The following is a 71,639-nucleotide window of genomic DNA, read 5'->3' as shown; positions in this document are numbered from 1 at the left end:
AGGAGGAGGGGGTGTTGTCCACTATGTCAGTGACCAGCTGGGGTGCACGGAGCTCTGCCTGGGGATGGATGAGGAGCTGACCAAGAGCTTATGGGCCAGGAGCAAAGGGAGGGCAGGGACAGGAGACATTATAGTGGGTGTCTGCGACAGGCCACCCAACCAGGAAGACTGAGCAGATGAGGCCCTCTTTAGACAGAGAGGAGCAGCCTCATGTTCACAGCCCTGGTCCTCTTGGGGGACTTCAACCACTCAGATATAGAATCATAGAATCATAGAACAGTTAGGGTTGGAAAGGACCTTAAGATCATCTAGTTCCAACCCCCCTGCCATGGGCAGGACACCTCACACTAAACCATCTCACCCAAGGCTCTGTCCAACCCGGCCTTGAACACTGCCAGGGATGGAGCATTCACAGCTTCCCTGGGCAACCCATTCCAGTGCCTCACCACACTTACAGTAAAGAACTTCTTCCTTATATCCAATCTAAACTTCCCCTCTTTAAGTTTTAACCCATTACCCCTTGTCCTATCACTACAGTCCCTAATGAAGAGTCCCTCCCCAGCACCCTTATAGGCCCCTTTCAGATACTGGAAGGCTGCTATGAGGTCTCCACGCAGCCTTCTCTTCTCCAGGCTGAACAGCCCCAACTTCCTCAGCCTGTCTTCATACAGGAGGTGCTCCAGTCCCCTGATCATCCTTGTGGTCCTCCTCTGGACTTGTTCCAACAGTTCCATGTCATTTTTATGTTGAGGACACCAGAACTGCACACAATACTCCAGGTGAGGTCTCACAAGAGCAGAGTAGAGGGGCAGGATCACCTCCTTCCACCTGCTGGTCACGCTCTTTTTGATCCAGCCCAGGATACAGTTGGCTTGCTGGGCTATGAGCACACACTGAAGCCGGCTCATGTTCATTTTCTCATCAACCAACACCCCCAAGTCCTTCTCTGCAGGGCTGCTCTGAATCTCTTCTCTGCCCAACCTGTAGCTGTGCCTGGGATTGCTCTGACCCAGGTGTAGGACCTTGCACTGGGCATGGTTAACCTTCATGAGGTTGGCATCAGCCCACCACACAAGCATGTCAAGGTCCCTCTGGATGGCATTTCTTCCCTCCAGCGTATCAACCGAACCACACAGCTTGGTGTCATCGGCAAACTTGCTGAGGGCGCACTCAATCCCACTGTCCATGTCACTGACAAAGATGTTGAACAAGACCGGTCCCAACACCGATCCCTGAGGGACACCACTCATTACTGGTCTCCAGCCGGGCATTGAGCCATTGACCACAACTCTTTGCATGCGGCCATCCAGCCAGTTCTTTATCCACCGAGTGGTCCATCCATCAAATTGATGTCTCTCCAATTTAGAGACAAGGATGTCGTATGGGACAGTGTCGAACTCTTTACACAAGTCCAGGTAGATGACATCAACAGCTCTACCCCTGTCCATCAGTTCTGTAGCCCCATCATAGAAGGCCACCAAATTGGTCAGGCAGGATTTGCCCTTAGTGAAGCCATGCTGGCTGTCACCAAGCACCTTGTTGTTTTTCATGTGCCTTAGCATGCCTTCCAGGAGAATGTGCTCCAAGATTTTGCCAGGCACAGAGGTGAGACTGACTGCTCTGTAATTCCCCGGGTCATCCATTTTCCCCTTCTTGAAAATGGGGGTTATATTTCCCTTTTTCCAGTCATCGGGAACTTCACCTGACTGCCATGGTTTTTCAAATATGATGGACAGTGGCTTAGCAACTTCATTCACCAGCTCCTTCAGGACCCGCAGATGGATCTCATCAGGTCCCATGGACTTGTGCACGTTCAGATTTTTAAGATGGTCTCAGACCAGATCCACTCCTACAGTGGGCGCAAGGTCTTCATTCTCACAGTCCCTGCATCTGCCTTCTAAGACTTGGGTGGTGTGGTCAGAGCCTTTGCCAGTGAAGACCGAGACAAAGAAGTCATTCAGAACCTCAGCCTTCTCCAAATCCAGGGTAGCCAGTTCTCCTGAGAGCTTCCGGAGCAGGCCTATGTTGTCCCTAGTCTGTCTTTTATTCACTATGTACCTATAGAATCCCTTCCTGTTATCCTTAACATCCCTAGCCAAGTTTAATTCTAACTGGGCCTTAGCTTTCCTAACCTGGTCCTTAGCTTTCCCGGACAACATCCCTGTATTCTTCCCAGGCTGCCTGTCCTTGCTTCCACTTTTTATAAGCCTCTTTTTCCCTTTGAATTCTCCTCAGCAGCTCCATGTCCATCCAAGGAGGTCTCCTGGCCCTCCTGCTGCACTTCCTTCTAGCTGGGATGCAACACTCTGAGCTTGTAGCAGGTGATCCTTGAATATCAACCAAGAGTCTTGTGCACCCCTGCCCTCTAGGGCTGTATCCCATGGAACCTTACTAGGCAGGTTCCTAAAGAGGCCAAAGTCTGCTTGCTTGAAGTCCAGGGCAGTGAGCTTGCTGCACGCTCTTCTCACTGTCCTGAGGATCTCGAATTCGATCATCTCATGATCGCTGCATCCAAGGCTGCCCTGGAGCATCACATTTCCAACGAGCCCTTCCCTGTTGGTGAGCACGAGGTCAAGCATGGCACCTCTCCTTGTCGGCTCCTCTATTACTTGCAGAAGGAAGTTGTCTTCCACACAATCGAGGAACCTCCTGGATTGCTTGTGCCGGGCCGTCCCATCCCTCCAACAGATGTCAGAGTGATTGAAGTCCCCCATGAGAACAAGGGCCTGTGAGTGTGAGGCTTTTCCTATCTGTCTATGGAGTGCTTCATCCGCAGGTTCTTCTTGACCAGTCGGTCTGTAACAGATCGCCACAGTAATGTCTCCCATAGCTGTATTCCCTTTAACCCTGACCCACAAACTATCTGTTAACTGCTCACCTGTCCCCAGACAGAGCTCCATACTCTCCAGCCTATCCCTAACATAAACAGCAACTCCCCATCCCTGTCTGCCAGGCCTGTCTTTTCTAAAGAGCCTGTAACCTTCCATTCCAACACTCCACCCCACTATGGGATGAGCCATCCCACTATGTTTCTGTGATGCCTATTATACCATACCCCTGCAGATGTGCGCACATCTCTTGGAGGGATTACACAGCAGGGCATAAGCCATCCAGGAGGTTCCTGGAATGCACTGATGATAATTTCCTCTTCCAAGCAGTAGAGGAGCCAACAAAGAGAGGTGCTATGCTGGACCTTGTTCAACAGAAAAGGAGGGGCTGATGGGGAGTGTGAAGCTCAAGGGGAGCCTTGCCTACAGTGATCACAAAATGGTGGAGTTAGAGATCCTTAGGATGGTGAAGATTGTGCACAACAAGCTTGCTACCCTGGACTTCAGAGAGCAGACTTTGGCATCTTTGGGGATCTGCTCCCTAGAGTTAAAGCCCTGGAGGGAAGAGGGGCCCAAGAAAGCTGGATTATATTCAAGAATCACCTCCTCCAAGTTCAGGAGCGATGCATCCTGACAAAGAGGAAGTCAGAAAAAAACACCAGGAGGCCTGCATGGATGAACAAGGAGCTCCTGGACAAACTCCAACACAAAAAGGAAGCTTACAGAGGGTGGAAGGAAGGACAGGTAGCCTGGCAGGGATACAGAGAAACTGTCCGAGCAGCCAGGGGTCACTTTAGGAAAGCTAAAGCCCCAGTAGAGTTAAATATGTCCAGGGACATCAAGGGCAACAAAAAAAACCTTCTATAGCAAAACATGAGCCGGCTTCAGTGTGCGCTTGCAGCCCAGAAAGCCAACTGTGTCCTGGGCTGCATCAAAAGGAGTGTGACGAGCAGGTCGAAGGAGGTGATCCTCCCCTTCTACTCTGCTTTCATGAGAGCCCCCCTGCAGTCGTGCGTTCAACTCTGGGGCCCTCAACACAAGAAGGATATGGACCTGTTCGAGTGAGTCCAGAAGAGGGCTACCAAGATGCTCAGAGGCCTGGAGCACCTCTCCTATGAAGACAGGCTGAGAGCTGGGCTTGTTTAGCCTGGGAAAGAGAAGGCTTTTATCCTTGGGCTCTTCAGAGACTGCCCTGCTGCACTAGGGAAAGCTGCAGTGGGTAACGCTGCTGCCCCTCTGGCAGGGTGACAACAGATCAAAGGGTAGGAGCTGTTAACTCAGGCTCATGGCAAGGTTTGGAAATCCCCTTTGGACACAAAGTCCAACTAAACCTCTTTCCATCCTGGTTGGTAATTACATCCTCCACTGGGTATTCATGGGGTGCTGATTTGGACAGGCTTGCTACAGCTGGAGTGCAGCCAGAACAGGCAGCAGGTCTGACCTCGATGGGGTCTGATCTGGACCTCCCTCAGATTTGTCAACTACCCCAACACCCTAGCCTGCTGGGGTGCTAATAAACACTACTCTGGGGGATCTCTGCACCCCACAGGTTAGGTCAACTCTCTGTCCACAGCTCTTTCCAGTGCTCTCTTGCAACACCAGCTCTCAAGGAGCACACCTGCTCCTGGGGATGCTATTAGGGCAATGCTGATTCCAAGGGTCTGGCCCCAGAAGGTCATGAGAATTTAAAATTGTGCAGTTTTTACCATTTTTCTTCAACTTTGCTAAAAGGTCAAAACCCTCAAGCTAGCAGTGAGGGTTAATTGTGTTTAAAAAGGAAACATAAGTGTCTCCTTACTCCAGGAGTCAGTTTCAACTAAAAAACCCCACTGATTGTGGTGAAGTTCAATAAAATGGTGAAGCTGGGTGATGCTATAGTACATTTATCCACTTCTACTCTCTGTAGCCTCTGGAGGCAAAAGTCTTGAAGAAGTCCTGGTTCCTCACACGCCACTATTAACAGCCCTGCAGTATCAAGTGTGTGTGTTCTCAGCAGTACCATAGTGGAGATGGTAAGCATCCAGAGAACTGGATGACTGTGGACACCATCCTGTTCCCAGCGAGCCATGAGGCACCCAAGCCAGCCCTGCTAGGTGTTGCAGGCTCACAGAGCTCATCCATCCTTCTCAGCCATCAGGAAGGCACAGCCCTCTGATGCTAAACTCACAACCATGTTCTCAATTTGAAGCAGATGAGTGAGCTGGAGAGAAAAGCCAATCCTTGCAGTGGGTGGCCTCCAACTGTTTTTCCCCAGCAATGCTTCAGATTGTCTCCCGCTCAGCCTTTGCTAATCCACCCACTGACGTGGCAACAGCCACACAGCATCCTGGCTGCACTGTATGGTTGGTTGTTCGTGCGGTGCTCCATACGGTTGTTCAGCCTTGCCATCAATGGGAACACGTGTTCCTGAAAAGATCTGGCCATCTGGAGGAAGCACCATGAAATTACCTTCCACCCATCAGCACCGGTTTTAATTGCCTGTTAGGTCTCTGGGCGCAGTCATGAGAACAGATTAATCACTGTCTGAGTGTTTGAATATTGATGGTCTCAAGCTGGAGCAAGCAGCAGGTTGGTGGACAAAGCTAAGCTTGGATTTTCCCATGAGGATAACTCAACCAGGCAGAAGACAAGTTACATTCAATGAGAAATTTGCAGCTTAACTTTAATGGAGAACAAGGCTTGTTCTCAGCTACTTGTCTGTGACCTTAGCTCCTTTCTCTAGACATCCTTCATGATCCAGCAGTGTCAAAACATTTTCACTCTATGTTTTCTATGTTAGCCCAGTTATTGATAGATGCTAATGGCAAGGATTTGTTGATGTCCAAATGCCAGGCTAATGGGAATGCAGAGGTGCTGGGAGAGATCCAGGCATGAGGTAAGGATTATGAGAGAGAACAATGTACAGGCTCCATGTCCCTAAATATTTCTGGTTATTTCTGGAAATACTGGCAGAATGTGAAAGCCAGGCCAGACTGGGGCAGAACAGAGGCTTCCACCTCACAGGCTTTCAAACACATATGGCTTTCCCAGCACTATGGCAAAAAGTGACAGCCTTGGGGGTTTCCATGGCGACTAGAGCACCATTCCCCGTCCATTATGCTCAGTTTGCAAGGAAAGGGATTCTTCTTTTTTCCTTTAGCAGCAAGTCTATCCTCAAGTCCAGCACGTTTCTTCCTGGTTCCGATTGCTCTGGCACATGGTTTCACACCATTGCCATCCCAACCCCCAGGATGGGATGCTCCTAGCCTGCTTGCACTCAGGGCCCAGTCCAAGGCAGAGGAGATATACCTGGAGATGTCCCCACTGGATTCTACTGCAGAACCACTCACCATGTCTTGCATGGAACATGTTGCTATGCCCTCTGCCTCAGTTTCCCCATCTGTGAAATGCAGGTATTTGGTTTACCCTTCTTGGGAAGGTCATAGAGATGAGATGTGTTTGTCGATCTCTTGTTATGAGAATATTTCAAGGGGTTTCTGATTTCCACGGCCACTGTGTGAAGGACATGGCACAGCCCAAATCCGCACGGATGTTCCTGGCCAACAGTTTCCTAATACCCTGCACTCAGTAACCTCTGTGAGTCTTTCACTTTGCTATTTTGCCTCCTGACCCTTCTGAATACTTGGTGTGGGGTTTATTTGCTCCCTCTCCCCTTCTCTGTGTTTATTACTCATATTTATTATTTTCCAGTTTATTCATTTTTTGTATTGACATCCATGGAGCATGGTGAAACTCTCCAGAGGTGCAGTGCTCCTTGGTGGGGGTGAGGTGCAGGGAGAGTGGCATGGGGGGATCCTGCAATCCGCTCCACAGCCCTGGGGTTTTCATCGCCAGAAGAAAAACACACTGCTGTGTGAGGCTGCAGGCAAATACTGCTCCAATGCCCTGGCTGAAAGCCCTGCTGGATCCCCTCTTCCAGCCAACCAGCACAGCCTCGGCAGGGTGTGCTGTGACCTGCTCCCTTTCTGCAAGTTTCATTCACCCCGTGGAGGGATTTTTGGGGCCAAAATCTCAGCCCTTGTGGGTGGAGGAGACCCAGGTGCTGCAGTGATTTCTTGCAGCAGAGAAGTTGGCCTGATATTTTTAACAGCATTATCAGTGATGGATGAGGCAAAGGCACACTCAGAGGCTGCATGTGCCTATGCAGTCAGTGCCTCCTGGGGGTGGTTTGCAGTCAAGTGAAATATATTGCTTCACCTGCAATGTCTGTCTTCCTCATTTTAGGGGATAAGGGGTAAGTGGGGAGGGTAGAACCTTAAGCTAAAATGCCCATTAACAGGGAAGACGCAGGTAGTGATTTGGAGATTGGCTTTTGCAAAGGGGATGCTACCCCCCGGGCTTCAGTAGCATTTGGAAGCATGCATTTCTGCAAAGCACAAGAGCATTTCCTGGGAGAGGAGGGTGTTCCAGACCCAGGGATTGGTGTGTGATGGCCTCCTACGTTGTTTCTGTGTAGCCATGTGTCCTGCTTTAAGATCAGATAGAGTTAATTTTCTTCTTAGTCGCTGGTACAGTGCTGTGTTTTGGATTTAGGATGAGATAACGTTGATAACACTGATGTTTTAGTTGTTGTGAAGAAGTAGTGCTTACTCCATGACAAGGGCTTTTCAGTCTCTCATGCTCTGCCAGTGAGGAGAGGCACAGGAAGCTAGGAGGTAGCACAGCCAGGGCAGCTGATCCAAACCATCCAAAGGTATATTCCATCATGGTCAGTATAGAAACTGGGCAGATGGCCAGGTGCTATCAAGTGCTATCAAAAGTCAGTGGGTGGTGAGCAGTTGTTTATCACTTGTGTTTATTGGGTTTTATTCCCCTCCCTTTCTTTTCATATCTCCCTTTTCTTTACAATAATCTCATTATGATTATGGTTATATTTTATTCCAATTATTAAACTGTACTTAGCCTATGTGCTTTACTTTTTTTCTGATTCTCCTCCCCATCCCACTAGGGGTGTGGGTGAGCAAGCAGCTGTGTGGTACTTACTTCCCAGATGGGGTCAAACCACAATACCATGGAAGGAAACCACTGGGATTATTAAAAATTACACTGTAGAACAAACCTGTAAGTGCTTATTTCATTGCAGAAAGTTGGGCTAGGAGGATTTTCCATAAGAACTGCTGCTGCTGCAGAAGCCCATCCTACGTTCCTTTGAAGGAATCATTGAAGTTTTCCTTCTCCTCCTCCCAGAAAAGTTCTGAAAAAGGCCTGTGTGAGCAGGATCTCTCACACTGATTTTCTTCTTTTTTTGGTATAATGAAAATATTCAACACTTTCAGCAAGCCACCAGCCCTGTGTGCTATGACAGGAGCTATGCCAGGAGCTACGCTGAAATGTGCTGGACCTGGTTCTGGCATTTGACCTACAAATCCTGGGCTCACCACCCACTCCCACAGCTCTGCAAGCACATTTTACCAGCACAGCACAGACGAGTCCCCACCCCCCCCAGTGCTGCATGGTGCAGCCTGGATGCAGTGTTCATGTGCTCCCCAACCCTAGCAGCAGCTCTTCTCCCAGGAGGGCTCAGCTGGTATATCAGGAACATGCTGTGGTGCTGTCTGCTGAGCATTTCCTTCTGCTTGGTTTTCATTAGTGGTGAACCGATGAGTAGATGGATGGTACTTGCTCTTCACACAAAAACTAGCTGTGCAGGTTGTGTGCTCAGTAGCCAATTAGTTTGCAGTGAATATCAGCAAGTCTGGGGTGGAGTCCATCATCCCAGCCCTCGGAGCAGCCTCAAGACAGAAATGTCACAGTTCATTGACTTAAGAAAGAAGCTGCTGTATACTAAGCAGAGTGCCGACATCCCATTCATCACAGGAGATGCCAAATCAGGCCTTGAAGAACAGAAGTGCTTTGTGCATGACAGTGACTGTGGGCTACCTATGTGATTGTGCTTCTGCTCTTAATTCACACAGTGTTTTGCCAACACACCATCCTGATACCACAGCTTTTCACCATGGTGCAGCTCCATGGACTTCAGCACTGAGATACGTCAGTGCTGGGGGGGATAGCCAGCCCCATTACCTGGAGATGGGGCATGGCATTGGCAGGGAGAGCTCCCCCTTGGAGGTGGCCCAGGGCTGATAGCTCCCCTAAGCACGGTTAAGCTCCACTGAGCAATTCACAAAATGTTGGATTACTCTGTCACTTAAATTAGCTAAAAGCAACCCACTTCTGGAGCAAAAGCACCTGCTGCTGTGCATGTCACTACAACTGATGTCTGCTGTTGAAAACGTGTCATCGAGGCCAAGGACTGAGCTGGGAGCTCAGCACCACCTCTCCTGCAGAGAATGTGGAGGTCATGGTTGACAGGAGTTTGTCATTCTCTATTGCAGCGGTTCGCTTTACTGCACTAAAATTTTCAGTCTATCAAAATCTTTACCAAAGCCAGACTAATATTTGCCACATTGCTGCAGGATAGTTTCAAGCACAAAAACCAGGAGAGCCTTGTAAGAAACCTCTTTGGCCTCTGCTTCCTGCCTAAACTTTCTCCAGCTTAATCCCAGATTTGGTTTGACATAGGGGGAAAGGTGCAGGCTTGTTCTTATGCATGTAACACTATGAGCCATGGCTTTCTTCCAACACCAGAGGATGCATGACCCACACCTTTGCATTGCCCACACCAGTGTGAGCTGTGATCCCCGCAGCAATGCCCCAGGGAAAGGGGAAGCAGCTTTTACTGAACATCTCCACAGAGGAAGTCTGAATGTCTGACCTCTGGAAAGCTGAATTTTCCTTACCTTTTGGTGGCTAGGAAAAATTGAGAACTAGAGCTTTATTTAAATATATATTTCTGTACCTTTTATTTTTGAGTGTTTTTGAAGTTTCATTGAAGATGTTGTCACTGGAATCATTACATTTCTATAGAGATTATAATGACTCCCTTTGAAGAGTTAGTCTCAATCAGTCAGTGCTTAATTCACATATCAATGACTCCATAAACCCTAAATCCATAAATCTGCTGAAACTGCTCTTACTTATCGTGCCAATGAATGCCTGCAGGGGTTCATTGGTGTAAAGATAATTCTCTTAATGAGACGCTGTCATGAGGGTGAGTGGTTGGCAATGGCATAGGGGCCTTGTCCATGCAAGGAAGCTGAAACTTTCATAACCAAGCCATGCCCAGGGTGAGCGTCGGAGCCGGGTCAAACTCTTCAGTTGATGTGGCCCAAATATTTCATGTGCAATGCATCAGGCTTATTCTCGTATTCTTTCCTGTCCTTTGCAGTGAGCTGTGCATCATTTCTGTGTGTCAATGGTGGTACGCCCATAGCCAGTTGTATGGAAACCGCGCTGCTGCTTTATTAAGAGTGAAATGGTTAAGCTGTAGCTGGCTATTAAGCTGCTGAAGGCAGTAGCTCCTAACCAGTTATTAGAGTGTTTGCAAACCATCACTGCTGCTGCAAAACACTGGGCACCTCTTCTTTCTGACTGGAGTCTGTTCAATGATGGTATTGTAAACTAGTCCTAGGAGTTTGCCCTTTATTTTATTGGAAGTGTTACCCCTTGGAAAACTGGAGTTCAGTAGAAAATGGTGCCAGAACACACACACACACCACCACCACCACCACCCCCCCCCAAGCAGAGAGAACATGGGCAGCTGCTGAGGGGGTTGGTGGGAATGGCTCTTACTCACACCCTGGCTGAACATCACTCATGCAGTCGAGTGGCTCTGGTGTACAGTTTGAATATTCCCAAAGCATTCAGCCCTGAGAGGTGTCTGTCAGTACAGTTTGTCCGCAGCCCTTTCCAAACAGACCTGTTCACTGGCCATTATTCTTGTTTTCAGTTCCGCTGGACTTACATAGCTGTGTTTTGAAACCTTTTGGTGCGGGGCGTGATAATGGAACCCTAGTTGCAGTAGCATAACAGGTGCTGCTGTAAAAACACCATTCTCTTTTTTTCTGGTGCTTCATTTGATTTATAGTGGTGACAGGAGCACAGTGAATTGCTCACATGTGCTGGCAGACTTTGCCCCTCCTCATCATGGCTCCTGCAGAAATGGGTGCAAAAGCAGTGTACAGCAGCACATGTGCCTGCCAGAGAGGCTGGCAGTGCCAGCCAGCCACCATGGCACCAGTCAGCCCCAATTGCAGGGGCACAGGTGAAGCCTACTCCTGTACAGGCCCCCCCATGGGGAATGACTTTTTGGAGCCATGGGCCACTCTGTTGCAAAAGAGAGCACGTGGGAGAGTGTGGCTGCTTTTATTGCCCTCTGTGGCCTTGCTCCATGGCCACCCTTCACACGTGGGCTCTCACACATCTCCTCCCACTGGGCGGCAGCAGCCCAGTTCCTTTGGCATCTCTATTGGCAAACAACGAAAACCAGTCAGCCATCACCTGCCTCTGCATCCCTGTCCCTGCCTTTCTCCGGCAGGTTAAGGGCTGCCACCGGCAAAAGTAGCTGTTGTGGTGCAGCAGCAGCGATTTCCCCTGTCCATACACACCACAGGTATTTTGGGGCTGTCACACAATATCAGGTTCCAGTGCACACCCTGATGGGTGGTATCTGCACGTGCTGTGTGCCCCTTTAAGAAAGCCTAGGGATAAAAACCCAGGGAGGCAAATGGAGCGGATGTAATTCTGCTGGGCTGGGCTGGCTGTGTGTGTGTGTCAGTGGGAAGCTGTGATTGATGCGAGTGAAACAAGGAGATGATGCCTGGCAGTGTGCTCCCCTCCACTGCGGAGTCTGAGCCGCTGTGGGGGCAGCGTTGCTGGTAGGTTCTGGGTGTCCCAGGCTCCCAAGGTGTCCTTGCAAAAGCCTCACTATACCAGAGCCAAAACCAGAAATTAAGCAATCTGCTTAATGGTCTCTATCTGCCCCATCATCAAACATCAGTAAGGCATCGCTGGACCTGGGGACACAAACTGACTTTCTTCCAACTTGGGAAAAAAAGGCTTCAGATTTACTGAGTTATTTACTTACCTTCACATGCCACTATGTCATTCCAGTGCATGCTGCAATTACAACCTGTCTACATGTGTTTATGTAGAGAGATGGTTGTATTCACTCACGTGCATGAGTGTAGGGGACAGCAAATAGTCACAGGCTATCACATCTCCCTTCATACAAACTCTTGCAGTGAACATTTCACCCTTCTGTAGTGTTTCTGCTTCTTTCCTTCTGTTATAAGGCAGTGTGGGCAGGTTGAGGATTAAAACACAAAATAATTTTACTCTCTGAACCATGTTGGTGAGAAATCTATTCTAGGGACTGTCTCTGACCATCAAATCTTGAAGGAATGGAAGTAAATCACGATAACAGGATGCAACATTTCTCTTTGCCCCTCTGGAAGGGGATGGAATCCAGCACTTGCAGGATGATCTCAGAGGGCCATGTTCATCAGAGTCACTGTGTCCTGCCATCCCAAACCTTGCTGCTGTTCTGGTCCTCGCATGGCTGCCAAGAGCAAAGCCCAGCAGCCTGCCTTGGACCCCTTTGTCCCCCTCTCTGCCAAGACAAGGCCAGGTATCATGGCAGCACAGCCATGACTCCATCCCTGAGTTCACAGAAAACTCCTCTGAGTGACGTCTGTGTGGTTTGCACAGCACCAAACACGCCGCGGCACAACTGAGGTTGAGCAACCTGCATCTGCCTGCATTACCTCCTAGCTGCCAACCTTGTCAACCTTTCTCCTTTTTCACCAACAAATACAGTTTAATTTAACCTAATGCTAGTGCCACAGTTTTGAGGACACAACATGCCCTACAAGCCACAGCAGTGCATAGGTATGTAGTAAACTGCGGTTCACATCCTTCCTAGGACTGAGCCACACTCGGCTCTGCAGACCTGAGGATGTGCTGGGATGCATTGGAAACACATCCAACTAATGCCAGAATGCACTGGCATTAGTTGGAAAGCTGGAAGATGGATGAAACTCTCAGTGCTGTGAATATGCAGCCCTCTCCAGCTGTGTCACCGCAGAGCTGGGCTCTCCAGGGAGTATTGCTCCCTCTGCCTGGGAGCTGTGTGCTGCAGTGGTGCCCATGCCCCTGCTGAGCACATTGCTGTGGGCACAGCACCCATATCAGTCCCAGGGACAGGGTCCTGCCTGGGATCCCTGGGCCCTTGCTGCTTCTCAGTGCTGCCTGTGCTGGATGGGCTTCCCACTGCCACTGACGGGAATAAAGACAGGAAGAAAACCAAACAATTCTGAAATCAGCAGGTGGAAGCAAGCTGAGCTTTCTGCCTGTTTCTGTGGAGTCCCATGTGAGGCCCTGGCTACCAGGGGCCGTCAGCACCGTCCCTTCACAGGGGGAGACTATTTCCCTTCTCCCTGCAGGGAAGCAGCAGTTCCCTCAGCTCCAGGCGTTGAGCTGTAGAGCTCTGACACGGCCGCACGGGCAGGCACTGCGCAATCCCAGAGGGAGCGGCAGCACCATGCCAGGCTGGCACCCTCTGGCCTGGCTTCCCAGTCAGGGAGGTGGAGGGTGAGAAATCAATTTGTAACTCAACTGAATGTTAAAATTTTCGTTTGTTTGGTTTGGTTTTCAAGTGTTTTACATGAAACTTCGCCTGATCTTTCTTGCTGCTCTCCCCATTTCGCTTTCAGCTGTCTTGAGGTAGAACTGAATGGTAGGAGGTGGCAGGTGATGCTTGGTGACCTCTTTGGCCTCCCCTATCATGTAAGCACACCTTGTCCAGCCAGACCCTCATCTAGATACATACAAGATCTCCCAGTCTGAGGCAGCTGCTCAGCCTTGCTCCTGGGACTGCTTTATTGCAGTGCAGGCTCTGAAAGGGAGGCATGAACCTTTCTCCAGGGGCAGTGTCTGGCAGGCATGTTGGAACCATGCAGCGCTGGCCTGAGTCAGGCTCCAGCCCTCTCTTATACAGGAATTTGGATTTTAAGCCGTTTCTATCAAGTACTGGAAGGCCAAACACAGATATGTTTGAATTACCAAAACTCTAAGGACAGTCGTCCAGTTTTCCACACTCTTTGTTTTTTAATCAGCCATTTGATGCACCTTTTCTTGGAAGGGGAGAACAAAGATGAGAGAATATGACATTAAGGTGTATAAATCTTCCCTCTCTATGATTTCAGAATAGCAATGGGATTGATAAATCACATTTTAAATCCAAGCATAAATGTCTTCCCCAGCCTACTAAAAAAACAAGGGATAAACAATGAAGCCAAATTTATATTGCTTCTATGGCCATCACACATTTTGTCTCCTGCATTTTAATTTTCTTTCTGACTTCATCTGCTAAACTGATGTTGAAAAATATTTGGCCTCATGATGATTATCTTAGTACCACATAGCAGAGGAATGTAAGTCATCTCCTCTGAACTATTAAACACTACTTTCTAATATATTACTGCCTTTTATCAGATTGAGGAACTATAACCAACAAGAGCTTTCAATTTTTCCTATTAAAGTTCTCTGGGCTTTTGTTGTTTTTGTTGTTTTTTTTTTAGCATCATATTCTGAAATGCATTTCACCCTCTGTTCAAGCTGTGACTGTGGGCTCTGAGTTATTCAGTGCAAGCGCAGTTTGGTTTCAGATTTACTACACACTGCATCACACTGTACAAACCATCATGCTACGGCACTGTGTCTAAGTGAAAGTAACCCCCCCACAAGCCATGATTCAAGTCATTATGTACAAACCAGTAATTGCACTGGTGTAATTTCTCTAATCACAGCCTCCAGTCTTGCCATCCCTTCAGCAGCACTGGTATGTGGGGATAGTCCTCATTCCTGTGAACAGCCACTCCAAGGTTTAAGGGTTGTTTCTGCTTAAGCTTGGTACTTCTAAAATATTTTTTTACATCTGGGGTAGCAGGTGGTGTGAAGTTGGTGTGGATTTATCTTATGCCCACCAGCCTTAGTGGGAGCAGAGCTGGCAGCCACTGGACACTTTTGGGGAGTCCCATTGTGCATCACTAGGTCAGGCTTTCACGTGTTGTGGAGTCCAGTGGTAACAGGAAAAGTCAAACAGACATGTAAAATCTGAGCACAAAAAGCCAAGCATCAGCATACATTGCATAGTATTAAAACTGCAGTGGTTATTCATGTTTACCTGCTGTATTGTCTATGAAAAAACAAGAAGCACCTCTGGATGGCCTGTCTTCACTGTGCTTGACAGTATTTGAATACAATGGTCAATGACCAAGTTTGTTAAATAATATAAAAAGCAGGACTTGGCCTTGGATGTTGACCAGGATAAATTAATGTATCCTGTTTGGTGCTGGCTGCAGCCAGCTGCTGAGTCACAACCCATATCACATCCTTGAACTTAACTGACCAGGGCTGTGAACAGATAAGCAGGGTAAAGTGATGTAAGGTAAGGTGTGAAAGAGCATTTACTTGGTACAAAGGTTTGTGCCCTCCAGCGGTGCACATGGAGATCTTAAAGAAAATGGTGTGTGCAAGTGGTGTAAGCATTTGTGCTTTTCCTTACTCTGGATTCAAGCGCCTTCATACAAGGGATGTAAGATCTGGACCAAGGTCTGAAAGTGGTGGCTGGCATCCCCCTGCCCATGTCTGCTGCAGGAACAGCAAGGACTCAGACCCCTATCTCCACCATGGCGAGCAGCTCAGGGACCCTCACTCACCCTCCCCATATCCACCCTGCAGCCGCACAGCCTCTGCCAGGCAATCTCTCTCCAGTTCCACTGTGTGTCTTCCAAACAAATGGCAATGTTGACACAACCAACCGTCGGTGTATGGGCACAAGTGGCTTGCGCACTGATCCAGCTGAGTGCTGTGCCAAGGACTGCTGGCTGTGCCAGGAGGCAGTGCCAGGAGCGTCTGCCTTTAACTGAATGCACCTCTCTTTCTGGAGGCTCCCATGAGTCCTGTTGTTCCTCAACAAGCCAACCCTATGTAGGTTCCCAAAGAGGGATAGGAAGCTGGCAGTTGCATCCTGCCCCAAATCTCTTCCTCATGGCCCCTCTCTTTTCATACATCCAGGGTCACTGGATTTCTCCCTGGAGAGGTTACAGCAGCCATGCTTCTTGGAGCCAGGTGGCTTTAGACCCAAGGCAGAAAGCAAAGTGCGCTAAATTGAGGCAGATTTCATTTCTGCCTCCAGCAAGGCTGGGCACAGCAGCTCTGGCAGGCAAAGGTTTCTTGTGTTCATACTGAACTGGTGCCCGTCTGGCACTGTTACAGGTACGGACAGCTAATTCCCTGCTGCCAGCATCATGCTGGTGGAACCAACACCTGCTCCCCTGGGCGACCATGCTCTGCAAGGGAGCCTTAGAGGTGGTGGAAAACAGAAAGTGCAGCACTAACTGGGGGGAGAGACAGGCATATAATACATTTTGTGAAGGAAAACAAGTAAAGACAACAGGGAAAAAAATGGAAGTAGCTGTCAGAAATAGAAATCTTTCCGGCAGAGGAAAAGGAGACAGATGGGAAGACAGGAGAGAAACAGCGAACAAAGAAAGAAGTGCAGAGAAGTCAAGGAGAGGTTGGGGGAAGGCTGTGCAATCATTTGGCAGCAGCTCCTTGCATTAGTTCCCTGAAAATTGTGCAAAGCGGGGGAGGAGAGCTGCAGATTGCTGAAGTGTAGCACCACAATATCGTGGGCTGGCCACTAAATTACCATTCAGAGAGTCTCTTGGCTTAGCCTCGCTGCTGCCGTGAGGGGGAGAGGGATGTATGCTGAAAAACAGATCTATGGGGAAGAGGGCTGGGACTACAAATTCCATTATATTCTTGGCACTTTGACATTTTTCCTCCCCTTTTGTGAAATCTCAAGGGAGCGCTGCCTACTCTTGCAATAATAATAATAAAAAAAGGTAGCATACAAGTTGGCATGGTAACTTCATCTACTAAGTAACTAACACGTAGGATTTGCTTCTTCATCTAGAATAATAATGTCAACAGCCATAGGAAGATGCTTTCTTGTGACTGACTGCTTATTGTTGACTGAATTTCACACTTCACTCATGCTTGGTGGCCTTGGTGAGACTCACTGAAGCGCGGGAACAGACCTGCGCCACTCTGACACTAGGGTACACATTTGCTGGCTTCCTCTGCTACACTCTTGAAGCCAGTGTTACCTGATAATGTCCAGGCACTGGTCTGCATTTAATTACTGTTATCTTCTGGGATTTCTGAAAGGTCTTTAGAACTGAGAAGTTCTGAGAATTGATCAAACTGGTTCCAATGTTGGGAGCACTGTGCTGCTGCCCCACATGGCCCCAGTTGACTCCTGCTCCTGAGCCTTTTCCTCCCCACAGGAACTGGCCAGGAAGCTCCACTGCTCCTGCTGAGCCTCCCTGGGCAGGACAGGCCACCTCAGAGCAATGCTGGACAAGCAATTCTCCTTTTCAGACCCCCAAATGGGGTACAGGCATTGCTACCTGGGAGTGCTCAGGTTGGGAGAGCTCAGTGTTTAGGAAGCAGGATCAACACAAGGGACAGAAGTGGAAAATACATCTTGTTACCATCTTCAAAATAGGGAGAAAAGAAAAAAAAATCAGCAAAGCAGCCTGAACTTTATTTTGCCCATGTTTGTCTGAGGATTAGCTCTACAGCTGGACTCTATGCATCTGTATTCCCTCTGCTCATCCACCTGCGGCTGGTAGTCAAGAAAAACAGGAACAAAATGCTCTGTGTAAACAAGCAAGGCTGTCTGTAAGGACTGGGAATGGCAGGCCCCCAGCCCAAAAAGGAATTGCACCTTTCCTATCTGTATTTTTGTGTCCCTGCAGATAGGACTCCTTCTAGGGCTGGTGAAGGGACTGTGACCATCCTGGTCCAGGAGCTGGCAAATTGCAGCAGTCCTCATCGGGGCCCAGGGAGGAAAAGGAAGAGCCAAGATATTATCCAGAGAAAACTCTGCTTTCTGTGGCACGGCCTCTGCTAGGAGCTGGCTTCTCTTCTCACTTCTTGTTTTAGATTCCTGCATCCCTCAGCCCTTCCTTTACACTGGTCCCACGTAGTTTATTTTGGTCCCAATGAACAGACACTCTCATACTGGTGTAAAGAGGATTTGGATCAGAATGGCTTGTTTTAAAATAGCACCAATCTGGCAATGCCAGTTCTGCCCGTAGGTCCATCTAGCTCAGCACCCAATCTCTGAAAGCATCATAAACAGGTACACAAAGAAAAGTAAGAATAAAACAGATCTACCAGGTACTCCTCCAGCCTCCAACCGTTTTTGGCTCAGGGGCTTCCTGGGCTAACCATGGTCTGTAGCATGTATGTAGCAGCACTCAGCAGGTTTATATTCCAGGAATGTCTTCAGCTTCCTCTTGAGTGCATGCAAATTTCTACCATCCAAAACATCATGAAGTAAGGAGGCCCACATGACCACCTGCTCACTGAAGAACCTTTTCCTTCTGCTTGTGTTGAAGCTGGGCTTCACTTTGAAGCAGGCTTCACTTTCTGCCCCTAATTCCTGTACTGGAAGAGACAGAGAATGTTTCCATTGGTGTGCAGGAGGAAATTGTTTCAAAAGACACTTTTTAATTACCATGGGGCCTGAAAAGCGAGGTATACTGCTTTAGTGACACTGATTTTAATTCAGTGCAGTTCAACAGTACTGAACAGATTGCGTACTTTGTGTTCTCCACAGCCTCTGCAGGCTCCAGCCTTGTTTGATAAATTAACACAACTGCAAAAAAGACTAGTTGTAGGGCACCCAAACCCTTTCTGGGGCAGAGTTTGTCCAGTTCTTCCGACACACCAGCTGCTACAATAAAAAATATATCTTCCTGCACTCCTTACCTTTCTTGCATCCTTAGACTGCTGTTGCCTTAGCAGCAGCATCTTGCTAATGAAAGCTGCAACTTGCTCATGGTATGCTAGCTTTGCAATCCTGAAGAGAACACAGTGGATGCAGAGATGCCCGAGTGATTTTTAAATGAGTAGGCTCTGTTCCTGTTAGGAGTGGCCAGCAGCTCATCTCACAGGGCTCCAGGAGCTTTGAGCCTCTGCATTTCTGCCTGTCCCGAGCATTCAGTGGAAACAAGGTGGGGAGCTGTTTCCTACACTCTGCCCTTGGGGAATCACACAGATGCCTGGGTTCTGCTCTGCTCTTTTGCTGCAGCAGGACTGGTCCACATGATACCACTGAGAGTCTAGTGGGGCACAATTTAGCCTCAGCCTCCTTTTGGGGAGGAAAGCATCATCCATGAGGGAGAGCATGGGGTCCATTTCCAAACGTGGGCTCTTTTGAATATGAGTCTTGTCTGGTTTTAAGAATTTTCGTATCTCACAAAGCTATTTATAATGGCTGAGTGATAACCTCCTCAAAGGAAGATTTATAAATGTTTGCATCCAGTTCCCCGTGGCACAATAAAAGTATATTGTACTTTAGGTAACTGCTTTGCCTAGGGGGAGGCCTGGTAAAATCAATGATCCTTTTTTTTTTTTTTTTCTTTAAGTGAGCAAGAAGCTCTAAGGCATTTTATTTCCTTCACGGATCAGTGACTCAGAAATACTCTCCAGAGCAAAAGTCTTCCCCACATGGCTCCCTTTATCTTTACTGTCTGTGCTGGAGTAACAGGTTATCAAAAGGCAAAGCAGCTACTGCACAAAGTTTTTTTTTTGCTTTATCTTGTCTCTGAAAGAAAGCAGGGTCTTCTGAGAGTTGCTTCAGGGTTTCCAGATGACCTTTGTAAATGCAGGGTGATCAGGCTTCATGTGCAGCCTTGCATGGGTTTCAAACCCTCCAGCACTTGACTCCTCACCAGAGGTGTCTGTGAGGGGCTCCTGTCTTGTGGTCCTGGACATAGCCCCGTGGGGAGTGATCACACACACAGAGTGGGAGCAAGGGTCGGCAGCATGTGTGTGGGAAGCATCAAGCAGAAGTGGGAAACAGCCTTGGGGCACCACTTGTATACTGGCGATGGTGTGGGTTTGGTTACCTTGAGACAAGTGTGGGCTTAAAAAGGAGACAATGGAGAGTGTGTTTTACTTTTCTTTTGTGAGGAGCACGTAGTAATGCAAGTCAAAAAATCGTGACTTGTGTGTGTCATGGTGCCTCTTCTTCACTGTTCATGAGCAATCCTCGGTGCTCCTGGCGGTGCTGGGGCTCGGTGTGTCACTGCAGCGCTCAGAGGCACCACGCACCCTCCATGAGGTGACTCAAAGTGATGACGGGGGAGGCAAACACGAGGAAACTTGACTCGCTGTTCTGTGAGTTGTCTTGCACAGGACAGGGAAAAGGCCATGGGCAACCGCTGTTGCAGAAGGAGGTGGTGAGGGAGGTATCACACCCTGGGGATGGAGACAATCTGCTGATGTGATGGTGATGTGCTGGCAGGGACTTCTGCTCTGCAGGTAACCCGTGGAACAGCCCCTCCAAGGGACTTCACACTTCATTTTGTCCCAGCAAGTTCTTCTCTTTGCCTAGGACATATGTAAAACACTGCAGCATAGCCAACAGCAGGCAGCAAAGGGCTCCACTGCAAAGGAGTCATTAAAGCCACACTATTATTGGAAGTTGTGATATAGAGCAGGTAAACTCCCTTCACAACTGTTCTTGTGTCACTGAAAGCTCCTTAGGGTTGCTTTTTTAATCAATGTTAATGATAAATAAACATTGATGGTCAGCTGATGATTTCCACCTGAAGCATGTGAGCTGACAAAACTTAACTACAGTGAGTGCTAGGAATGCTGTTTTCATCACAGCTGTGTGCAGTATTACTAAAGCAAGCCAAGCAAGAGGTGTCTTGGAGGCCTTAAATCTGTGGTTTGGGGTAGTGTTAAAGTGAGGTCAGTTGCTGGTGCTGCTTGTTCCCTGGTGAGTGATGCTCCTCTGACCTTTTGGAAGTCAGGGGAAGCTGGAGGGGAGGAGAACTGGAGTTGAGTGTGGGTAAGTGTGAGTGCACAAAGCTACTAAAAACTCCTGTGTGAGAGGGCAGACAGAGCAGAGGGACTTGGCTGAGGAAATGACTCTAGCATGAGCCTGCACACTATTGTGCTAATGCAGTGGTCCAGCAGGACTCCTCAGCATGGGAAGCATCGTCCCTGGGGTAAGCTGAAGTTGTTAGGCAAGACCACTAGAAGCCTGGTTTTAGCGTTTAATCTGCAGATTTTCTCAGAACTAATAATGTTTTCATCCCTTAGGGTTGGCACTACTGGAAATGCAGATTCTGAATCACTGAAGTGCTTTAGAGATGGCAAGGGCTGAGCTGCACCCCTTGACTGTCAGGTTATTGTATATGCGCTTGTATGAAGAGAGCTGCTGTGCAGGAGTCTGCTGGGTCCTTCATGTCAGGCTGTGTAAAGAGGCCTCAAGCTTCCACAACTGGGCTTTAAGGTCTGCCTTCAAGCAGCTTTTGCTCTAGAGTCTCAAGCAATTATTTCCCTCTCTACCAAGTACTTGTAAAAGTGACAACAGAGATGTGACCACAGTAGGTTTCTGACTGTAAGGCTGCTAGGAAGAAGCACCGCATCAAGCACTCTCTGTGCTTAATTTAGAGGCAGGTCTTATTCCTCAGGGGCAAAAAAAAAACCCAACCAAACCCAATCCCCAAAAAACAAATCCCAAATCAATAACACAACAACTTGGGCTTTGTACTGGAGCCATTTTGATTTACATGCTGTTCAGGCCATTGCAGAGGACCAGTAGCACTGACTGTTCATTGATCATCTCTGGGACCTTTTGCAGAGAAACAAGACTTTCTGTTTTGCTTTGTATCAGGGGCACAAAGATGCTGAAATGTCAAGTTATGGGTATTTTGGTGCCTGTGCATCCCATGAAAATGAAGTTATCCTGGAATTTTGCTTACTGTCTATGCACTTACTTTTGAGTTTATTTCAGAATAACAACTCCTATTTTTTTTTCAAGCCAATGTTTTGCTAAAGATGCTCAAAATGTTCTGTGAATGAGCCTAAGGAACAGATTTCCTGGGTGATGGAAACGGGCAAGTCTCCTTCAGATCAGGTGATATTGAAAGACAATAATTTTGGACTGCTACTGAAAAGCTTACAAGTCTGTAAACAATGTTATCTTGTGAAGTTATATAAGCCTGCAATAGAAAATGTTTTAAAACTTGTCTCTGTTTGCTTTCCTAAGGGTAATGCTACACTGTAAGACACAAATGAAAGTAATGACACATGATGCCATTGCACCAATTTAGAGGCAAAGAGGTGGCTGTTTAAGATCACACTTAATGCATTTCTTAAAATAAAATTAGCCCTTTTGGTCAGCTGCATGAACAGCTGAGACCCTTTCTAATTACAGTATCACAAATGCTCAATGTCATGAGATGCAACACAGGCCTGGAGCATCTCAAAGACCAAAAGCTGTAATGAGGAGGCTATAGCATGCCAGAAAGTTCAGGCAGCATGTAAGGGCCTTGCTCATACTGCAGGGATCATGGTACTTGAGACCAGTTTGGTCCTGATGCTCCTGGTAAACTCAAATCCAACCTCTGGTCATTGTGACACACATCTTGCCTGCCAGGTGCAGGAGGCAGAGCTTGTCCCTGCCAGACAGCAGGGACAAATGTCATAATGAACAAATGCTTTTAATTTTCTCAAACAGCTCCCTTATAAAATCATTGCTGTAGTTGTTTTTAGATTGCAGGGATCATGCTAGGCTGGTGTCATTTGGGGGTTGCCTATAACACAGTTTGTTTAGAGATCCTGTTGCCCAGCTTTTGTAGGACATACCAAAGACAATTCTTCTGTACTGTTTGTACAGCTGCCTGTGGACTTGTGCAGTATAATATCTCAGCAGTTTTCATTGTCTGGCCATTTTATTCTGAACATCTGCTGCAAGCATTCCCGATAAAAGCAATTTAACTGTTTTTGGCTGGACTCACCTCTCTTCTAAGACTCTGACCTATGCTTAGTGCGCTATTGCTAGAGAGCTGCAGCTTTTTCTGATCCTGCAAAAGAAGTGCTATCCACTGTGGATGAAGCCACCAGTTTAAGGAAAACTGCTGCCTAGGTAAGCACATGCATCAGAAATTCTCAAGGATCTTGTTTCTAGGAGATAGTATGAAGACATGCTGACTTTTTCCCCCTCGTATTTTAAGACTCACAAGTGATAGATAGTCAAGGAAAGTGGAAATCCACTGAGGGCAATTAAATATTATGATGATCTCCTGTTTCAGTAAGACCTTAAATCACAGATGTTTGGGTGAGGAATGAAGTAAGTATGCATGGAGGTGGGGAGGGATTCACTGTATGCATGCTCCATACCTGTGTTCTTTCCCTCAGCGTCTCTTGTTCACTGCTGTTGGAGCCAGAACACAGGGCTAGATGGACTTCCAGTGTGAATCTGTGTGACTGTTCTGGTGTTAAAGAATATCTGCTGTGGCAAGTCTCTGTCTGCCCTATCAAAGACTTTCTGAAAGCCAATATAATACAGACAGGATAGCTGCTATTCTTCCATTAATTTAAATCATGTGGAAAATATTGTCAATGCAAGAATAGGACAAAACCTAAGTTGCATTGGAAGCTTGTTCCTGACAGTGTTGTGGGCTCTGCTTACTGCTGTTATGCAAAAAGAATTGTAACAAGCAACAGCATGTTTACATCCTGATTGTTACAGTAGTTTAAATCCGCTGAGGAAATCTTCAATGCTTTTTTTCCCCATCCTTAGGGAATTGCTAGGGGTAGGTTCCTTTCCCAGGCTCAGCTGAAGTGATGGAGCTTTGTTTTGAAGCTTTCTTTGCAGAGCTGCTGAAAGAAAATGGCAGGAGATTTATCCTGGTGTTAAAGACTCCGTGAGTCTTTAACAACTGCTTTGAAATTCCCTAAGCTGATATTTGCTTGTGATTAATATAAAATTCTACCTTTATGCTGATAAAGGTGAATTTTATTTCAAGTAATATCTATTCAACATAATGTATAAAAAGTTCCACTTAATGTTTTCTTTATTCTTCAAAGCTAGAGAGACTATTTCCCTGCCAGTTTTGATTGAGTCACTCTAGTTGCAACTGATTCACCTGTAGGTCTCTGGCACCTCACACTCCTGCGGAAGCCTGTCAATAACGTTTAGTTCTTTCCTGTAGCTGATCTTTTGCAGGATCAGACTGGAACACTTTTCCTTAGTCTTTTTCCCCTACCTATTACTAGTGAGGATGTTCAGAGCAGCCTGTTTATTTTCATGAGGTCTTCTCTTATTGTATTTTGATGTAATTTTTACCTTTTACCTTCTATCCTCAGGAAATCACAAAACTGCAATTTTCACGTGTGTGTGTGGCATACATTGTCGAGAACTGGATCCCGCATGGATGAGTTCTTTGAGGGTTGAAGTTCAAGTTCTCTTGTATGTCTTAGAATTTTTGGTTTTGGGGTTTTTTGGGTGTGGTTGTTTGTTTGGTGGTGGTTCTTTTTCAGTAAGATGTCGTGGTTTCAACTCAGTCAGCCACGCAGTCGCTCTCTCACAACCTCCCCCTTCCTCCCCACCTGCTCCCAGGTGGATGGGAAGGAGAATCAAAAGAATGTAACTCCCACGGGTTGAGATAAGAACAGTCCAGTAACTAAGGTATAACACAAATCACTGCTGCTACCGCCAATAATAATAATGATAAGGGAAATAACAAGGGAAGAGAATACACCTGCTCACCACCCTCCAACCGATACCCTGTCTGACCGAGCAGTGATCTAATTCTCCCGGGTAACTGCTCCCAGTTTATATACTGGCCATGATGTGCTGTGGTATGGAATACCTCTTTGGTCAGTTTGGGTCAGGTGTCCTGTCTCTGCTTCCTCCCGGCTTCCCCTCCTCCCTGGCAGAGCATGAGGCTCACAAACTCCTTGGTCAGGGTAAACATTCCTGAGCAGCAACTAAAAACGTCAGTGTTATCAGCTCTGTTCCCAGGCGGAAAGTCAAAAACACAGCACTGCACCGGGTACTAAGAAGGAGAAAAATGACTGCTACAGCTGAACCCAGGACATAAGATTACGAGGTTAGGGAAGGGAGAGAGAAGCATTTGTATTCCTGGCCACATTGTCCAGATCTGCCATATATGCTCACACAAGCTCTTTACAGTTATGAGAAAGTTTACCTGGTAATACACGTCTCACTTTCAATTTCACTTGCTGACATAGTTCCTGTCTTTATTTCTAATGTGTGAAACAGTTCTCTGTGGCCCATTGATGTTACTTATTTCATCCTTATCTATCCCTACTTGCACAGTCACCTTACTTGTGAATGGTTTGGTATTATAACCTTGCTGTAACAAATTCTTTGATGACATGATGTTGGAGCAAGTCCAGAGGAGACCACTGAGATGATCAGAAGGCTGTAGCACCTCTCCCATGAATACAGACTGAGAGAGTTGGGCTTGTTCAATCTGGAGAAGAGAAGCTCTGGGGAGACCTTATAGCAGCCTTCCAGTACCTAAAAGTGGCCTAAAAGAAAGCTGGAGAAGGGCTTTTTACAAGGGCGTGTAGTGACAGTACAAGGGGGAATCGCTTTAAGATAACACAGGGAGATTTAGATTAGATATTAGAAAGAAATTCTTCAGTGTGAGGGTGGTGAGACACTGGAACAGTTGCCCAGAGAAGGTGTGGATGACTCATCCATGGAAGTGTTCAAAACCAGGCTGGACGGGGCCTTGAGCAACCTTGTCTAGTGGAAAGTGTCCTTGCCCATGGCAGAGGGTCTGAAGCTAGATGATCTTTAAGGTCCTTTCCAACCCAAAGCATTCTATGATGATAGCACTTGTCTGTCATCTTCACTGCACCTTCTTGTTTAAGGGTAGTGCTGAATGATTTTCAACAGCATAATCCATGTCAAGAACCTTGCACCTATTGCTGGTCTTTTTCTGCACAGTGTTTTACTTGGGAGCAGAGCAGTGTCTCCCTCCAGCCAGCATGCCTCAGAGGTTCATCACTTCCTTGTTCTTCAATTTAATGCAACCTACTCCTGGCTGTCTGCACTCAAATCATGCTGAGCAGATCACTGCTCTCTCCATCTTGCCTATGACTCAAGCTGCTTTTCCAGCTGGACTCTCTGTAGGTATGTTCTGGAAACCTATCTGTAATAAGTTTGTTGTTCCAGGCTTTCTCTTCAAGTTTCTAACTTCTGGCCAAGATAGTTTGGTTAGGATCAGACAGCAGGGGTCCACTAAGTGGTCCAAGGCTCAAAATAGCTGCCAGCATGCTCCTTCTTCCACCTGAGAAGTACCTTCTGACAGGTTGAGTTGTCAGCTCATCTAAAGGCTCCAGTCCTCATCTCCATTTCTTGATCTGAGAAAGCAGTTTTGCTTGGCCTCTACACTTGTATCTCCTAGACCCCTGTCACTGTCAATGTCAGAAATCCCTCTGGTGCTGTGCATGCTGAGTGTGAGGAGGGTTGAGGAATCTTGCACTGCAATAAAGCGTAAGTCCCATGCACTTTTTTTCTTACAGTAAGAGGAAGAAGTAGCAAAGAATGTGCTAAGGAGAAGTGGGCACTCAGTCAACTTCTTTGTTGTGTGAGGATGGTAGAAAAATTGTTTTGTTTCTTGTTCTTACATTAGCAATTCAGGTCTTGTCTACCCTGTTTGTTTTTTCTTCAGTGGAGAACTAATAGTATTATGACAGTGCAAGTAAAAGCTGACGAATTTAGAGTAGAATTGCTTTTCCTACAGAGTGTTTTAAGCAGTCTGTATTTAGCTAACATTTATCTAACTCCTCTCCTAACCAACAGTTGGAAGAGAAAATCTTTGCAGTTCAACACCTCCTCCTCTCTCCCTTTCCCTAGAAGCTGCAAAACCTCCCACTCCACTTCTCTAGATATTCCGAGGAGACCTCTGTCAAAAAACAACTTCATGTTTGATTTTTTTTTTTTTTTGAGTAAGAAAAAGCAGAAAACAAAACACTTCCAGCCTCTCATACACAAAGAATCAGAACAGGGCATGAGTCCAATTTGTTTCCCTTCTCATATTTCCTGAACGGGTACTCTCCTCGAGGCAATCAAAGCACTCTGCTACATGCTCTACCCACCAGCCTCGCTATGGCTCTGGGGCAGGAGCAGTATCAAGGCTATCTCTAATGTGACCCTGTTCTACAGGGTGGGCACCAGCGCAGAGACTTTTGCAGGGTCCTGAGTGTCTGGCAGCAAACAAGATCCCGTCTTTGACAGCTTTGGATGAACTCTTCAGTGATGCCACGAGCCCACAGTGCAGATTCTGTTTCTCCCTCGTAGTCATTGTCTCTGTAGCCATTAACCATACCTCATGCAGTTTGTCGGTGTGGAGGCTTTTTTCCAATTCAGACCATGGCCAGGCTTCCCAAGGACTTGCCCAGGAGATGGCAGGCAGAGATCATCTCACCCATAGTCACTTGCCAGCACTGGGGAAAGGCTGTACTGGGGTGAAATGAGCTGTGCTCAGTCCTTGGGAACTGGCCTCCTTGTTCCACTGAGGACAGAGCCTGGATGAAAGAAATGAAAGAGTCTTCCAGTTCAAGCTCCCAGCCAGCCCATTGATGAGGTCTCAGCTGGGACAATTGAACAAGCCCTGTGCAATTAGATTCTGGCTGGTGTGGGATGATGATAGTGCCACTGAGCAGTCTGCAGGGCACTAGCCTGCACATGCCAGGCCAGAGCTTGTAGCAGGAAGCTGGAATACTTCCATTTTTAAGAGCCTATTTTTTTTCTCTTTCCTGTCTAGAAACTCCTTTCCTTTAAACCTGCTGATCAGTTGGGAAACCTCACTGCAGGCTCCTAACCACTAGCAGCAGCCAGGCTTGCTTTCTTCCTACCATGCAGGAGAAGTTAAATCCTGCTCCCTCTGAAATGTAGTCAGTTCCAAGGTAGCAGAGAAAAGGCATCTAAAACCTCTTTTTTTTTCTACAAGTTTTTTTACTTACAAGACCACACGGTCTGGGAAGGCTGTTGCCTCTTTCCAACTTTTACCAGCCACAGGTAAGCAGCAGCTCTGGCATCTCATTCATGCTGCACAACCGGTTCCCACTAAGCTGAAGGTACAGGCTGATTTGCTTGGGAGGTGGGCTCACCTCTTTCTCATTTGCAGTCTCTAGACATCCTGAAGGTTGATATAGGAGGCTTTCTTGCATAAGAACTCTCTCAAGTGGCTTTCCAATCCTCTTATCCTGCTACTGTTCCCTTACAGGGCCACTGCAACCATAGTTTGACTGATGGTCAAGAAATATATCAATGCTTCCAGTTACCTCTTAACAAAGTGGTATGAATGGATCAAATTCCCATGAGAGACCCTCATCAGGTACTACAAAGTAAAATTAAAGTTTCAACATGCAGTAAGCAAAGGAATGCAGAGTCCTAGTGCACCTCCAAGTTGAGCACACATCCAATTTACAGTGCTTTTACTGCTAGAAATCAAATGTCAGCATCTCCTGCTCCTTCCCTTTATCCTCTAAAACCTTTTGGAATCCCATGGTCCTCCTATGTGAAACCTGCTTCCCGCCTGACTTCTTCTGCAACCTTTCCATGAGAAATAGTGCTACCTCCCAAGCATCCCACATATCCCATACATGTCCCAGGACAACCCAGATGCCACTCTAGGGCTTGCAGCCTAACTACTGAAATCCTAATAGAAATTTCAGTACATGAGGAAGCATGGGCAAAAGATCTCCCAGTCACTGGCAGCTACACCAGTGGTAAAACCCTTCTTCCACATCACAAAGGATGTCCAAAGAGCTCCTCTCCAGAAGTGCTTTCTCTAAAGCTCCAGTTTGCAGGTTGGAGGTGGTGACTGCTGCCTTTCTGAGTTTACTATTCACTGGAAATCATGTTGGCAACCACATTAGGAGGATAGTTCTGAAGCTTTGCCTTGTCCTATTGGACTTTCTGACTAGCTTGCAAAGAAAATCTTAACAGCTTGCAGATGTAGACATTGGGACAATGGTAACTCATGAATAGGACCTTGATGCTGAGTGCAATCTTTTGGTGTATTAGTACAGCCAAATGGAGGCACCTTCTCACCCAGAAGCAAGGAGTTGGGACCAGGCTTATTGCACAGGATGAGGTTCCAGGGAGACGGTCATTTCTGAAGGCTGCTGGAGATGCAGAGGGGAAGATGATGATGAACAATAAGAAGGTGCATGCTGTACTGATGACTGAGAGCTAAGCCAATTCCCTGGTGCATAAAGCAGACAGTGAGTGGGAGTGGTGAGATTGTGTTTCCTCTGTGTTCAGTACTGGTGCAGATGCAGATGCAATATGATTTCCTTCTGAAATAAAATCAAGTCCTCTAAAGACAGAGGGGCTTGCAAAGCTGTGAGACAAACCAGCTCAATGCATACCAGGTAATATTCTGGTTACAGCTTTTCCTTGCCAACAGTGTCTTAAATGTGGGTTTGCCACACAGCTGCACAGCTGTCTAGCTTTGATGGCAAATTCTGTCCTGGCCCGAAGGAGAAACTTCATCAAGAACTTCAGTAGTCACAACCAGCTGTGAAGCTTTTTCAGGGAAGTCGGTGTTTCACGTGAACACTGAGTGCTGCGTAAATTTTTGATTTATTTTTTTTTTTTAGTTATTTTTTGAATTGGTGACTCAGATTCTCCCCTGTCCCTCCTGTAGGGCAATGTACTGCAAAGACTGCGTGGTATGGAGAGAGATGGAGGGAAACTTCTGCCTGGCCATGTGGTTCTTCACCTGCTGGCTTCCTCTTTTCAAGAAAAAAACAGTAATTTTCAAACTAAAAATTCCATTTAGACATTTTTTTCTTCTTTTTTTTACCCCAGAAATGCTGGTTTAGGGTTTTTTTGAAGTACTCTTTTCAGCTGGAACTGTCAACTTGAACTCAGCATGCTTTTGTTTGGAGCAGCACAATATGTCAAACTGGCAATTCACAGAATAATATTTTTCTGACCTTCACTGACTAAAGAGCCCACATCACAGAGGCTATCAAGGCAGGTGAACAGCCCTGCCCATGGGATGGTCAGGATGTGAGTGCAGCAAAGCACAGCACGCTGCCAGGACAGTGGGGTAAGAGCGGGTGCCTCCTGGGCTCATGTTCATCACCTTGATGAGTGACCTTCAAGGAAGGGCAAGGATGGAGCTGGCAAAACTCTGCTCCTACGTTAGCAAGGGACCAAATAAGACTCAGATGAAATTCAGTGGTGACAGAGGCTAAATAATGGCTCTTCAGAAAATTAATTTGAAGTGCTTATACTTTATTGGCTTTCCCAATTAACTGTGACAGCCAGAGGAGAAAACAAGCCAGCATGTTGCTGCAGATAGCTGATTCCCTGAGCAGTAGTGAGGCAGGTGCAAAGAGCAGGGCATTGGCCTGCCAAGGAGATGTGGAAAATGAAGCTGAAAAAACACCACACTGCAGGACTTCTTATAATGGCTGCAGTCAAGCAGGACTTTGATCTCTATCCACAGGCTGGTAGGGGTGACAGATGTGCTGAGCACCTCTTTCTCCTCTGAGATTCTGGCACAGCCAGGGGCTGTCATTTGTTGGCCAACATGACCAGCAAGCCTGGCCTTACAAGTCAAGCCCAGGTCAGCAGGAGCCTCATCAAGGGGAGCAGTGAGTGGCAGGGCTTTTCTTTGGGATTGTAATCGTAAGGTCAGAAGGATTAATTAGTCATAGCCTCTTGTGGTTGAGAAAGAAAGCAGAAGAAATACTGCTGTCCATCAGAGAGAGAGTTCATTGGAAACTCAGACCTGCTAATGGAGTGGAACTTTGGACAGCTGAAGCTGATACTCATATGGCATCCTGGCATCCTTTCCACCTTCTTCACAACCTTTTAGCAGTCTGGTCAGATCCTCCATCTCCTGGAGAAGGAGGGCAGCTCTGCCCAGCCAGGGAGCCAGGATGGGGGCAGACAGGGTGGCAGCAGTCTCCATTTAGAAAGCTACACGCTACTATAGAAAATGACACCTTTGGCAAATGGGAGCAAGAAAACTGCTCTTTTTTGTTCTTCCACACTTGACAAAACTAGGCTTTGTACTCAGTCACTATAAATACACAGAATTGCACCTGGGACACATCTTAATTGGATTCTCAATTTTTCCAGTGAAGAAATAACCCTAGGAAGTCCTAAGTATTAGCTAATAGTTCACTCCAAGACTATAATAATGCTGTCAAATAGCTTGCTTTCAGCTTTTACCTACAACTGGGTGTGCAGTTCCATGACTGTAATTCCTGCAGGAGCACTTCAACCTGGAGGTAAATTGGGTTGTCTCAGGCTTTGTTTCAGGCCAGGTTTCCCTCCAGGTTTGCCCACCTGTGAGCATTAGTGAAGGCAGATGATGTATCCAGAGGTGATGAAGGTCTATGCTAAGAGACTCCTCCATGTCCCTGTCTTGGAAGGCAAGTGTGAAAAGGGGTCAGGACTGCAAAGCATCAGGGCAGGCAATGGGAGCATGTTGCCAACCTGTACAGAGGAAGCAAGTCAGAGATAATTAACCTTACATAATGAGGCTGAAAGGCAATGCACATAAAGCTGCTGAAGAGAAACAGTCTTTCCCTGGTACGCTGGCTGTGGAAGTCATTAGCTTAGTGCTGTGGTGGCAAGTTCAAGAGCAGAGCAGGTAGGTGCTGCCATCATCCCTGTTGCAGGGGTCAGGTTCAAATGAGATGATGTTAGAATCCATTTAAAAGCATTGTTATTTATATTTTACTTTTTTCCTGAAAACTGGAGAGTGATACGTAACCAGTATTGAATGCTAAAGGTTTCCATACAAGTCACTCTCACTAATGCATAACCTTTGAGATTCAATTGCAGTTGTGGGAAGGTGATTGCTTGGGATTTGTTGATAAGATTAACAGTCAATAGTGATATTTGAATGCTAGACCTAAGAAGTGATGATGTGTGGCTGGATAAGCTCACTTCCCGGCATGTCGTTACACCGCTGGGTGCTTGGCTCCATCCCTGTGGTGGTGAGCTGTAAGCCTGGAGGGGTTTCAGAGCAGTGCTCCCTTCCATGCTGACATTTCAACTGGGTGCAAATGACACAAGGTTTTCTGTTTTATCAGGAAGGTCATGTCCACACACTTTCAGGCTATCTGCAGTTCCCAGCTGCTTTAGCAAAAGTAACAGCTGGGGCATGGTGTTTTCCTTGCAGCTTGGGCTGTTAGAATAGCCATCTCCTGATGCCTGAAGGAAGCAGGACAGTGGGCTGGGGATTAATCCGTAGTGTTTGAGGGGTTTGTATTTTATATTTTACTTTACACTTTGTTTTACGTTTTATTTTAGCTTCTTCTGCAGTTTCCTGATGTTGTGCACTTACTTTCACAGGAATGTGACTGGGCTTTTAAAGCACGCGTGGCAGATGTGGAGTAGAGCTGTATGACTGAGTACAGCTTGTGCGCAGGCAAAACTGCTTCCAAAAACTCTGGAGGTAAATCAGGCCTGCAAAATTGGAGATTCTGTGAAAAATTTGGCTGAGTTTGCAAACAGTATAGCTAGCTCTAAAAAGACTTGAGGGGTTTTTGGTCTTCAAAATAGCGCAAGCAGATGGTGACAGGCTATTTTTGAACTTCAGTTACATAATTTTGCTAAATATTTTTCTTCCCTCTGCAATTCGAAATTATCTGTAATTCAGACGGTGCCATCGCTCATTCTGCAAGGAGCCGGAAGAGAGGCCTCTGGGCCCTGGGACAACGTGCGGGGCTCGCTATGGAGGGTGAGTCACCTACTGCAAAAGGTGCAGGTAGGGCTTCGTTAGCATGTTCAGTTAATGTTTTACTGTTTGGCAGTGAGGAAGCACCCTGCCATGACCCAACTGTAAGATGTGTCTGCAGGCAATGTCCCTAGGGTATTCTTCAGAAGGGACATGGTGTTAAAGAAACCCAAACCTGTTTGTCTGAGCCTTGGCAAGGTGGGAGTTGTCATTACCTTCAGGAGAGTGCTCACAGAGGCACACTGACTGTTTGCTAACAGGATGCAGAGCCTTCTTTCTCCAGGCCTACAAACCTTCTTCAGTCTACTGAATATGGTCTGGATCTCTTTTCTGGCCAATACCTCACAAATGTGCCATTTTTCAAGCTTTCTGGCATGCTTAGAGCTTGCTTGTTTGGAGTAAGTCAGGGCTAGTTTTTGCCATAGCAGGTATCTGTTTTTATACATGACCCATTTTAATCTAGGTTGAATGTCCTTTTCTGTTTTAGCGTACATGGATGCGTTGAGATATTTGGATGAGTTAGAGATATTTAAGAATGGGGATTGCATTTACAATTAGCAGCCTACTCGAATCTGATTTGCCTTTCAAGTATACGTGTGGCCCAAAAGTCAGGCCAGGAGCTATGGAGCCAGGGGAGACTGTTGCCCCAGAGAGAAGCCTTTGCTGGCGTGGGACTGAGCTGACAGGGTTGAATCAGTGGTGTTTAGTGTCAGAAAGATAAATAGAGGATTTCATTCACAGTGATGGTGACAGAGAAGTCTTTCACCAGCTTCAGTGCTATGTTATTTTTTTCAGAAGCAAAATTTTTTTTTCTTTTTTTAGATGAGGCAGAGATTACTGCTGAGCCCATGACCTCATTTCAGTGATTTACTGAAGCAACTATGGGTAGAGCACAGCTGTTTGCTCCTGGTCCGAAAGCCCATTTCCCGGTCCATCACCTGGGTGTCCCTGGGCAGTGACAAATCTGTATCAGACCTGCCCTGAAGTAAGAGAGAGTGGAGATCTGTGCTGGCCCTGTGTCTATGAATTGTGAATGCGACCCCTCCAGCACAGACATGTTCGCAGTTTTCGGCTCCTCTTGGTAGATGACTTTTCTATTTTTAGCAGGGGGAGGATCTCTTTTTTCCCCTGGTAGTTTTAAACCTCTAAGTGAGAAAACTGCTTATTTTCCGTCTGTGAGAGTCAGCTACCTCTGGTGTGGTGAGGATGAGTGTGTGGCAGCAGCAGTCAACATCTGTCTCTTAGACTGAACCTGGTCCATTTGCTTTCCCCTCCCATGTGCGCCAGTCAGTCTGTCTTTCGTGGAGAACAATGGCCAGACAGCATCAAAGATTTGCAGCCCTGAGAAGGGACAAGGCAGAGGCAAAGCCCATGATCAATATTAATAGTGGCTCCAGGGGGTAGCTGGGTCCTCATTAGAGAAAACAGTAATGTTCTCACCCTTACGCTAATGTCTGATCTTTCATTCCTCCATCAGCAACACCTCCCACCACATCTGAGCTCAGTGTCCTGGAGAAGAGTGTGCTTAGCTTAAAGGTGAGGTCAAGGTAATTTCAAGATGTGCTAAAAGAAAAAGCAACGGCAGGCTGGCAGCCAGGAAAGGAAAAATTGGCCCCATTGTTAAAGGAAGAAAAGATTATCAGAGGGCTTTTAAAAATGTCAAGAGTGGAGTATTGCTGTGTGTTCTTTGGTTATTGAGTAGAGTTTGAGGGAGGTTTGCCTTAAATATACCTTCCATATTAATATACAGAAACATGTTTTTTAGTGAACTTGAAACATTAACTAGAATAGTCTTTGGATAAAAAGGCAGTCATTATTTCTTCGAGCACACCTTCTACTGCTGAGCAAATGTTCCAGTGTGGCAGGATGGTGGGTTTAAAAATAGCTGCTCACTCCAGAGCCTCCCAGTGTGGCTGGGACATAAATGAAATGTTTCACTGTGAGCAGTCATTGATGTGGTCCAAGAGCTGCAGTCAGCAAGCCCTCCTTTCACTGAAACCACTGGAAGCACAAGGCAGTAGGAAAAGCTTGCAGAAAGAGAGGGTTTGGCCATCTTCGTAAAGCTCCAAACCTTTCAGGAGATATTTTAAAAAATCATCACTTGCTGGACTGTTATGGCACCAGTCATAAAAATCACAGGAAACAGGTGGAAGGGCACGGACAAGGTGTTATCTTGGGTGATATACCTGTGCTGTTTCTCAAGGTACTTGTCGAATCTCTTAAAGAAAAGTTGATTCAGCAACTGTAGTGCTTTGCTCCCACTGACCCAAAGCTCTGCTGGGTTTCATCCGAATCTACCTCACTGTAAACGTGCACACATAACTTTTGTCCTACCCACAGTAGGAAACAGGGAAAAGTATATTTCTGCTTTTCTTTATTTCCTTTGAATTCACCCTCTCTCCTCCAGGCAGAACAGACCCCCTTCTGACCTTCCTACGCAAGTTCTGTTTCTGTGCCTTTGCTCACCCAGATTTTGTCTCCTCTAAACTCCCTCTAGAACACTCAAGACCTTCTTAAATTGACTCAAAACTGAAGGCAGTAACTCAAGTTAAAATCTTGCCAGTGTTGCACGGACTAGAATTACACGTGTGTTATCAGCAGCAAACCTGTTTGTATGTCACAGTAAGGTATTTGACTTCTGGTTCAGCAATGTTGATTTGCGGTCAAGTTGTGACCTACTAAAACCTTCAGATCCTTTCCTACTCAGCTGACACCAAACTAGTTTCTTATCTCTCATAAACATGAAGGCCTGTTGTTCCCTACAGGTGGGACTTTGAATTTGTTCTCATTTAATTTCCATCCTACCTTTTTTTTCAGAATATATATTTGTTTGTGATCCAGCACAGAGCAGCCTGCCCCATGCTATGTTTATAAATGTGTAAGCATCTTTTCTATCCCATTATTAACATCAGTGCTGAAGATGCTGTGGGATGCAGGCCCTTGTAAATATGTCTTTTGGGCTGTAAATAACTCCAGTCTCACTGTGAGAAACTGATTGTGGAGTACAGTTGAATATAGTCACTGAGATCTATTGTACTCCTGAATTATAGCTGTAGTTACTGCAGACTGTTCCCCAGTGTGGGTCTCCCAGGCTCTAGCACCACTGACCTGGCAAGCAGTGTGCCTGCTATGCTGGCCAGCTCTCCTCTGGGCACAGCAGCAGCCCAGCTCCCCCTGTACCCCCTCCTTCCCTGGGCACAGCACTCCAGCATTATGTTGTTCTTCCTGGACTCAACGCACACATTTTTTTTCCAATGGGAATACACTGTGACAAGAGGGAGGGATGTCATGGGAAGGTTTCACTTTTGGCAAAAGAGCAATTTCATGAGAAATTTCAGGAAATGTGAAAATACTGATTTTTTTTATTATTATTATTGTTTTGTTTTGTTTTGTCTTCACTTGACAATTTTCAAAATTGTTTTTTTTTCCTTTCAGTCTGTTTTCTCTTTTCCACTCCCAGCTCTCATCACCACCTCCCCTCAGCTTTTCCCTCCATCTGCTTGCCAGGGGAAGTACAATATTCACATATTCTTTCCAAATATTCCTTTTTCCACTGTCTAACCTTTCAAAACTTCAATTTGTAGAAGTTAGAGAATGGAAAAAAAAAAAACAGAACTGTGAAACCAAAAATGCTGATTTTTTTTCTAGGATGTGTGGAGCCATTCTTGTGCAGGGACACAAGTAGGACAGTTCAAGTTAAGAAAAAAATAACAATGTCACTTGGTGGCCAAGAGGAAGCAATGGAGAAGGAAGGAAAGCAGTGCAAAAGCAAAATGCATTTAATGGTGGGGCAGGGGGAAGGTTGGGTTATACTCTGACATGGCAATGCATAAACACATTCACAATTTGAAAAGGGTTGATATTCACCCCTCTCTCCCCCTTCCTTTGCCCTGACCAGGTTCCTCTGATGGGCTGTATCTCCTCAGTCTAGTTCCACTCCCCATGGGGATGCCTGTGATGGAGTGACAGGTCTCAGGCATACTGTCCTTTTCTCTCCCATCCCTATAGAACTAAATACATAATTTTCATACCATAGAAGCACCAAGGGTTCCCAATGATCACACCACAATATAAAAGCCTTTCTTGTTTTTTTTTTTTTTTTAATGTTTCATGTGAAGAGTCAAGAAAGCCCTGATTACAAAAGTAAGAGATAAACTCTTCTATAAACTTAAACCCAGCACTATTACTTTTGGAGAGAGTGCGAAATGTGTTTCAAAACAGGACTGTTGACTGGAGTTCCGTTGGCCCACCATGTCATCCCCAAAGCAACAAGGCTGCTAACCTCATCCACTAGATAACCCCGCTCCCTGCCGAAGGTGGTAATTAAGGGCCGTGTTCTCAGCAGCTCTACAAAAATAGGCTTGTTTGACTGGAGGAACTGGGCAAATTGCAGCACACATAGACAGTAGCATGGCACAAATGCTGATTTTTCCACATGTGGATGTGTGTACCCAGAAACAGCAAGGGCTTATTCTGGGAAACCTGCTGGAAATGTGGCCAGAGCTGCATGTATCACAGTATCACAGTATGCTGGAGATTGGAAGGGACCTCAAAAGATCATCTAGTCCAATCCCCCTGCCAGAGCAGGAACACCTAGATAACGTTACACAGGAATGTGTCCAGGCGGGCTTTGAATGTCTCCAGGGAAGGAGACTCCACAACCTCCCTGGGCAGCCTGTTCCAGTGTTCCGTCACCCTCACTGAGAAGAAGTTCCTTCTCAAGTTTAAGTGGAACCTCTTGTGTTCCAGTTTGCACCCATTACCCCTTGTCCTATCATTGTTTGCCACTGAGTAGAGCCTGGCTCCATCCTCGTGACACTCCCCCTTTATATATTTATAGACACTTATAAGGTCACCCCTCAGTCTCCTCTTCTCTAAACTATAAAGACCCAGCTCCCTCAGTCTTTCCTCATAAGGGAGATGCTCCACTCCCTTAATCATCTTGGTTGCCCTGCGCTGGACTCTCTCCAGCAGCTCCCTGTCCTTCTTGAACTGAGGGGCCCAGAACTGGACACAATATTCCAGATGGGGTCTCACCAGGGCAGAGTAGAGGGGAAGGAGGACCTCTCTCGACCTACTAACCACCGCCCTTCTAATACATCCCAGGATGCCATTGGCCTTCTTAGCCACAAGGGCACAGTGTTGGCTCATGGTCATCCTGTCGTCCACTAGGACCCCCAGGTCCCTCTCCCCTACACTGCTCTCTAACAGGTCGTTTCCCAACCTATACTGGAACCTGGGGTTGTTCCTGCCCAGATGCAGGACTCTACACTTTCCCTTGTTATATTTCATCCCGTTATTCCCTGCCCAACTCTCCAGCCTGTCCAGGTCTCGCTGGATGGCAGCACAGCCTTCTGGCGTGTCAGCCACTCCTCCCAGCTTAGTGTCATCAGCAAACTTGCTGATAGTACACTCAATTCCCTCATCTAAATCATTGATGAATATATTAAATAATACCGGTCCCAGTACTGACCCTTGAGGCACTCCACTAGTTACAGGCCTCCAACTAGACTCAGCCCCATAGACTACAACTCTCTGGCTTCTCTCCTTCAGCCAGTTCGCAGTCCACCTCACTACCTGGTCATCCAGTCCACACTTCCTCAATTTAGCTGTGAGGATGCTGTGGGAGACTGTGTCAAATGCTTTGCTGAAGTCAAGGTAGACCACGTCCACCGCTCTGCCATCATCCATCCACCGTGTTATTTCCTCATAAAAGGCTAAGAGATTGGTCAAGCATGATTTCCCCTTGGTGAAGCCATGTTGACTGCCCCTCATAACCCTCTTATCCTTGATATGCCTTAAGATGGCACCAAGGATAAGGTGTTCCATCACTTTCCCAGGGATGGAGGTGAGGCTGACCGGTCTATAGTTACCCGGGTCCTCCTTCTTGCCCTTTTTGAAGACCGGAGTGACATTTGCCTTCCTCCAGTCCTCAGGCACCTCTCCCGTTTCCCAGGACTTGGTAAAGATGATGGCGAGTGGTCTAGCAATGACTTCCGCCAGTTCCCTCAGCACCCGCGGGTGCATCCCATCCGGACCCATGGATTTATGGACGTCCAGATTGCTCAACTGATCTCTAACCCATTCCTCATCGACTAAGGCAAGTCGCTCCGTCGACCTGACTTCATCTAAGGTCTCAGGGGTATAGGGCTCTTCAGGACTGCCTGCAGCAGAGTAGACAGAGATAAAGAAGGCATTCAGTAACTCTGCCATCTCTGCATCTTCTGTCACCAGGGCACCCATCCCGTTCATCAGTGGGCCTACATTGCCTCTGGTGTTAGTTTTGTCTGCCATGTATTTGAAAAAGCTCTTTTTGCTGTCCTTGACCCTTCTTGCCAGGTTTAATTCTAAGGAAGCCTTAGTCCTCCTAGCTGCCTTCCTACATCCCCTAGCAGCAGCCTTATATTCCTCCCAAGTGGCCAGCCCCTCCTTCCATGACCTGTAAACTCTCCTCTTCCACTTGAGCATACCCAGCAATTCCCTATTTAGCCACACAGGTCTCTTGGCCCTCTTCCTTGACTTCCTACGTGTCGGGATGCTCCGATCTTGAGCACGGAAAAAGCAGTCCTTGAATGTCAACCAACTATCCTGGGCCCCTTTTCCTTCAAGCAGCCTTGCCCATGGGATTTCCCCTAGCAATTGCTTGAAAAGGCCAAAGTTTGCCCTGCTAAAGTCCAGGGTTGCAATTCTACTTGGTATTCTACTAGTCCTACCACACAAGATCCTGAACTTCACCATCTCGTGGTCGCTGCAACCAAGGCAGCCCTCTACCCTTACTGCTTCAACCAGACCCTCCTTGTTAGTGAGGATGAGATCCAGCAGCGCTCCTCTCCTGGTCGGCTCATCCACCATTTGCAGGAGGAAGTTATCATCCACACACTGGAGGAACCTCCTGGACTGTGGCTGGGTTGCTGAGTGGTCCTTCCAGCAGACATCAGGGAAGTTAAAATCCCCCATGACGACCACGGCCTGTGACTGTGAGGCCTCCCTCAGCTGCCTGTAGAAGGCCTCGTCAACTTCCTCACCCTGATCTGGTGGTCTGTAACAGACACCTACAACAGTATCGCCCCTGCCAGCCTGCCCCTTAATTCTCACCCACAGACTCTCAACTCGCTCATCATCTGTCCCCAGACAGAACTCGGTGCATTGTAGTTCCTCCCGCACATAAAGAGCAACCCCACCACCCCTCCTGGCTGGCCTGTCTTTCCTGAAAAGGACATAGCCCTCCATGACTATATTCCAGTCATGTGAGCTGTCCCACCACGTCTCTGTAATTGCCACCAGTGTACCATGCACTAAAGGTTGCAGCTGAGCATATAGCCTATGTTCCCACAGGGGGCACACACTGCGCTGCCCGAGCTGCAAGGATGATTGTAGGAGTGGCAGGATTTCAGGGCCTCACCTTGAACCAGAAGTTAGACTTTGCAAAGTCCCAGTTTGTGCCAGTGCAGCACAGTGGTATGGACTGCACTGTGGTAAATCCTGATTTCTAAGGATGGTGTCTCTCAGGAGTATTTTTCTATGTCCCCATGCTCTCTACTCTTCCAAAGGCTCTGTTAAAAGCTGTTTATGTGTCATTTGTCTCATTTTTTCCATTCTTGCTTGTTGTTTTGAGGGTATCTTATCTGGAAACATTTTCTGGTTAAATATTTGAAAAAGACCTGAACTGAGAAGCTACACCCTAAGCTTCCCTGAAATCTGTGTTGGTTTAGATTAAGGTCTCTCTATGCTCTTCAAAAAAGCAAACCAAGGAGCTCTGATCTCCTGATGGATGAAAATGCATTCCTTGTTTTGTGTTCTCTAAGTTTTCAGTTGTATTTCCCAACCACGATTTCTGCTAATACGGTGTCTTTTCACACTAACACCTCGCCATAGGTGGTACGTCCTGTTGAACCCTTTAGTGCTCTTACACAGAGCTCTTCTGTGCAGTGGTAGCACAACAGTATGGCTCTGGAGTTGCTCTGGTACTGCCCTGGCAGCTCTGTGCAGCAGGGAAAGGTAGACCAGGTTTTATGGTATTTGAGCAAGCTGTTTGTTGAGACTGGCTACTGCATCTTATGAGCCTATTTGTACTTTCATCTTCAGCCTCTTCTCCAGTACCAAATAAAGAAATCAGGGAAAGTTTATTGCACCAAAGCTTTCAATTTCAAATTCACAGCAAAAATGTTCTATACAGAGATAGATAAAATATTATAATAAATGATCCTACTTGGGCAAATCTTGCTGTTATTACACTGGTATAAAGCACAATCCAGCCATTGGTTCTTGAGAGGCCTCTTCACTTTCTCACCACTTGAAATAACTGCCTATCTGAAAAGTTTGCCTACCTTGGTTAGATTTGTTTGTCCTCCAGTGCTTTACAAAGTACTTGGTTAAGTCACTTTGGCAATCTCTCTAACATCCTGCCTTCACATAAGTCATGACTGAGGGGGCATCATCTTTGCTGCTGGTCTCTTTTGACCCCAGTATCCATGTCATGACTAAGTCCTCTGGATTTCTTCTCATGCTACATCTCTATAGAGGTTTCATGTAGCCATGCTAAGGCCAAAGCTTCTGCCCAGACACATGTTATTTTCTGTTTTGCTCCTTGCAAGCCCCCTTCTGCTTGATCTGGACAAACAGTCCATGACCCTGTCCTGATCCATTTGTGATCATCATCCTCACCATTGCTTTAAGTGCCACTTCTTTGTCATCCTTCCCATGCCTCCCTCTTCTCCATGCCACTGAACCTGACTGGAATGGCTTCTCTTTCAGGGTCCTTCATAGCCCTCAAGGGAGGAAAGCTGGTGCCCTTTCTATTTCAAGGGATACATCACTGGTGCTGACCTCTGTAGCCTTCTCAAAAAAAACGTGACCATGGGTATCTACGCCTTATCCATCCTTGCCCTCTCATTTGTGAGATAAATGCCCATGAAGAGGCATCTTCCTCTTTCCCAGTTCTCCTGCAAACCTGGGCAGTAGGATCCAGGGCATTATAATAAAGCTGTTACACTAGAATAGTACAGGAAATACGAAAAAAGTAAATTTTCAGGCAGCTTTAGAGGTGGGAATTGTTTCTGTGGTGGGTTGCCACAGTTTGGAAAGAGCTATCTTTCAAGAAAAAAAGGCCTTTCTTTTCTTCTGCTGATTTCTGTCTGCCCTAAATATTTTCTGTATTTTCTGTGTGATTCTGTAAGAACATTTTGCTGCTTTCTAGGCTGAAGAAATGTACAGCTGGAAAATCTTACACAAATGGTCAGGTTAGTCTGTCCCAGTGTTGAGCAAAATAATTCCATTTTTATCCCATTTTATCCATGTATTTAACTGCTCCTCTTTGCAGGATGTGTTATAAAGTCTTCTGTACCTTTTTCCCAGCATAGAATCATAGAATAGTTAGGGTTGGAAAGGACGTTAAGGTCATCAAGTTCCAGCCCCCCTGCCACGGGTAGGGACACCTCACACTAAACCATCTCACCCAAGGCTCTGTCCCACCTGGCCTTGAACACCACCAGGGATGGAGCATTCACAACCTCCCTGGGCAACCCATTCCAGTGCCTCACCACCCTAACAGGAAAGAATTTCCTCCTTATATCCAATCTAAACTTCCCCTCTTTAAGTTTTAACCCATTACCCCTTGTCCTATCACTACAGTCCCTAATGAAGAGTCCCTCCCCAGCATCCCTATAGCCCCGCTTCAGATACTGGAAGGCTGCTATGAGGTCTCCACGCAGCCTTCTCTTCTCCAGGCTGAACAGCCCCAACTTCCTCAGCCTGTCTTCATACGGGAGGTGCTCCAGTCCCCTGATCATCCTCATGGTCCTCCTCTGGACTTGTTCCAACAGTTCCATGTCCTTTTTATGTTGAGGACACCAGAACTGCACACAATACTCCAGGTGAGGTCTCACAAGAGCAGAGTAGAGGGGCAGGATCACCTCCTTCAACCTGCTGGTCATGCTCCTTTTGATGCAGCCCAGGATACAGTTGGCTTTCTGGACTATGAGCACACACTGAAGCCGGCTCATGTTCATTTTCTCATTGACCAGCACCCCCAAGTCCTTCTCTGCAGGGCTGCTCTGAATCTCTTCCCTGCCCAACCTGTAGCTGTGCCTGGGATTGCTCTGACCCAGGTGTAGGACCTTGCACTTGGCATGGTTAAACTTCATGAGGTTGGCATCAGCCCATCTCACAAGTGTGTCAGGGTCCCTCTGGATGGCATTCCTTCCCTCCAGCGTATCAACCGAACCACACAGCTTGGTGTCATCGGCAAACTTGCTGAGGGCGCACTCAATCCCACTGTCCATGTCAGCGACAAAGATGTTGAACAAGACCGGTCCCAACACCGATCCCTGAGGGACACCACTCGTTACTGGTCTTCTGGCACGTATGTGCTATATTTGCTATTGCCTAGTCAGGTGTGACTGCCCTGACTTCCCTGAGAAGCGTTGCTGCTAGGACAATGATTTCACATGCAAGAAGAATCCAGCAGAGAATATTTGTTCTGTCAATTCCTCCCAACACAGCTGCTGACTCTAACACAACAACATCTTAGGTTTATGCTTTTTCTTTAGGTATGATTTTATGTTAGGTATGATTACTTTTTGGTACGATTTCAGCATTAATGTTCTCACTCAAGCAAAACATTTGCTTCGTTTTGGGGAAATACCTCAGTTACCTTTAATCTACCGAGCTCTCACCACATAACAGAACATCAATATCCTTCTTCTTTAATTTATAAACCTGAACCTCTGTATTGTTGTTTCCTGTATAAGTTTTGACTCAGTCTGATTCTTGGCATTTCTCACTGGTTTCTGACCCACAATCATCAGAAATATCATCAGCAGTTGAACTTTCCAGGCTGCTGCTGGGGTAGTACAGCCTCCCATAGTGATATGACTCTTCCAGTGTGTCTCTTGCTTGTTCTCAATATAGCAGTATTTGTTCATGACCGGATGAGTTTCTAGTAGGATCCTCACACAGTCCTGTAGAGAGTAGACCATCATTCCCTAGAATGTGGTTCAACCACTTTTCACTCTGTTGCATATACTTTCGGCTTACTTCTCTGCAGCCTTTCACAGCATGACCAGAAGCCATACCTTCACCTCCTGTAATTTCACTATTGCATGTCCAGGATACTGAGTTTCCTTCAGTGCCCCTGTCGCAGTCAAAACCTCCATCTCCCCACATGCCACAGGCAGGATATTTTAACTCTGTATTCATACATTTCTACCAAAAGTTGTCTTGCACACAAGGTGCCTGTTTCTGCCCATTCTCTCCTAAGCTCAGCCTTGACTGTGACTGAACACCAGAAGAGGTTATTCAGGGGGGCTGTGGTGTCTTCATCCCTGGAGATACTCAAAATCCGAGTAACCCTGAGCAACTTACTTTCAGTGAGCCTGCCCTGCACAGGGGGTTGGACAGATGGTCTCCAAAAGTCTCTGCCACCCTCACCCATCCTGTGAGTGGCTCCAGAAACCCCAATGCCAGCTCTGTGTGGACATATTCCCTTTGTTATGGCTATTGCCCTGCTGAAGGCATGCTGCCAACGCTGCGGCTGTCCCTCTGGCTTCTCAGACAGTGAAGATCACAAGCTCTGGGATCTTCTGATGTTAAACAACTTGAGTTTCCACCACCTTTTTTCAAGAGACTGATGGGTTTTATGAGGACTGTTGATACTGCACTTATTTCAGAGTCATTGTAAATGCCGTGGTGACTTTATTTTCATAACCCTGTTGAAAGTGTTTAATTTTTCATTCCTAGGTAAGCAAGAAAAAACATGATTCCCCCAACTCTGTCTTCAGATTTGGTATAATCAAGTTAATTACAGCCATTCTTTTTGATACTTGGTAATTTCAGCCTAAAGACGTATTGAACTCACCAGCTCTATATACACAGATATAATGGAAAAGCCAATCCACTTTCAGCTAGACCAAGGAAAGGCATGGTGACAAAATAAAACTTTAATTATGCTGCTTCATTTAACTATCCCAGCAGCCATGTGGGAAATAATCTGAAGAGTTTCTTAAAGGTTTGTACAGTGTTTGGAGCATGTTTCTCTTATTTTTTTCTTGCTGCATGAAGATCTCATTCTCTCACCTCTGAGTCTGATGGAGCTGGAGACTCGGCACAGCTACTTGATTAGTAACAGCACAAGGCATTTACTGAATAACCTGAAGCACAGAGAGGTAAGTGACTGCAGACATCTCTATTGCCTGCTACTAATTGGCATACCTGTTGCACAGACCTGTTGGTACCATGGGATGAAACAGTGAGAGATGAAATCATGGTAATTGCAATCTTCCCACAAGCTATCATTTAATTTACGTTTTAATTAATCTTTATAAGTCTCATAGTTACGAAATATTGAAGCAATTAAAGGCACGAAAGAAGGAACATGCCAGTGTCAGTTGAGGACAGTGAGTCAAAGGGGAGAGTTTAGTTCAAGACAAAGTTCATATGAAAAATAATGGTTTGTAGTTCAGAGTTCTGCCTATGTGACATTTCCTAAGTTCTCTGGAAACTTGTATAAAACAAGCCATAGTTTTAGATTCTTAGCCATTGTGAGAGTTTCACTGATTTCCTTAGTTTTCAAATGGGAAAACTGAAGCAGAGAGAATTTAAACACCAGTTTCCTGAGCTCAAGGAAAAAATCTGCTGCAGAGCTGGCAATCAAATGCTGAGCAAGGCAGGTAAGTGTCTTCTTTACAAGAGCATTCTTTCAACTGGCACACAAAAAGGAATTATAAAAGAAGTGTGTGGTTTTGTGAGTAGGGTCATGCCTTCATTGCACAGACCTCACAACCTGGCCTTTGGCTACCCAACCATTTGGTCTTCTCAGAAAAATGGCTGTTCCTAATGAGAGTATTGCTTAGTCTTGTGATTTTCATATTTACTGTTTTCTTAAAACCTCAGCTCCCAGATGCAGAAACTTTACTTCTGTTTAAATGAAAAAGAAGTTTCCAGAAGTCAGCATTGTTTAATATACAAAGCACTGCTCTTAACCACACAGAAACACAAACATCAAATTAAAAAGAGCTTAAATGTATTTCTGAATCATGCCCAGTGATTTTTAAGCCACCTCCATGATTCTGAAGGACAGATTTGGGACTTCTGGTGTTGCTGATGTTGCACATCAGACAGGAATGAGCCTGGAGGTGCTGAGCTGCTTCCAGCAGTTGTGGTCACATCAATGGTGCATCATCTAGAAGGTGCCAAGAAGCAGCTGCCTAAGAGAGGGGGACAGCAGTGCTGATTTCACCTCTTCAGACTATATATCAGGGCAGGTTTGAGTGCCAAACCAGGGAAAGAAGGGGACTGAGTTTGCTATCATGAGAAATGCAAATGTCTGGGAATTAGATGGTTTTAAAGCAGCAGATAACACAGGTAACTGCTTTTGCTGATGAGGAAGCTCAGTCACCAGCAGGTATTGGGCTAAATCTGTGCTGAGGTGCAGCAAGGATATGACTGGTGACTTACGGTGTTTTCACAGGGAGTTGTCTGTACCTATGTTATATTCCTATAAAGCCTATGAGAGATAACACAGAGCAGAAAGCTTTCTGTTTGCTTGGTATGGGCACGGATGGCCCACAGCCCAGCCCAGCCTTGAAGTGATGGGGAGAGTGCTGGTCCTCAAAAAGGGCTTGTCTCTCTGCAGGGAGACACAGCTGCTGGTGAAACCCGGGGGGGGGGACACCATCTTTGCAGAACTGCAAACACCATTTGCTTTAATTCTGGATAATTTTGACTCTTCTCTGTGCCAAAGGGCTCTTTGTTGTCTTCTGCTTAAAAAACCTGGCTGCTGAATGTTGTTTATTTGGAGAGCTCAGGGTGTGGAAAAGGTCCAGGCAGGTCCCTGGAGGTTTTATCTGACTCCAGGCAGGGTTGCCACAAGAGACACCAGTGCGGATTGCTCTGCTGCAGGGGTCCAGGAGCTCCATGAGCAGCCAGACTGCAAGGGCATTTCTGCCACCAGCATGGACGTGCTCTGGGCTTATCTGGACACCCTGTGCTTGCTTGGGCACAGTGTCAGTCCCCTGGGGAGGAAGCATGTTCATCCTCTCATGGGGAAGTTCACAGAGCGATTGGTGTAGGAGCTAACCCACCTTTTCTGGTTTTCCTCACTGCAGTGTGCCTGCAGAGAGCATGTCCCCAATCTTCCCCACTGCTCTTTGTCCCAGGCAGGCTGCAGGTATCTTTACCAGTGGCTGGTGTCTGCTCTTTCCAGAGCCCTTGGGATGCTTTCCCACCGTCTGGATGGGACTGCTCTTGCTGCTGTGAACCTTCAGTTAATCAGTATTTTCACGCTATTATAACCAGAGATGTGGGATCCTGGACCACTCCTGGGCTGGGGAGAGGCTGTTCTTTACCTTCACATTGCCACAGCGCAGAAAGCTGTTAAAAACTGGCAACTCCTGGCTAGCAAGGGATGGGAAGATGTGTGAGCCTCCTGTACGGTTTCAGGCTGCATCCCATGGCTGGCTGGCTGCTGGAAAATAGGGGTTGTGGTAGCTCCAGGGACTCTGCCAGCACCCAGCAACCCATGTGTGGCACCGACTGCTGCTGGGGACAACGAGGACAACCACAAGGAGCAGCCAGAGAGTCCTGGGGAGAGGAGACCAGGTGGAAAAGAACACATGAGATGGGATGAAAACCAACCAGGAGAGCAGGGTCCCTGGGCCAGATCTGCCACAGCTGCCAATGTCATCAACGGCAGGCCTGGCTGTGAGGCAGGAGCCACCCTTTCCAAACACGGCGGAGGACGTTGGATGCTCTCCCAGAAGCAGTGCTGCAAACCCACCCAGAATGATCCCGACACAGGCAAAGAGAAATATTATTCTCCTGTTCTGAAAATAAGGAGTGATATCCCCAAAACAGTGATGAGTCAGCCCTGCTCCTGCTGCCAGGGCATCCACGGTGTTACCCTGCTTGGCGGACAGGTATACAGATGGGTATGGCAGTGCAGGTGCCCAGAGAATGAAAGGATGCTCTCTGCCAGTGAGCCGCTGAGTATGGGAAGGCAGAGTGCAATGTATGGGGCCTCTTGGTTCCTCCATCTGCATAAACAGAGCTGCAGCTTGGCCTCACAGAAGTAACCCTCAGCTCTGAGGTGCCTGGCTCGCTGCTTCAGCATATGTCTGTGTGCAACTCTTCTTGTTAACAAAGCACTTTTTTTGATGCTGCTCATGTCCTTATCCGGTTTCCACATAGGTAGCCCCAAATCATGGCAAGGGAGGAAGCTGACCTCCCAGGTCAAGCTGGACACAGGGCCTAAGTGTCTGTTCACACAACTCCTCGGTTCCCCCCTGGGTTTTAAGCCATGCAAAGGCATGTAAAGCCAGACCCTGAGCTGCAGGAGGTGTTCCCAGCCTTCCCCCCTCTGCCCTTGCTCCCATGCCATCCTGCACATCACCTTTCCTGCTGTCTGTGGAGGGATCCCTGCATTCTCTGAGCTCCAGGTGCTGCAAGCTCTGACACTTGTTCAAATCCAACACTGCAGATCATTAACATGGGAGAGCAGTTTAGTGAGGAGTGGAGAAAATTTTATTAATGTCCTTTTCATGTTGAAATTATACTTCTGCTTTATAGGCTGAGCAGTGAAAGAGAACAGCTGTGTTAATAGTCCATAATGGGGGGGGGGGGGGGGCGTGAAGAGTTGTTTACAACTATACTGGCTCTTAGAAAAGGTTTAAAGGCTTTGTTTGAAGCTGTGCATGGCTCCAGCATTAAAGTACTGGGGATGGATTGAGTGTGTTTGTGGTGTGCAGGTGTGCTCACAGCATTCCCCAGCCACTGCAAGGCACGTGTAAGACTGAGCAGCAAGGGAGTCCTAAATAGTGAGACCGAAGTGCTAGTGCAGGTCAGAGCTCTTCATTTAGAACTTCTTTTGGAAGGCAAAATGGGCCCATCTATGCTGCTGATAAAGTGCTGCTTATGGAGGAAAAGGAGCAGGTAAGGGCAGGTATTACTGAAGGAGGAAAGACAAGTGTATGGGGAAAATTCATGCAAAAGATTTATCCTTGTGCTGGCCAGAAGGTTCTGGACCATATGTACCAGAGCAGAGGTGGAGAGCAGTGGCTACTTGGTCCTGCAGCTACTGCAGTCCGAAAAAAGGACCTGAATCCACATCCCCATCAATTGGTTTGTGTAAGATTAGGAGGATTTTGAAAAGAACCAATTCCTCTTCTCTTCTCTCCGATTTTTTAGCTCCTTGTTTACCCTTTTCCCCCAAATGCTTACCCTTGCAGTAGATATTCCTTATTTATTTCTCCTCCTACAATCCCAGGGTAATAAGAACTGCTTACATTAGATTTCAGGTTGTTTATCCACTGCTTTCTTTGTCAGACAAAGCATTAGAAACACTTTTGTAGGTAAAATACTGTAGCTGCACATCTTAGGTAAGTTGGCAGGTGATGCAGAAAGTTTTATCCTGAAATTCAGAGATGTCAAGTTAAAAATGGCATCTGTCATCTAAATGAATGTTTTCCTATGTAATGCCCAAGGTGATTATGCCAGAGAAGGCAGAGAGAAAATATTTCTGTGTTCTTTTCACTTTTCTTGGAAATCCCAATGTCACAAGTTTTGCATGTAATTTTCTTTGTATCTTATGTGGTGAACCTGTTTGTTTCCCTTCATTTTAAACATCTACTCAAAGATGAGATGGATCTTCCTCTAGAAATGTCTGCTTTCCTCCAATGACTGCAAGTGGAATAGCTTGGTGTGTGCAAAACGCTGAAATTAATGCATGGATCCTGCCTGCTTGCCCAGACATCTGCCTTTTCTGGACTTCTCTTTACCTGCTTTCCAAGAGCTTGCTCCATATCACCTCTAATTTTACCAAAGGCACCAAAGAGAAGTTGACTCTACTTTGCTGTGTGGGTCTTCTGGGGCCATTTCTCTTGGGAAATCATTGTGTTTGAATGTGCTTGGAGATAATAAGGCCTGAGACCCTCAGTAGCCTATTTCTGTCCCTCTCTAGGCAGTTGCTAAAGGCAAAGCTCATGCTGGTTTGTTATTTCCAGCTTTCCATCCTGTGGATGCCTGAGCAGAGGGTCCAACAGCAGCCTCTCTTCTCAGCTGGTGGTGCACTGCATGGCTAGCTATGGGCCCCGCCGGTTCCAGTTCAGACAATGGCCAGCTACCAGAATGCTGCCAATGCATGTCAGCAGGGCTCAGAGAGCGAGCAAACAAGGGGTGCAGAGGGAAGGCCCTTCCTGACCACAGTTACATCCGGAAACCTTTTTGTGTGTGTCTTTTATATTTCTGCCCTGCCATCAGCATGATTTCATACAGCTCCTTGGAGGTACTGAGCTATTTATTCTTGTAGTTAAGCTGATCCATGCTCCTCCAGGCAAATTTGCGCCACCTCTCCATGGGCTTGGGGAAAGTCAGGAGCTCTTCAGAGCTGAATGGCAGAGATGAAGAAGATTGTCAAAGATGTTACTTGATTAGCAATCTCCTTCATGCACTATCATCTGCATCTGATGTGAGGAATCAGGAGAAGGTGTTACCAAGGCTACCAGATCTGTCAGTCTGCCTTCCAGGTCTTCTGTGGCTTCCTCTTCCCCCACTAATTGTGCCCAGACTTTCCGTTTAAACATCATCTGCTTCAGCTACAATTTGCACAAGTGTCCCAAAGGGCTTTGCTTTGGGTTCTCCAGTAATCTGCCCTTTGTATGCTAACCCTCTATGTGATGTTCTTCTTACAGAGAAAATACACTTGTTGCTGAAGAATGATAAAATAAGGATGTGAAAAGAAAAAGACAAGAAGGTCAAATCTGAGATCAACGCTGCCTGAGCCAGATTTTGCTGCAGATAATTCCTGAAGACAATTTGCGATCAAAGCAGTAAAGCAAGAATTTGTCATAACCACTGAAAGGGTTAACGCAAGATCCAGTATGCAATGAAGTATCTATCTGCTGCACTTTCCTGCTCCTATTTTGCAATCAAAAGACCTACTGGTGTCAGCAGGGGTGTCAGGTGGGGAATAATGACTTTGCCATGGTGATCCACAGCACAGATGTGAAACAAACCAGGTTTAAAACTGGCTGAGCTTCAAGGCTTAGTTGCTGATCCCTTTCTGCTTTCACCCTCTCTTTTCCCAGGTTTTGTCTCATTGACATAAAATCAAATTTGAGGAAGCCTAGTGAGGGTATTGCTGGCAAGGAACATCCCTTAAACAACCAATCTGATCCTGACACCATTAGAAACTAACTAAAAAGTAGGTCTAGCCCCTTCCCAGCAGGCTCACTGTAGGGTATACTTCACGGTATCTGACCAGTACTTGTGCACTTCTTACGCTATTACAGGAAGCATAAATATTATCCATGTCAGTAGAGTTTATTAATATTTTCAGGTTCCTCCTTTTTGCTGTTTCTCTTGTACAGCATGCTTAGGAATACCTTTGCAGAAAGCATCATCTTTGGAAAGGCCCATCAGCTAACGCTACCTTTTAGTAGCTTGCCTGATGCTTCCAATTATAAGACTCTTTCTTCTCTTTTGTTTAGTGTGCAGCCTTTTCCTGCTTGGGCAGAAATGTAACATTAACAGCATTCTGACTGAGCCAGGTAATTTGATATTTACTGTCTATGTAAAAATGTTAACCTAAAGCAGCAGTTTTTAAGAATAAAGCATAAGAAGTGTACTGTTTTGCCCATTTTATGAAACAATTGCAAGAGTGATGTGAAATTTGATGGGTGTGTTGTATCAAGGCAGCCTTTCTATGTGAAAATTCCCCTCAATGCAGCTAATGTGTGAGCCCTTAAAATAATCACAGTTTGCACAGGACAGGCTTACAGAAATTTCACAGCTGAATTCCTAGAGAGCATCTCCTTTCCATGATCTCTGTGCACTGCAGAGAAGGTTGCCTTGGAACTATCAAAGCAGCATTACACTGCCTGTTCCCTGCAGCCACTTCTGCACATCCCACAGCTCTGGGTCCAGTCTGCATTGGCTGAAGCTTCCCTCAAGATCCAGCAAGAGCAGATGGTCTCTTCAGACATGAGCAGCAGAGATTTTCACTTTTTATCCTGCAGACCAAGTGGAGTGCCTTGTGACCAGTCAAGGGAGGGTGATTAGGAAAAAACTGGAGCTGCTTCTCACAAGGCTTCTCTCTGAGTGTGACTCAGTTCGGCGTAGCCTTCCCTCCTGCTTGGACTTTCCCACTGGTGGTCCCATGGGTAGGAACAGACCCCTGGACAAAGAGCACATCTCCTCCTTTCTCTGGCTATTGCCTGAACTAGTTCCTGATGTCTCTGTACATTCAGCTGGCTCCCTGATTATTGAAGTGTACATTCCTGTCTGCCCTGTTTTTTTCTCTCATCTGAGGTGAAAGAAGGGTGAGAAGGAGTAATGATGGACAGGAGACACTATGAGAAGAAGTAGAGATGAGCAGGAGGCACCTCTCACAGTCATCTGCCTGGCTAAAAAGGGCATGAGACCGATGCAGGAATTACCTTAAGTCCTTGATCTTTGGTATGGGACTATAGGTTCAGTGTGAGACAGAAGATGAAATGGTCCCTGATCAAAGAAGGGTATTAAACCAGAAGGGAAACAGATGAGTTGGAGGGCTGGTTATACAGGAAAAAATTATTTGCAGGGACTGGGGTTTCATGGGACTAAGCTTTGACAAACACCTAACACACTTTGCCTCTTCAGGGGTATAAGGTGCTTATCAGTGCATTAGTGTGATGGTGCATCCTGCACCCCCATCCTCTGGGCTGCTCTATGGTCTCAGGAATTCCTGTCAGGAATTGGCCTTTGTGTAATGAGTTGGGAGGTGAATTGTTCCTCGACTGTACAGGGAACTCTTACATGGCTAAGGTAGGTTGCACTGACCTTACCAGGGACTCTTGTTGCCTGACTAAGGTGGGAAGCAAGAGTGGGGTTTATCAGTCATCCCCTGACATCCTTGGAACATTCGAACTTCGACTAGTTACTGGCTCATCTTGTGACCAGGATGGGAACTTAATAATGACTAAAACCTTGCAACCCTATAAATAATGGACTGAAGTGAGGCCCTTTGAGCTCTTCTTGACTGCAGCAGGCAGCAACAAGCAGCTCCCTCTGCATGGGATGTCTCTCAGAACTCATAAACTTTCAATTCTGTGATAATTGGAGGACTGTCACCAAAAGCTAGCTACCTATGAGACCTGGGCTGAAGACCCCTCACCCCTCAAGGCTCAACCCTTTGCCAGTTGGAAATGTTAAGATGTTTGAAGTGAGTATTCCACTGAACTTGAAGGACATTTCTAGTAGGTATAGCTTTGTGTGTCTTTGTGTCTGGGCATATGTATGTGTGTATAAATTGCTATAGGGAGTATAGTAAATCTTGTTGACTCACTTTGTAAATGTTAAGATACACCTTAAAACTGTAGATTGCTGCTAGGTAAAAGCCTTGTAAAAAACCCATCTGTGGTGAATTAGTATGTTTGTAACCTTTCATATATAAACTGTTAACCAAGTCTGAGACTAAGACTAAACCTGCACCTAGACTCCACAAGGAGTTTAAAAAGCAAGGGGGTTTACTTGTGACTTAATGGAAGGATTTCCTTATTTCTGTGTTTCTTCCATTAGACATAAACTGTTGTTCGAGACTGAGACTAAGATTGAACTCAGCTGCACCTAGGCTCCATCAGGAGTTTAGAAAGCAAGGGGGTCCATTCTGAACCTTGCTCAAGGTGTCAAGTGCCTGTTAGTATCTTGAACTAATGGGAGGGTATCCCTTACCCTTTGTTCTCTGTATCAATCATTTTAGCTGAGTTTTACCTTCTTGTGTTTCATCTGTGTGGTAAGTAGTAGAGTGAACTTTGCCATCAAACTCTGTTAAGTCAGCTTTTGCAAATCTTTATTAAAACTATTCTTGCTAATACCTTTGATGGTGATTCTCTGAGTGACTATAAACCACTCATTTGTTGTGACAGTTGGCTGAGAAAACCCTGAGCAGGACAGAGAAATGCAAACCAGGGAGGAAAAGGGGGCACAGGTCAGAAAGCTGGACACCCTACCCGAGCAGAACTGGGAATGCTCTCCTGGCTCCCTTCTGGCATCCGGGTCCAGGTTTGCCTCTGTGTGGGGAGGAAGAAACAGTTCAAAAGACATTTACAGTTGCGGCTGGCTCTGAGTCACCTAAAATCATCACAGAAACAGGGCACAGGGTGGTATGTTCTTACAAACCTCTCTTCTCCTGGAAGACAATCTTCCCAGGTAGTGCTGACATCTGTCTCCCCCTCAGCACACAAACCAACGGGACTCAAAGCAGACAGGACTGGACCCAAGTTTAGTAGGACTCAAATGGAAGAGATGAGTAAAGGGTGCTTTGCTCTGCACACACAGAGCACAGGGATTTCTATGCTGGCAGATTCTGCTGGGTGTGCTGAAAGGTCAGCAGTATTTCAAGTCAACCAGCCAACAGCTATTTTTGGCTTCCATTTTTCAAACACCACATCAGAAACAAAGAGTTATTTTGGTCCATCGGGATCGCTATGATAACTTTGCTCAGCACAATGTTAAATAATCAAACCCCACAGGAATAACAGCACTGTTTTGTAACCCTGTATTATCAGATATATAGAGGCACACAGGGGTGGGTGTGTGGAGGGGAGAACTTAAATCTCTTAGAGAGTACAAAGGCATATTTATATTATTCATATCATCTCAGTCCACATATTGCAATGATTTGGAGTATTGTGTAGGTGTGCGTAAAGGTGTGGATTTTTAAACAAGGGGTTACTTGTCCCAACAGGGGAAAATGGCAATAGCTATTGTCCTCCACCGCTTTTTAGCAATGCCAGTGCACAATGTGGTTGGTGTGACAAGGAGGAGCTGAGGTGCCTGCAGAGCGCAGCTCCTACACACACTGTCATCCTGGCTTCCTCCACATGTGTGTTGTGGAAACACCTCCTTTGCCCACGAAAAGCCTGGTGGAAGTGAAGCGTGCTGATGTGTGAGTCACTGGTAGCACTACTACAGCAATAACCATGGAGAGAAAGTCGCAGCTTCTGACTTTCTACAGTTTATGTCATACAGGACCCAAACAGGACCAGAGTTCCCTTCAGCTAAACAATGTATGGTCTCAGTAAAGACAGCCCTTGCCTTGAAAATGTCCCTGGAGAAGGCAGATAAAGATAAGAGAAAGGAAGTCTTATATTGTCCTATTTATGGGACAGAGACCTCACAGATCATCTGCTCCACACCTATCACATCCAGCATTGTTTTTAAGAATTGCTTTTTATGTGTCAAAGAAACACCTGTATTTTCAAGTGTGATCTTCATGGCAGTTGATCATGACATGGAAAAAATCTGCTCCAAAGTGTCCAGATGGTAGCAGTGAGAAACTGAACTCCTCTAGGAACACAGAGGAGCTGTTTGGGTGATAGCTGAATGTTTAAGAGGAGCCACGTTCCTCTGATTACCTGCCAGCAGTAATAGGGAGGCTGGTGTTGGAGTGAGTCACTATGTCAAGATGTCCTGAGCACCAGCCCTGGGCCAAAGGCTCATCTTTCATTAAGTCCACCTTTCCAATCATCAGAAGGCTAAAGGGAGATCTCCTTTCTGTCTTGTCTTGGCTAATGACCAGTGGGTGGTTATGGAGAAGAGGCAAACTTTTCTCAGGTGTGCACAGTGAAAGAGCAGGACAAAACAGTCACATATTGTACCAAGGGATAGGACATAAAGAAAAAAACTTCTCCAAGAGCAGCCTGCTCTCTTGGCAAAGGTGGCCATGCTTTGAGGCCACCAAATGAAGTCAATGAAGTCAATGCAGCCCTTCCAGTCTAAATTATTCTGCAGTTCTATGAGTGTTGTCCCCAGGCAGCAGCATCAGGAAGAAGCCACCACTTTCAGACCCGGGGGCTCAGCTGCCTGGTGCACACAGTGGGATGTGGGGACGCCTCAGGAGTTTTCATCACTGCCTGGGTGATTTGACCATGTTTCCTGACTCAAAGGTGATTGGTGTGTAAAGCACTAGGAACCTGTGAGGCTGCAGTTTATTTCTAGCACCTTAAAGAGCAAAAAGCCTACTGCACTTTGAATGCAACATCAAGCAGCTGAGAAGGGAAGATGAATACCCCGTAGGCTCTACCTAGGGCAGCCAGCTGGAAGATTAAGTGTGAATTAAACCATATTTTTTTTGAGTGAGGATTCACTAGAGCAAGGGTTGAAATCCTGGAGTCCTGCTCTCCCTTGTCCCCACATCTCCCCAGGTACCAGCTCCTGTGCTGTGCTCTTTCCAGCTAATCTGCTGGAGGGATAAGCCCTGAAAAGCCTTTCCTGATGTCAGGGTGTGCCCCTCTGTCAGGCTGGAGGAAGTCTGGGGTGACCCAAGAAGACTTCTGGCTGCAAGCACTGAGCAGAGGCAAACACCCCTTGACACCACTGTGTAAGTCACTGGGAGAGGTGGAACTTGACCCACCTCAGGCTTTCCTGAAGCATAACTTGGGCATCCCCACACATACTAGGCTGGCTGTAGTGAGTCCTGTTTCCCAGGTGCTATGTATTCCCACGTGCCTCCTAGGGAGCCTGCATCTCTCCTTTGGTGAGTCTACTGATTTTCAGGATGCACAGGAGTCTGGCCCTGAGGCTGATGTCATTACGTGGGTTTAGCATAGTGGGACCCAACAACCAGCCCAGCATCACAGAGTAGGTTTGAAATGGTGGTGGAATGTGGTCTTCCAAGGCAATGTCACTGACTTAGGCTTTATTGCTCACTAGATTATGTTCTTTCATTCTCTCTTTGGAAATCCAGCACTTGGAGTTATGACACTACTGGAAAATCTCGGTTTGGGATTTTCTAAAGGATGTTCCTCACCCTTTGTGCTACAGAGAAATTACTGCAAACACAGTACCTCTCCTCTTCGCCTGCTGCAAAAAGTAACTGGGGAGCCCAGATCCACACATTTTAAATCTTGTCATTTTAAACCAGTCATAGAACTTTTGAACACTTGGAGCTGACAGTCCCACAGCATAGAGGTCCTTGTGCTTAGACCACCCAGCCTTTGCAAAGTTCTGCACAGATACATGTGTCTTCAGTTTCTAATGTATTTTGCAAAAGCTGTTTCAGTTTCTCAAAACAGGCACTTGATACCTTGAACATTCACATTCCAAAGCACTGGGCTCTTGGAGTATTCATAGGGTTTTTTTGTCTGTATGATGGAGAGGCTGCTGTCACTTAGTCAGAAAGAAGATAACGTATGCAGTTGCATATTTGGATTGCTCAACTTCTAGACTGTTGAATAGACTTTGTAAGTGATGCCTCAGTCATTTGTTCAACTTTCAAATGAATATCCCAGAGAGGTCTGCATTTTCTGGCTCAGAAAGACTTTCAAGCACAGTGAAGCAAAAGGGGGATGATTTTTGAAGCACTTGTATGGGAAATTTATGGCTTCGTCTTAAAAACTCAGCTTGTGACTTCTCATGGGGAACGGGATGGGAAAGTATATATCAACCTGCACTAAATGGAAAGGCTTCAGAAACAAAAATCTGGTGCAAAGAATGTGTTCTTTGTTGTGGAACTAAGCTGAGCTCAAACCCAGTGTTATCACTTCATACATCTGCCCACACAAGATTCTCTGGTATGAGTCTGGTGGCACTTCCAGCCAGGTGTGCTGGTGTGAGTAAGAGCAGAGTCAGCTTGCAACAAGGATGCAGGCTGAAGAACCTTGCTCAGAACACTCCTGTAATTTTCCAACTGTGCCAAGAAAGACAGAGGTTTTCACAATACTGACCAGGGACAAGAGCAGAATAAGTTGGTCTGGGACAGCACAAGAGGCTGGTTACCCCATGACTCGCACCCAGCCTTGGCTACCCCACAGCCAATGATGATCATCCAGGGTAGCTGATATGAAAGCAAATCATGAACTTCTCTGCTGGGACAGAGAGCAAAAAGCCCCATTAAACTGCTATGGAGAAACAATCCCATGTTCATTCTTGATCAGTTTACACTGAAATATGGCTGCTGATGGGTTATTTTGGTGGAAAAGCCTAGCACTCAGTGTGTCCCTTGTCCTGCTGCATGGGTGGAGTTTCACTAAAATTGGCTGGAGCCCTTCCACATACAGCAAATGGAAGGATTAGTAGTGCTGTTCTGCAAATATCCCTCTTACTCAAACAACCTATTCACTAAAATGCTCCAGTGAGCTGCAGTCACTAGTAGGGATGTTTATAGTTTCTATGGTGAAGAGCGTTTCTGGAAGCTGGGCTAGGTGGCTCTTTCCCCTCCACTTGGAAACATCATGCTGAAGAAAGTGGAGATCGTTAGATGTTTTGAAACATGTTCTTTTGCAAAAAAGTTCCCTTTTGAACATTTGATCATTAAAATTCAGTTACATGATGCCACAGGCTGTGGGTTAAATTGTGTGGCTGGATGATTGTCTAGCAACTTGCCACAAAACTGGATGCAAGTTCAGAAAACAAGTAGGCATCGCCTGAGTTTGCAGCTCTGATGAACTGTCACAGAGCAGAAGGATGGAAAGCTTGTGGCATCACGCAGGGTGCTGGGCAGTGCCAATGCTGAGTGCCGTATGGAGCAAATGTCAGCATTAAAGCACAGGACATGGAGCTAAGAGACAGGTCCCACTGATACCTCTGATGATAGGCTTGCTGCCTGTCTCTCTGCTCTGTAATCTGGAACAACGACCCAAGCCAGGCCCAGGGTTATTGGAAGCATCTGCCAATGACTCTGGTGGCAGGTGACTGCCTTTGTGTCAGCCCCTTTGGCAGATGGGGAGGAAGAGAAGGCAGAGCAGAAAGGTGTTGGATACATGGGGGCTGCAAAAGGGCAACAATTCTGTTCGTAGGTGTTAGCTTGGTGGCACCTGGGGAGGGCTGAGCACTAACACTTGGGGCAGGCAGCAAGGTTAGTGCCAGCAGCAGAGTTTGGCTGACCATTGCTACAAACACAGGTTTGGCTCCTCAGCTTTCTTGTGGCTGTTTGCATCCAACAGAGGCAGCTGTGTCCTGGGGAGGGGTATAGCAACATCAGGCAGCTGCTGGTAGGAACATAGAATATTTGAGCTGGTTTGGTTTTTGTGTATTAAGCTACCATCAGCACTAGAAATGCAACATGAAAGCAAATGTCAAAAAGGAGAAAAGTCAAGAATTGAAGAGAGACAGCTTCTGGTAACTACATGCATGTTTCCACCCATTAATTTGAGATGTAACCACTAAATCATGCCAGCCTTGCCAATATGTTTTGTGCAAACTGTTACTGTCTCCAGGAGTTGCAAACAAAAACCCCTGTTGTTATACTCGTGTTTTGATATCATGTATAATGATTCTTGTCCAATTTGGAAAGCAGCAGCATTCAGTGTTACATTGTGTGGGTATTAGCATTATTTGGTAGTCTGTTTTAATTTTAAACATTTCTGAAATGTTAGGCATTTAAATTGCTGCTTTTAAGTTTGGGGTACAAAGGGAAAAGAAGAGTGTCACTGCTTTTAACTGATGTATCATCTCGATGCCATGCTCTTAATGGGGAACACTTAACAACTACTCAGCAACCTTCCTCCTGCCCTGAAAAGAGACAGCCAAATCGACCTTGCAGTGGCACTGTCTCCTGGACCAGATCCTGCAGATGAGAAAGTTTGGGAATCCCACAGGTACATGTGACTGTGGATATTGGATGTAAGAATGCAGAGCACTTTACTGAGGAAAGGTAGACACTCCCAGGAGAGTAAAGATGAGGGGGCTTGAAAAATTGGGGACTGAATATATAAATTTCCTTGTGTGACTACAGCTCAGATAGAAGAAGGGGCTCTACATATGTTTGTGGTGAAACAAGAACCAGCAAGTGACACTTTTCCTGGTTAATCCCTCTTCTTCTGAATCATTTATGGGTGTTTTGAGGCTGCTTATGAAGTTCAGAGGCATTAGGCTGGAGGAGAAAGTGTGGAGAAGCATTGCATGTGCTGACACCCCCCCAGTGGTGTGTCCATCTGCTCTCATCTGCTAACGAAGACCTGCTGCGTGATGCCTTTCAGGAGCTCCAGTCTTCAGGGCTTTTTGCATTAATCTTTAATATGCTTTCTGTGTGCTTGTCATGTAGGAATTCAAAGACAGAAAATAAGCTGCTTAGCAAAGATAGGACGTATTAGCTGACTTCTACTCCAGGCTGTAGGCCAAATCCATCAGCCTCTAGCGCAGAAGACACCAGCTTGGGCTACATATCCTTTTGCAAATTTTTTCCCAAAAGAAGTGGGAAACACATCAGCACCATAAGGGATCCTATCCTGTGTTTTTTTAATACTTCCTTTGTTTGAGCTACCCAATCTCTCCAGGAAGACACATAAGAAAAGTTCTCAGTGGAGGCTCAGCAAAGCTGTCAAGAAAAGCACACTAGATGAACAGGGGCACAAACACTTCAAAAGTAAGCTCCAACAACAGTCCAAATGCCCAAATTCAGTGTATTATCCATCTAGAAGCAGGCCCACAAAGTCAAAGGAATTACCTCTGTACATATCTGATCTCAGAGGAGCATTGGGCTGGAGGTTGAGCACAAGTTGACCAGAGCAGTGACTGTGCATAAGTACAACTTCACCAGACCTAGCCTAGCAGCATGGCACTGCTGGGGTTGGTTTATATTTTTGTGACGAAAGCTGAGTATCCTCATGTCCTGGGTTCAGCAGTAGCAGTCATTTTTCTCCTTCTTGGTAGCTGGTGCAGTGCAGTGTTTTGACTTTCAGCCTGGGAACAGAGCTGATAACAAGGATGTTTTGGTTTGGCCAAGGACTTTGTGAGCCTCATGCTCTGCCAGGGAGGAGGGGAAGCTGGGGGGAAGCAGAGACAGGACACCTGACCCAAACTGACCAAAGAAGTATTCCATACCACAGCACGTCATGCCCAGGAGGTAACTGGGAGTTAGCCGGAAGGGTTGGGACTGCAGGGTTGGAGGAGGTATGGGTCAGTGCTTGGTCGGGCTGGGGGGGCGAGTTATCGGTTGGCTGATGGTGAGGTGTTGTATTCTCTTCCCTTGTTATTTCCTTTATCATTGTTATTACTGGTGGTAGCAGTAGTGATTTGTGTTATACCTTAGTTACTAAACTGTTCTTATCTCAACCCGTGGGAGTTGCATTCTATTCGATTCTCCTCTCTGTCTCTCCGGGAGTAGTGGGAGAGCAAGAAGTGGGGGAATGAGTGAAAAAGCCCTCTGACTGGTTTTAAACCATGACACCTCATTAGCTATTTTCATGTTAGACACTGGAGATTCCTGCTTTCTCATGTATTTGTGTCCAGAGTGTTTTGCTTTGAGTTGGGAAAAAACAATTACTCCGAGGGTAATGGTATCATTTTAGGAATTAAAATAAATCCATGAAGAGAAGATCTAGTTTAACTGTGGGTTAATTCAGTGTACGGAGTGTTATCTGTTCATATAGCCAGTAGAAAGACTGGTATATGCAAGTTTTTGAGTTAGTACTGGCACAGTCCTGATAAAATTCTTCTTGTGAATTCTAGTCATGATCTTAAAGTTTAGTAAAAAGCACTGAAAAGGAAGGTGACATTGTAAAGCCAAATAAATAGTGGTGCCTTGTAAACCCTGAAATATCAAAATAAGTATCTTGGGTGCAGTGCTAATCACAATAAATTTGGAGTCGAAATGAGCTCTTCCAGTTTCTTCTGAAATCTCTCTCTGGAGCAGAGCTGATGGTCACTCTAGGAACATGTAATATTTGATATTGAACATCAGATGCTCTGTGCCAGTATGTCTCATTTGGTTTGTGTACGTTTGACTTTTATAAATTAACTACTCTGCAGTGGTATAGTACTTACAAACATACCTACTGCGATGCATCTCCTATAGCATGCGTTGCTCTGTTGTTTATGAACACTTCAAGTGTGACCGCATTATAGTGATAGCTGTAGAGTGATAGCTGTATTCTGCTCTGGTGTAAAGCTTGCACCTTATCCTTCCATCTGCAGTCATGCTTCTGCTAAAAGCCTACATCCTCTTGTGTTTAAGGCATAAAAAAGTGTGGAAATTTCCTTCTAAGTAGGAATAGTTCCACAAGCAGGAAGATTTTGCTAAAATGTTGCAGCATCTGGTTTTCATTTTGGGAATCAGTCATTTATCCTGTTCTCTATGACTGAGACACATGAGGTCAAATGACTTCATTTCAGGCACTAAGTTGGTGGATCAGGTTGATTTACATTTCAAGATGCTCCTAGCTCTTTCCTTTGGCCAGCAGATGTTACAAACCAATACAAAAGAGAGTTTACAGCATTAATGAAGTATTGCCTGTCTCTTCCTCTGTAACCTATGCACACCTGTATATTAAGACTCTGTAACACCATACCACAGTGTTTTCCCAAGCCTATGTATGTTTTCTGATTAGATATGTGTGCTGGATTTATCCAAATCCCTACTTAAGTGCTGTACTCTATGTATCTAGGTCATTTGCACAATACTTTTTATTGTAAATCTGGAATAACAAGCACAGCTCTTGGCAGAGTTCTGCATGGAAGAATCACTTTATGTCTTCATATAAATGCATGTGAGCTTCTCTGGATAAAAAAAATAAAAAAAAGGAACAAATTATTTGATTTCTCTATGGTTTTCCTGGCAACTCATGAGTATTCAGGAAAGATAACTGGAGAGACTCAGAGCTGATGTTTTTATTTGACTTTTAGACAAATGTGTTGGGCAGCTCTTGGATCATTTCACCTGCCTACTTCTGTCTCAACACACTCTCAGTTTGGCCCCAGGCACCTACAGTGGAGAACACAGCAAAACCCTGCTGGTTTTGTCCTTGCTGGATACAGCTCACCCACCCAGCTGGGCTCAGCTGGCAGCTCCCTCTCTGGTCAGGCTTCTAGGGAGAGGGGCCGTATGCCAAAAGCTGCCCCAGAGCAAGGCAGGCACAGCTTGAGCCTTGGGCAGGGTATGGATCATGCACCTCTGTGTGGGTACAAGCAACTCGGGTATTTCCTGCCGGCTTCCTCCCACCACAGGGGACTCTCCTGCTTGCAGACAGGATCCAACTGCTGTAGGCACTGTGCAGGTGCTTCCAATGCAAAGCAACCAAAAGGCAGTTGCTACCCTGAAGAATTTAAAATTGAATCTTTTGGAAGGAAAGCTTTGGCTGGAATACATTAGTGGTTATCATGACTGGAGCCAGATGCTAGGTTGTGACAGAATCACCTATTGCAGAAACCAGGTAATTGCATGTCTGAGCTATTTGTGAGTTGAATCAGTTCTTTCTTATTTGCTGAAATGAAATGCAAACACCTAAGCAATGTAGTTTTCTGCATTGTTCAAACAGCAGCACCCAAACACACTGTGTCTCTACATGGAGAGAAAGACACACATCACTGTTAGAAATCAGAAAAACTTTGAAGGATGCAATAAAATCCATATTGACTCAGACAGTTGGACTTCCTTGGGTCAGCAGCTTAGCATGATAAACACCATCTCTTGCTCTGCATATTTCAATATATTAGTGAGCATTTCTATAAAGCAGGAGTTTAAAATGCCCTCAATTTTATGCCTTTTTTTCTCTGCCTTGGTATCCAAAGTCATTCCTCAGCTGCAGTGGACCCAAAGCAATGCCAGCAGATTTAGAGGATTTTTATCAGTGGATCTGCAAGCAGGGTTTGTATAAACATATCGAAACTTTGTATTATTTTAATAGCTTCTTTTCTCAGAATGCATATGAAAATCACAGAGATGATTTCTAGCAGGACAGTGTTTCGTGCTGAGCCAGCAAATAATTCTCTAGTTTTATTTTGAATCACTCTTGGAACAAGTCTTAGCTCTGCATGTACAAACTAGGCAAAAAAAAAAAAAAAAGAAAATAGAAGGGTGGGGAAAAAGACACAAGTCCCTTTGTCCTCTCTGGAATTCATGTAAAAACTTAGGGATGAATAAAGCACTTTATTTAACTCAGCCAGCTATAAATAGGAAGCAGCACCTTGGCCTCTATGTGAACTAGGCAATTCACATGTGTCTCCTTAGTTAGATCACACTTGAGAGACACAGCTTCTATGTGAGAAGAGTCCCTACACTAAAGGGTCATTAAAGGTAACCAAGGACACTGCATTTGGTCCAGAGAGAGAGACTGTGCAAGAAGGAGGCTGCTGGGGCCATGAGGAGTCAAATGGCTGCTTTGCCTTTGCTCACGTTTTCTGGTTGTGCTTCAAGTACCAAATCCTCCTGGTGTTTGGAATCGCAAACCCCATCTTATTTTTAGTATTGTTCCCACTTAAGCCTCTTCTGCAGAATGTCCCAGCCCTTGGGTTCATGAGGAGGGGGAGGATGAGCCACTCCAGACATGTGTGTCCTGCTGGGGAACAGGAGGGCTAGTGGCTAGACATGGCTATTAAGAATCAAAGCATTAACCATCCTGCTTCCAGAGCTGGTGAGCTCCATAGCTGCATGGAGACAAGTCTGTGTCCAGTTCACTTTGTTCTGCCTCTGTTGTAAATCTGGGGATAAAAAGCTTGCCTTACACACCCGAGCTAGGAGTTAAAGACCCGGACCAGTGAAATAGCACCTGAGTTGCTGGTTTTGATCCCATGTTTAGTTTATTTTGTTCTGCCCCTGTGTTTTCAGTTGCAGTTCTCTACTTGCAAGAACTCACCATCCTGAAATGCTAATCCAGGAGGATTTATCGGGCTGCCAAGGGAAGGCTGGATTGATGGGATAGGTACCTGTGCTATTTCTCCCTGCTCAAATCATCATCTGTTAATAGCTAACAGCCACAATAAATTATTCTTAAGTTTCCAGCTCTATGGTATCTGGAGCTTTCACCACCTCCTGCGTCTGGCTGTATGTCCCAGCAGCATCCCAGTCTCAGGGGTTTTCATGGCTTCATTGCCTACTGAATAGTAAATGCGTAGGGGTACAGTTGTCAGGGGTACGAAGGACATGTGGGTATGTGACAATATCCAACCTATGTTTCATAAATTAAATGACTAATTCATAAAGAGAATTTGTCACACACCAGGAACCATGCCGAAGCTGAATGCTGGCTTGATTGCAAACATTCATTTAATGGCTGGACTCACTGCAATTGCAGGCATTTTAAACAGATCTCCTTTGGTGTCTGGGTATGAATCGTCAGGCAGAATGAAAAGATTCTTGCTCTTCGTAGTGTAAGTGTGGGGTCTGAAAGCTAAGTGTGAGGAGAATAGCTCCTGATCTATGTCCTCACCTCCCTCAAGGTCCCTGCTCTTCCACTCCTGCCTATCCTCCCAGCTGGGCTCAGGGGGGTCTGCAGAACAGAAATCTAATGTCAGGTGTGCAATTTTTGGACTCTATGGAAGAAATGTCAGAGAAAATGGAAGGAAATGTTTCATCCACGTTCTTAACTTTTTGATGTTTCAGGGAGTTTGGTTTTGTTGTTGTTGGTTTGGTTTGGTTGGGTTTGGGTTTGTTGTTTGTGGTTGTTTTTTCCTAAAGACAGAAAAACAGAAACTGTGTTAAAATCCTAGATTTCCAGAACTGAGTGAGTTTAAACTGTGGAAGGTTATTGCCTCCGAAATGGAAACCACACTGTGTTTCAAAGACAAGGGGAAGAAGGGTTCCCTGCTCTAATTTGTGATAGAGGCAGTGCATATGAATAACAGCTTTTATAATGTGAATGTGAGGGATGTGCTGTTTGTTGTGGGAGTCATGGCTCCCTGTAGCTGCCGGGGATCACCTTTCTCCACAAAAGAGTTCACACAAATATTGGATTTGGAAAGAAAAAAAAGAGAGAGAGAGAGAAAACAATAGTAAAAACGCAAATTAGGATTGATTTGCTTTAGATGTGACATTTCTCAGCTTAACGTCATAAAAGCCAGTTTCCATCTCTTCCTGGCGGTTTAAATAAAGGCTAATTGCACTGAAAATGTTGTTTGCTCCTTTAGACAGGAGTGTGAAGCAGAATACATCTGAAATAAAAAACTACTGAGCAGATGTCTGATTAAAGATAAATGAAAATGTCTCATAATTTGTCAATGCGATAACATTGAATGAACCTAAGGATCCTGTGGATTTCGATGTAAAATAGAAGAGCAAGACAACGGTGTTGCAATCCTCATCCTATATAATTAATTGCAGATAATTTCCCCCTGCCTTCAGAATCATGGAAAGAGAATGGCCAGGATTCAGCACAGGTCTCACAGTGACATAAAACTGACACTAGTTGAAATTGTAGCCCCTGGAGCCATCAGGTAGTACCTTACATGGCTGAACACCATACATCACAGAGGAAAACCCTAGAAGGAAGGGATGGCTCCCAGGGAGATGAAAAGTAGGCAGTGTCAGTCCTTCTACCACCCCAGCCCCAGGGTAATATATGCCTGGACATGAGATTTTCCATGCATGGTGCATGGAAACTCCAGTACTGGGTGACATTAAGCATCAGGTTTGCAAGCGCTGCAGTGCCAAAGCTGGGCTCGTTGCCTCCAGCCTGGGACACAGAAAATGTCCCTAACCATGGCACCATGCCTATCAGGCACAGACCTGCAGTGGCCGGCAGGGAAAAATTGGCTTTGACCCCAAGCAATGCTTTTTGCCATGCTGGTATACTCATCTCAGCAAGCAGCAAGCAGCTGCTTTTGAACTGGGAAAGTAAGAGGCAGTCTCATCCTCCAGTTATCTGATCCTTTACTTTTTGGTAACTTGACATTTTGGGATAAAATTGGTTGTTCCATGGCAGATTATCTCTGCTTCTCATCTTCTCTGCCACATGACCCCGCTCTCCTTGCACAGGGTATAGGTTTCTAGTAATGTGAGTTCCTTCTGGGCTCCACAATAGCCTTTCCAGAAAACGTTAAAAATGTGCATTGCATTAATGGTGAATGAAGATGAGCCAACTGGCTCGCTGCTAGCACAGCACATAAGGTGTGGTACCACCCAGGGTGAGGGGGAGCAAGAAAATCCCAAGATAGAATCAGTGAGCGTTGAGCAGCCTGGTCTAGGAAGTGCTCGAGGGAAAGAGACGGAGATGACAACTGCTGTTGACATAAATCTGAATTTATCTGTGTAGGAGCATGTGTGATGGATGGCCAGCATGAGTATTTTGCATGCCACGGGGCAAAGGCAAGCTTAGAGCGAGCTTTGTTCCCCTGTGTTGGTAGTATTAGTGGTAGGACAGGAGCTGCACACCACCACAAATAAACCTTTGCATTTCTTTAAACCAAGACACTCTGAGTATACCACTTCTTCCAGTCGGTCCAATATAGGCATTTAATAGGCTAAATGGTGTAATACATCTACAGGACATACATTAGTTGAGTATTATGTACAGGTGGCATTTTACAAAATTAGAAAGAACCGAAATAGAGCAAAATCCAACAATGTCTTACTCCATAAAACCTCCTTTCTGCACTACATGAAATATTCTACAAGCTCGACTAGAAAAATATGACTGAATGTCTTTTTTTCTCTTTTTAGGTTCTACAAAGCTTTTAATCCAGAAAAATACAAAACAACTGAGTTTATTAGAGACAACACTTGCACACAGACAAAGTAAGTGGACATTCATAGACCTGCAAGTAGAATAAATAGGGCTTATTTGTATAAAACAATTTTCTCTCTATATCTTGCTCTCCTAGTTTAGGGCCTCTGGCTGATGTTCAGAACAATAAAAATGGGAGGAGGAGTTTGGCTTTGTGTGGTTGTTAAACTGAGGCCACACAGCTTTAGGAGAAAGCTTTAGTTTGAAGCACCCGTTTGCTTCAGATAAAATATTTCAAGGGAGCAGTGAAAAACAGGGGAAAGGAAAGAGGAGTAATTAAGCTGGGAGGAGGAAATCTGAGATTTCTGTATGGGCTGTAGCTTTACGCAGCAGGGTAACAAAAGTAGTGCTGTGTGGAGTTTTTTCATGGTGTATGTAGAATTTTGTTGTTTCTTTGGAAAACTTATTTAGGGAAGTGCCATTGACCTCAGGTGGAAATAGGATAAGGGCCATCCAGAGCAGGAAGGGAGGGAGCGTCTGAAAGCAGATAGAGAGCACATAAAATTGGGGGAAGTGTTCAAGCAACTGTTTTTCCTTTTACAAAGTGAAAAGCAAATTAAGTGATACGTCTAACGTCATTCCTCACGGAGCTGGGCAGATGCAGATTGAAAGGAAATCACATAGCTAAAAATATGTCGTCACCGCTGTTGTTTTTCCCCTAGAGTTTTGTAAAACCTCTTGACGGACAATAAAACAGCAGCATTTAAAGAGCACCTCGCATCTGCCTGGCCACCTCACCAGGGCAGCTCTCCTGCCGCAACCAGCTGCAGACTGGTCCCAGACAAGGACCTCCTCTCACTGCTCATGTGCCACCCAAACACACAGCTTGAGCTTGTACTTGATTCTTTACGAGGAAACTGTCCCCAGGGAAGGAGGTGACAGGAAGAGCAACCAAATTTAAGAGGTGTTCTCGAACCTGTCAGTTACTCTGGTGGAATTCAGTGCTCTCACCAGAGCCCCACTCATCCAACAGAATAACTCTGTGATAGTGTAGGTAAGAAAGTCTACATCAAGAAGGCAAAACAGATTGTGATATAGGTTATGAGAGCAAAATTTAACTTAAGTATCACATTATACTATACTACACTGCTTATAAAAAGGGTCCAAGATCCCAAACACCCCAAATAATGAGCTATAGTTTTGTACATAAATTAATGTTGCTTTGAAGTAAAATAGTCTCTTTCCTTTGTATTAAACATTCATTGCACAGAATTCTTTGTAAGTAAATATATTAAATTTGGTTGCTAAGAAGGTATAAACTTATCTTATTAATACATCTGGCCAGTAAATTTTATCCACCATCACACAATTAAAAGTTTCCATTAGAGAAAATTAATACTAGAGAAAAGAAAGCACTTTGAAGTCAACTTAGGAGTTAATGGTAGAAGAAATCCTGTTATTTCATTCCACCTACAGCTAGAGGCTTCTTCCAGCTGCAACATTAACTGGAAGTACAGACCCCTAGCCAGCCCTGCAGAGATGGAGAAAGCCAACTTCTTAGCTTATGGGACACTTGTCACTGAGACACTCAAACCCTTCTGAGTACACGCATTAAACCCTTCTGAGTACACGCATTAAACCCCTCTGAGTACACGCATTAAACCCCTCTGAGTACACGCATTGTCTGTCTCCACTAACACTGTCTAAAGAGTAGTGTTTTGGGCTGAGACCGGTGTTCCTCCTGGTGGGAGTGAGTCTCTGGGAGGTCCCCATGCAGGAAAGAGTTCACCCCTGTCAAAATGACCCCCAAATGCCCAAGGAAAATCCACTGGAGACCAGAAGTGTCCAGAGACAGCTTGTCCCACCGTGAGCTCTGGTCTCCATGGTGGCTGTGCATCTAAACAGCCAAGTGAGCCATGCCATGGGTGACGGCAGACCCTGGCACATGCACTCTCCTTGGCAGCACCGCTTGTGCAGGAGGGAGGTGGTGTGTGTCCCACCACCTCAGCCCTTCTCCACCCCTTTCCTACTGCGGGTGGCTTGAGTGGGACCTGGTGTCATGCACAATGGAGGGTAGGTTTGGGCTGTGTTACTGAGCTCTTGTCACCCACCCCCAACCACCGCCAGGCTTGGGTGAAAAGAGAAACAGCTGGGGCTCTGCACCTATGGTATACACAAAACATACCAAAAGGAGAATTGTCACAACAAGTTCTATTAATAAGGTGGGACCAATCCAACCCTGGTGGAAGCGGGAGCCACCTTGTTGGCTTCAAGGGAGGGGAGCTCACTCCACGCCACAGGTGGACCTGGTCCTGAAATGCACACGAACAGCACAATCCACCTGATCAAGCCTACCACAGACAGCCTCACTCCACAAGCACCAGCGACTAGCTATCTGCTTCATCAATGTACAGCAAGAAAGCGCTTCTGAAAAGGCGGCTAATAAAAGGCTGGTTCATCCAAATTTGCACAGGTTAGCCAAAGGGAGAGATCTGCTCTGGGCTCCCCTGGAAAGGCAGCCTGGAGGCAAATCTTACACTTGCATCTCTATACAAAAGTTACAAAACCAAATGGTGACATTATATTACATCTATTGTCCATAATATCACAGTGCTAGTTTTCAATGGCTAAAATCAAGAAAGGTTTTAGGTTTAAGACATCCCTCCTGTAGAAATCTAACCCCTTTGTCCTGCTGTTGATACCTGAAAGCAGCCTTGCTTGAAAAAGGTAAAACCAATGAAATGTGCTAATTGAAATTAGGAGCATTTTTCCCTTGATAATCTCGTATTTCCTAACACGCCCCACTGTTTCCCAAGGAAAAATTAAACAAATTACATGAATCCCAGCCTAAAAATCAAGATGTTTAAAAGAACAGTTCTAAAGCCCAGATGCTTCTTACCAGGTACTAACTAAATAAAACCCTTGCAGATTTAAATACAGGTTACTTTGACATGTCTTCAAAGTGTGTTGGCTTTCCAACAACATTCACAACTTGAAGTTTCACTTCTGAGGCCGCAGAGTTTCTACTCATCCTCTTCAGTTCTGCCTTCCACAGTATCTGTACTGCCTTCCACTTCTTTAGCTGGGTGTGCTGAAGTATCTGCAGAGAAATGGCTCTTCAGTATTTCTTTCCCCATACAGGTACAACAGCCTTTGATTCCCTGCTCCATCAGGAAGCTAATCCATTACAGTGATCCCACCTGACATGAGCAATTTTTTCTACTTGCAAACTAGCAGTTAACCACCAGCACTGCCACCCCCCTCCACTCCATGCAAGCTACACTCCAACCAGCTCTTACCCTTAGCCATAATTACCCGACAGTGACATCACTACTCATATCTACATATTTGTGAGCTCCTGCTACACTAATGTGCTCGTGGAACACCATGATGATTTACAAATGTGCAGCTGTTAAACACTTTGCTTCGAGGCAAGGAGATAAATAAATACTATCAAGCAGTTTTACAGTTTTCTAGGGTGAACTGGTGATGTGCAGTGAACGGCCTGTTGGTCATGCAAATGGCCAGTGCTGAGCCTGATGCAGATGAAAACACCATATGCCCTAAAGCTACAGGAAATTTTCAGTCCACAGGACTCCCTCTCCAGTGCAAGTGTTCCTGGGCACCCTCAAGCACCTACTGCTCTTTGGTACACTACTAACTTCAGTGCACGGCATAGCCTGAAACTGCTATTTTCCTATGGGGAACTGGGATGAAAATTACTCATTCAGACCTTCCAGATCCATCTGCTGCTGCTGCTGCTGCTGGACACAGGCTCTTTGGTCACCGTGAAGACCCTTGTCCTCTGCTGATTTCAGGTCATCAGGAGGCCAGCGCAGCTCCCCACTCTCCACATCCCCGGACTCGGTTGGCTCCACTACAATCGATGGCAGTCTTTTGGACAGCTTGGGGTACTTCTCACGTGAGTCTGGGAAGGCCTGGTGAGACATTTGGGTACACATCTATCAAGCCTTGCCCAGGGTTGCATGTTCAGAGCAGAGTACCTGCTCCATCTTAGCATCCCTTCTGCATTTGACATGCACTCCCACATCTATTAAAACCCCCCTTCAAACTGGTACAGGGCAACAGTCCTGCACAGGGAGGATTTCAAGAAAAGCTGAATCCAGCTTCTTCCTGGCCATGGGCATGGAGGGGCTATAGGTCTCAGCACACTCTCTCTGCCCATGCTGTCCCTTCCTGGGCAAAGAACCAACTTTGCTTTCCAGTGTGTCAGGCAGACAATTGCCTTGACTTGTGTGACCTGACATGCATAGTGAAAATGGAGACTTAGGTGACAAAATTCATTATGCTGCCAAATACTCATGTCTCAGTTCTGGTGGAGTTTTAGGACACAAGGTTTGTTGCTGTGTCATAAGCTAAACGGCTGCTGCAGCCCTTCTAGCTGTTGGTTTTTTACTCTGAGATCATGTTTTCTTGGAGTGACAGTTTATTAAGAAGCCACCATTCTGCAGAGCTATTTTCTGTAATGTGAAACATTGTATTTTATGATGCGTTCATGCAAAACAGTAGCCCCAGATATCACCTTTACACAGAGGGTGGTTCAAGCTACTATTTTAATTTGTCACACTGAAGCTGCAAGTCAAACACTGTGCAGCAGTTAGAGCTTGAAGCTGAACTAGGTCTTTTTAGTGAAGGATAGTGTAGCATATAGAAGTGCTTTCTTGTTTTCAACATTGCTGGTTCATTTAAATCTCTCAGTACAAGAGAGTACTTTGTTTTGGATTGGTTTTGGTTTGTTTTTTTTTTCTGTTGGGGTTTGCTTTGGTTTTGTTTGGTTGGTTTTGGGTTGTTGGGTTTTTTTTTAGGAAAAATCATTCCAGCTCCTTCAGGATGTTAACATAAGACAAACTCTGTTGTTGCTTCACGGAAACCTCATCTCCAGGCTGCTTCCACATACCTGCACTAATGGGCTGTAAATTTCTCCATACTGGTGGAGTTTATCTTATTTTGTTTTGGTTTATTCCACTTAAATT

At 45.9% G+C, this 71,639-nt stretch overlaps 1 protein-coding gene and 1 long non-coding RNA gene across 2 annotated transcripts in view; one reads left to right on the top strand and one right to left on the bottom strand.

Moving 5' to 3' along the window:
- Positions 1–22,634: 22,634 nt before the first annotated feature.
- LOC134168381 (uncharacterized) lies at positions 22,635–32,717 on the top strand. The gene is made up of 4 exons (XR_009966528.1): positions 22,635–22,692; positions 23,413–23,473; positions 31,915–32,017; positions 32,222–32,717. It is a non-coding gene; the product is annotated as an uncharacterized LOC134168381 (long non-coding RNA).
- A 33,689-nt stretch (positions 32,718–66,406) lies between these two features.
- LBHD2 (LBH domain containing 2) overlaps positions 66,407–71,639 on the bottom strand; it is a 21,627-nt gene continuing 16,394 nt past the window's right edge. Inside the window, exons 3-4 of the mRNA XM_062627993.1 lie at positions 70,379–70,583; positions 66,407–69,745 (exon numbers count right to left, since the gene is read on the bottom strand). Of these exons, the coding sequence (XP_062483977.1) occupies positions 69,669–69,745; positions 70,379–70,583 (282 nt within the window). The 3' untranslated portion in view covers positions 66,407–69,668. The remainder of the gene's footprint in view (positions 69,746–70,378; positions 70,584–71,639) is intronic.

This window comes from Pezoporus occidentalis, unplaced genomic scaffold (assembly GCF_034315485.1).
Source record: "Pezoporus occidentalis ecotype Australia unplaced genomic scaffold, CSIRO_AGI_Poc_V1 ctg31, whole genome shotgun sequence".
NCBI lineage: Eukaryota > Metazoa > Chordata > Aves > Psittaciformes > Psittacidae > Pezoporus > Pezoporus occidentalis.
This window is presented reverse-complemented; position numbering and strand designations above follow the sequence as displayed.